At 39.6% G+C, this 72,089-nt stretch overlaps 3 protein-coding genes and 1 long non-coding RNA gene across 4 annotated transcripts in view; all 4 read right to left on the reverse strand.

The window, feature by feature from the left end:
* The window catches only part of khdrbs3 (KH RNA binding domain containing, signal transduction associated 3), a 100,248-nt gene extending 89,333 nt beyond the window's left edge, over positions 1–10,915 (reverse strand). The window contains exon 1 of the mRNA XM_022760950.1: positions 10,738–10,915. Coding sequence (XP_022616671.1) covers positions 10,738–10,828 — 91 coding nt within the window. The 5' untranslated portion in view covers positions 10,829–10,915. The remainder of the gene's footprint in view (positions 1–10,737) is intronic.
* A 16,010-nt stretch (positions 10,916–26,925) lies between these two features.
* LOC111233202 lies at positions 26,926–34,303 on the reverse strand. Its single transcript, XR_002665588.1, has 3 exons — positions 34,267–34,303; positions 33,135–33,198; positions 26,926–27,036 (listed from the first exon to the last, which is right to left on the reverse strand). It is a non-coding gene; the product is annotated as an uncharacterized LOC111233202 (long non-coding RNA).
* Positions 34,304–39,375: 5,072 nt separating this feature from the next.
* LOC111233201 (CMP-N-acetylneuraminate-beta-galactosamide-alpha-2,3-sialyltransferase 2-like) lies at positions 39,376–50,579 on the reverse strand. The gene is made up of 6 exons (XM_022760961.1): positions 50,520–50,579; positions 45,050–45,246; positions 44,627–44,794; positions 43,500–43,545; positions 43,212–43,331; positions 39,376–42,104 (listed from the first exon to the last, which is right to left on the reverse strand). The coding sequence occupies exons 2-6, from the start codon at positions 45,190–45,192 to the stop codon at positions 41,937–41,939; spliced, it is 645 nt and encodes a 214-aa protein (XP_022616682.1). The 5' UTR covers positions 45,193–45,246; positions 50,520–50,579; the 3' UTR covers positions 39,376–41,936.
* Positions 50,580–51,179: 600 nt separating this feature from the next.
* On the reverse strand, positions 51,180–57,729 carry LOC111233170 (CMP-N-acetylneuraminate-beta-galactosamide-alpha-2,3-sialyltransferase 1-like). Its single transcript, XM_022760926.1, has 7 exons — positions 57,514–57,729; positions 56,019–56,301; positions 55,684–55,877; positions 55,322–55,501; positions 53,398–53,443; positions 53,188–53,307; positions 51,180–52,182 (listed from the first exon to the last, which is right to left on the reverse strand). Exons 2-7 carry the CDS (start codon positions 56,259–56,261, stop codon positions 52,015–52,017), a joined length of 951 nt encoding a protein of 316 aa, XP_022616647.1. The 5' UTR covers positions 56,262–56,301; positions 57,514–57,729; the 3' UTR covers positions 51,180–52,014.
* Positions 57,730–72,089: the final 14,360 nt, after the last annotated feature.

The following is a 72,089-nucleotide window of genomic DNA, read 5'->3' on the forward strand; positions in this document are numbered from 1 at the left end:
GCATTCATCCGTAAGATGGTAATTCTAGTTCTTCATGCTCTCAGCGTCCTTTAAGTGGTCTGTCATGTGCCTCTTACTCAAAGTGGCTTCCGTCTTATCTCGTCTTTCTATAAAAGCCTGATTGACGGAGTGCTGCGGAGATGGTCGTCCTCCCGGCAGGTTCTCCATCTCTTCTGAAGCTCCGTTACAGCGACTGTGACCAAGGTCCTCCTTACCCGGTTACTCAGTTTGGCCACACAGCCAACTCTCCGAAGAGTCCTGATGGGTACACACTTCCTCCATTCACAATTACTGAGGCCACTGTGCTCCTGGGAACGGTCGAAGCAGTTGAAATGGTTTTATACCCCCCCTCCCTTCCCCCCGCCCTGATCTATGCCTCGTTACACAGTTTTATCACGGAGGTCTACAGAGAGTTCCCTGGACTTCATGGCTCGGTTTTTTTGTCCTGACATGCAGTGTGAAATGTGGGACCTTACATACACAGGTGAGTGCCTTTCTACACTACGTCCAATCAATTCATTTTGCCACAGGTGGACTCCAGTAAGGTTCTAGGCACATGTCATGGATAATTAAAACAAACAGGAAGCAGCTGACCACCGTCTGGAGCCACAGCAAACGGTCTGAATACTTTGGTAAATGAGAGATTCCAATTTTAGATTTTTAATAAATTTCTAAAAACATGTTTTCACTTTGTTATTACGGTTTGTTGAGTGTAGACTGATGGAATAAAATGGCAGTTTTATCAGTTTTAAATTAAAAATAAAGTGAGCGAATGGTGTAGGGGTCTGAATACTTCCTGGAGCCACTGTATGTATGGTGACAGAAAAATGTAATCTGGTCCTGTTTTTTATTTTTTCGTAATGGGATTTGCAATATGCATGTTCTACATCACATCCAGTATGTGAATTTTCTGTTCTCTTAGTTCCTGCGTGTGCTGTGCTTTAACAATGTTCCTTTGATAAAAGAGTGCAGTATATCTCAGCACAACTCCCCTATTAAAATACTGAATAAAAAATAAGAAATAACACAAAACAGTTTTTTTTTTCCTGACAACAGAACCGGTCTGAAATAACAGATTAGTCCCAGGGTATTAGACCCGAGTTTTGACTGAGGTGGTGCAGACGGTGGAGCAGCATTCAAGACAGAAAACAGAGCAGGGTCTATTCTTCCCTTTTATCCTCACGACTCTGCTGCTCGGTGTCTGAGACTGAGGCGTTTTCTCTTCCCTTATAGAAATTCTGAGATCAGTACACCCAGAAAACCATAAGAGATTTATGTATTTTAATTGCATATTATATAAGATTTCCATCCATTTCAGGCTTCTTTTTTCTTTTTTTTTTCTTTTTTTTTTTGAGTGTACCCAAATTATATAAATACATTTAACTAGTTTTGCTGCACAATTGCTACATTCAGACAAAATACAAAGTCAGGTCGGGATATCTGTGAGCCCTTGAACTGTCCCTACTGTGCTTGAAAAACTATTTTTAGGCTGTTATTGTGGGCTTTTGGTATCTAATGCCAAGGACTAGACTCACAGAAGTAATAAAGAGGACTGTATACAGAGTGGGCACATTAATTCTCCCAACATCAGAGGGGGCGAAGGATGGAGAGCCTCCTAAACTGTACAAATTCCCATAACAGCAACAACAAAAAAAAAATTGAGGTTATGATCTTCAACCTTGGATGGTTTTTTCCTATCTCACAGTGATGTTTGAGGGGAGCTCTGAAACATAATATTGTACCTAACACAGTATTTACTGAGAGTGTAGGTGACTTACACCATCTGTTTATAAAGCAACAGGCTTAGGCAGACACTCTGCCAGCAAAAAGGCACAAGGTCCCCGGGCTTATCTCGGTAGAGGTGTGCTGCTGCTCCTCGGCACCAGCGAGGTGGAACGATAAACATAATTAAATTGAGTTGGATTACACAAAATGGATCGGATCAGTTTGGAAGGCGGAGAAGCTAATCCAGTGCAATCCTCTCTATAGAGGTGCCAACCACACAAAACGACATAAATAAAGAAGAGGGAAAGGGAAGCGTTGGCTGTCACAGGGAGATCAAGGCAGGGGGCGCAGAAAGGACCCCTTCAAGTAAAAAAAAAAAAAAAACAAGCTCCAAAGTCAAATATTAACTGTAAGAGTGCAGTTTAGTGAAGGCAATAAGAAACTGAGCTGGAATTACTCCTCATTCTCCACTGAATCTCAAACAAAAATGAAAGCACTTTTCCTATAAAAAAAAAAGGGTGTTACTGTATGAGTGTGGGGATGCAGGCTGTGTTTGGAAATTCTTCCTCAGTGTCAAAACTGAATAAGCAATGAATTTACACCTCCCCGATTCCTTTGAGGGAGTGGGAAATCACACTTGTCTTTAATCGGGGCAGTAACGACAGTGATGTGCCACTCATTCTGGCTTTTAACCTGTAAACGTACAGTATACACCCACCGAGGATGTGTTTTAGTTACACAGGATGCGGTTGAGGTTTAAATATGGTACTGAGGCAGGGTTCAGCAGTAGCTGGGAGTTTCTATATTTTCTTTTAAGGCGTCTGAACTTTTGTATTTATCACTAACACATCTATGACAGCACTCCCATAACCTCTTTTGTTTTCGATTTCAGCCCCCACTCTATTCCACTGCTCCATTTTTGCCCCACCCCACCTCACCCCACCTCTCCACCCCGATTGCATTTTCCCTTTTGTAACTGACTTTGGTACAATCCCTTTACAAATAACCTTTCCCAGGGGGAAAGAGACTCTTACTTTCACTGCAGCCCTGGCAGCACCACTCCTACCCTCGCTTTCTATTCCCCATCCCCACCTCCCTTTGTCTCTCAGCCTCAGGCACAGTAAACAGATTGATAGTCTGGTGGTTTCTTCTGCTTTTCAAACTAATCCAGTGTAATCCTAGTCTGTCTGCGTCCTGTCTCGGGCAGCACATTATCATCCAATAAAATGATGTTTAATGGATCCAGAGGAGATGCAGGGAGGGATAAAGCAGAGGTTATATGGTTGAGGTGAGGGTATGGGCTCTTTTCAGTGTCTGCCCCGCAATTAAAGATCTATACTGCCTGGTCAAGGTGAACACTAAGGTTTTAGCACCAAGTAAAGAAAAATGTCAAGTACAAAAAGTCTTGTATTGTTATATTGGCAGCCGAACCAAAGACCTAGCAACACGCGCCTCTAAATGATCTCCTTACCAGAGATGTGGAATATCGGCTTTCAGCATAACTCCTGACTAACAAGTCCAGTTTGCATTATTTAAGATGCCCCGGCTGGCCGCTACAGTCTCCTCTTGGACAGCTGTCCTAGCAAAGAGCTCAAGGCAGGCCTTCAGCAATGTATGCACGTAGGTGGAGGAAGAAAGTGCACATCTTTATGGCATTTGAAATATGAATGCAGCATTTATACCACAGCAGCATGTTCCACATGGAAATTTGACAGACTCAACATTAAATCCACAAGCTGAGCCCAAAGGCAGGTTCTGCACCAGGTGGAGACTGAATGCGAGCGGTATGGTGATGGGATTGCATGGATGGAGGATGGAGACGCAAGAAAAGACCAATGGACCAACAGCTGGAGAGGAGCAAATGCAATTAATAAGTGCTGGTTCCTGGCCCAGGAAAGGACATAAAGGGAGAGAGAAATGTTACTAAATACTAACGTTCAAATGGACTATATCTGAATTATAATTATTATATATATTATTATATATTATCATTATTTAATATTCTATTCTATAATACCTTAGTCTGAAGAATATAAGCATGCTTGTTTCCACAATCTCTTTCTTTGTTAAAAAAAAATATGCTAAGCTAATAACTTCTCAGTGCATCACTGTTAATGTCTCGTTTCCTGTTGTTGTTTAATGTTGCAGTTATACACCGATTCTTTACCTAGATAATACTGTCTAAATGAATACGTTAAGTCAGGAAATATCTGATCAAAACATATATATATGGCAGACTAAAGAAGGATTGGACCTGGTTATTAATGCAAACTTTGACTACTTGGCAGTTTTCAATGCTTGATGTTATGAACATGTACAATACTGAAAAGGTTTTTGCCACTGGTCTTAAGATTGAAATACGTATCATAGTCAAACAAAGGGCCGAACAATATGCAAAAAAAATAATAATTATATTGCGATTATTTTGGCAGATGTTGCGTGTTGTGATATGAGTCACGGTGTCAGTTGGAATGGTTATGGTGATTGTTTCTCTGTCGCTGGAAAAGAGGATCATGGGAGTGTTGGGATTGTTGGGAGTGCAAGAAGTCAGTCGAGTTGTGGGCTTCAAAACCGAAACAATGAGCTGAAAGATGTTAAATCTATAAAATTCCTGATTAGTGAACCTTCAAGTATTTTCACAGAACATGTCAAGCTTTTAATTGTTCATTTCATCTCAGCCGCTTTTCTTTCCCTTTTCTGGCTGCTCTCCAGTTGTTAGACAGGGTCAATGGTGCCCATCTAAGCTGACTGTGCTGACTGTACATGGCTTTCCTCCAGCAGTGTTAGGATATATCTGATTACTTCCTATAACAATAATTACAGTGTCTGTTTGTTTACATGCAGACCAACACATATGACTCATGTTGATATTCCAGGTTTGACATTTTAACTGTACCGAAGCTCATCAAGTGGTGAATCTGGGTGAGGAAACAGCTAAATGACAACATCATCGGCTCGTTATTGCCTCCATATCGAGTGGGAACATGCAATCCTCATTAGCAGTGAAATCAATGCTGCCGTGAGACTCGTCGCGTCTGTAAGCGTGTTGCTGTTGGGTCTTACAGCCGGAGTTTGCCAGTGTTAGCTCAGGCCGACATTTCACCCGTGGATTCCGGTGGGAGCTGCAGCAAAAGCAGAGACAGAGCTCTGCAAACACCTCTTAGCCACGGCGCCGCTCGGCAGCCCTCCGCTGCCTGTCTGAATGCAAAGCGGGTTTCTGGAGCCCCCCCCCCGTCTTCCCTCTTACAGTTCACTTGCAAGTTCACTACATCTCCGGGTCAAATCACCGGTCAGCTCTCGGCCAGGTTCACCACTGTGGCTGCGCCTCCGCCTCTCTGTGTGGCTCAGTGTGTCGGCCGGCCGCAGATCCACAGATCATTATCACTATCAAACACTGTTTCCCCAACAAAACGATATCTCTGCCTTTGATCCTGTGCCAAAGCTTATTTTTGTTCACTTCTGGGCATTCCAACCCAGGAACTGCTATCACTTGGGGCAAAACTCAAGCACGGCTAAAAATACCTCCCTGTTCTGTTTATGAGATGGAAATGTATGAATTAACAATGGGGCATCACGTCTGAAATAAGGATAGTTCCCCACACCTCCTCCTCTGTACAGATAGTAGGTGCTTTTTTATTGTTTTTCTTTCTGCGGGAGAGCTGGCTGAGGCTCCTAATGTAATGCAAACATTGTGTTAGGCTCCTGCTGTGGAATGTCCAATTAAAAAGCACTAGATATGGGGCTTATGTGCAGCGCTGAGGTTTACAAAGTCCAAACTGGGCCAGAGGTCCTGCAACATTCAGAGCGCGCTGCATGCTGCTCTGCATCCACATACTCAAATAAAACAGAATGAATCTGGTGCACGGAGACACTTTACATTTTTTAATTCGGTATTGTTTACAGCAATCTGTCTCAGAGAGCCACACAATTCATTACACTTTGAAGCAATTTGAATTCTATTTAAATGATAAAAGTCTTAACAGCTATGATAATCAAATTATCATCATAATAATAATAGATATGCAATGTTTCTCACACTGCGTCTGCAGAATGAGGAAGGAGTGAAACAGAGAGATAACATTAAATACAAAATTGTAATATCAAGCAAAGAATAAACCTGAATGTAATTGATTCTCTTGCTTTTTTTTTTTTATCAAACAGCCGAACACTTCAATCTGGAGCCTAACAGGGAAAATTTAATCAGCGAGGTTACACATGTCATGTGTAGGTTGAAGACAACTGGAAATCAGCACCGATGAAAAGAGTAACACCTGCACACCGACTCCACAGACAAGAAGCATTTTATAGAAATCGTTTCTGTCAAACGACTGGCAGCGACGTTGATAGCTGCCCATAGTTTCCATTTGATGTATCATCGTCTCTGTACTCCGGCCCTGTGGGACTGTATTTTCACCGTATACAACTTCAATAGTTTTGAGATGTTTATCCTCCTGGGTGGTTCGGATGCTGAACCACATCTGTCATCACAGAGTCTATTAGCCAATTGGACGTGAGCATTTAAGTAAATAATCAGTGATGTTTTTTTCACTTTTTTTTTATCATTCTGAATTGCATTGTTCTGGCTTTAAGGCTCTTTATTGGACAAAACAAGCTTTTCTTAACCTTTGGGAAACTGATGGGTATTTTTCTTTTCTTTTCCTGAACATTTTATTGACAAAATCGATAAAATCTAAAAGTATTTAACCGAAAAACATCTTAACTCAATGTCCACTTACTTGTGATTTCAACCGGATCTCAGGAGCCTCAAAAATGTAGACTAGAAAAAGCCATTACCTAGACTAAGGCCGTCACGTAAAAAAAAAAAAACTACTTCAAATGATAATGAGCGAACACAATCAAATCAGTTCAAACACAACACATGTACCTATAAACCCACGATGGAAATACTGTTCACTTCATTCTAACATTAAGGCAATTTACAAAGTCAGCAAACAGCCTTACTTTTCTCCACCATGTTTCAGACTGGCTGAGGTCACTAGTAGGTGGACTACAGTCTGGGTCCAGACCCAGACATATAACCTATAAATTATTGCAAATTATTAAATTTTGATGCAGCGTTTCTATTTTAAACGGCGGAGCTTTTTTTTTTTTAGCCGCTACGACACTGGTCACGTGACGCTACTCAGCCAATCACTGCGACTTGTGTCAGTGATCGAGACACACACACACACACATAGACACATGCTGAGAGACAACGTCGGAGAGATAAGTAGGGAAGGTGGGATAGAGGAGGTAAAGAAAAAGGTGTTACAGCCGTTCAGTTGTTAGAGATGTGTTGAGACTGTTTGTTATAAAACTGGTTGAAACTGTTAAAGTCAAGCTACAGGTTTTATTTCATTTTGTAAAAATCAAGCACTACATTACATTTTTTTCCAAAAGCCTTGTGTCCTGTAGGTGTCACTTCTTGCAGCCCGTTTTCATTCAAGGAGAATTACATCTAACTGGACCGCTTTGAATTCTAATTGAATACTTTTGACTGAGGGCGACAGGACAGGCAATAAGTCAGATTGAATATAGGTCATTTCATTTTTTTCCCCACATTTGAACTGTAATTTCAAATTAAAATTAAAAGCGACAGTCCTAAAGTTGAGATTCAGTGTTTTCATGATCATGAACAAACTTTCAGGCTCAAAAATAAATAAATAAGATAACTGAAATATTGGAAATGTGTGTTATTGGCAGCCTCCATCTACTGTAGGGCTGCACTGATTTCATGTGAATAACATGCACTCCATGTCACCCGAGGTGTTTCCGTACCTCGAAGCCACTCATTAGTATGCTGCTGAGGATTTTTCATTCCATGTACGCTGCTGGTCCTGCTTGTCTCTTTGGCTTAAGATATTTCTCCAGCTCCAAGAGTCTGCTGCTGACTGTATGAGGCTTGTCACAGGGGCAGAGATATGGTCCTTGTGGGAGAGGAGCTCTGCGAATGGCCCAGACTTATCAAAGCAGCCCGCCCTGTCCCCAAGCTTCCAACACAATGCTCCCCTAATTTTTCCTGAATGGAAGTCTCTCCAGAGGAAGAGTAATCTCATATTTGCCGTTTGCATGCAGTAACTCTAGTTACTCTAGCTCTGTTCCCCGCATCCCCCCCTGCCAATTGCATAATCAAGTCCAGAACTCATCAGCAAGATGGCAGAAGAAGTGCTCTATTAAGCTGCATCGTGTTCCATCTGTTGTGTGAGAGAGAGATAACAGTATTTACAGTTTTGGAGTTGTGGCAGACTGTTTCGGCCAAATTTTGTGCACCGCAGAGTTCTGCTTACTTCATAAAATGTCACGGATTAATTCTGCTGCTTGCGATGGTGTCCAACTGCAATCTTTGCCCCCACCAGAAATATCACAAACTTAACTTTACTGGAACTGTTACATCAGGAACTTGTGTTAGGTGAACACTATTTGAATGTAAAACGCCGGGGGGAAACGTTTACTCTGAAATTCTTGTCCTGGCTCATTCTCTAAGTGCTCCATCACTTTTATTCCGTTTTTGGGGAATGGCCAATATTTGCCGTTGCGCTACAGAAAAGACCTGCAATGTGGACAAAGGACGTTAAGAGACTCTGTCAAGAAAGCGGCTGGTAAGTGTCTTTCAAATGGCATTAAGTATTCAGTGCTCCAGTCTTCTCTCTGTCAGTGAGGGGGGTATGTGTTCTTAGAAAGGAAAGACACTAACCCAGATTTGAATAACGAAACCAGCTGATAACAAAAAAGTGCTGAGTGAAACAGAAGCCTTATCCGCCTCACGGACCGGAGTGAATTTACCTCACTGTACATGAATCAGCTCAGCACAAAAACGCATTTAACCTCAAGTCTGTTCTTTCAAACAAGACTCCAATCTGCTACCGATATCGTCAGGTTCGTTGCAACATGCGCTGAATGAATAGACGAGAGTAGAGTTATTTCGTTCTACACATGACGGTGTCGAAAAGGTCATAAAACAATGTATGAGGGTTAAAACTGGAATCGTTGCTCCTACATATTTCATTCTCAACACGACAGAGAAGAACGTGCCTCATTTCTAAACCAGTAGATTACAGTAATTTTTTCAGAGGGCTATCTGAGGACACAGCAGGAATGCCAAACTCTTTCATGGCTGAATCTCCCAACATTTCCAATTAATATGAACACAAACGCTGGTTAAATATGATTCAATCTGATTATATCAGAGAGGAGGATTACGATATGATAATGTGATAAACTTTGAGATAAAATGATTAGTCAATTAACTGCCAACTATTTTGATAAACAATTTTTTTAAGTCATGTTTTTATAGCAAAATTGCCAAATATTTGCTGCACTGTTTTGAGGATTTGCTGCTTCTCTCTATCTCAATATCTCTGCTTTGGGCTGTTGGACAAAACAAGTCATTTAAGGACATTACCTTGGCCTCAGTTCTTAAATCAAGGCTGAGGACTTCTCTGCCTGCCTCTGCCTTTTATTAAATCAAATAAATATATATATATTTTTTATCATCTTTATGCTGCTTTTACATTTTGTCTTAAAGCATTTTATGTTAAACGTAAAGCACTTTGAATTGCCTTGTTGTTGAAATTGGCAATACAAAGAAAGTTTCCTTGCCTTAGGGAAACTGTGAGGGACCCTTTTCACTATTTTCTAGCATTTTATACACTTTATGCTTAATTGATTAACTGAGCAGATAATCAGATCAGTAATGAAATACACATTAGCTGCAGCCCTAAAGTTCAGAAGATGACGGTGCAATCAGAAAAGTAACTCCATTTGTCACTTTGGTAAACCCCAGCAAGTAAACAACACTAAAATTAAATCATGTCTCACTTTGCTAAGGGGCCCTTAGGAGCTTCCTTTCAGGATCCCTTGAGGTACCCAAGTTTGGGAAGAAGCAACTAGAAGTGACATGGCTGTCTGAATAAAAACAGCTCGTGCAGCAGCTGCATCTGGAGGTTCATCAAAATTAGTTACAGTGCAGCAGGACTGCTTACAGTGAACTAATGCTCCTTGTCTGTTACTGTTAAAGCCAACAGCAGTCTGCCTGAATCCAGACAAAGCCCATGAGTGGTGCTTGAAGGATGCACTTGGATGCTATAACAGTGCACTTCCCACATGAGGAGCTCCACGGGGCTGCGTCTGAAGAAGTGTTTGCAAAAATTCAGACAGCTTCAAAGCAGTAGGGCTGTGCAACGGATTAATTAAAGCGTCTGCGCGGCGGCGGCGGCGGAGGCTGCTGCTGCTGCCTCTGCTGCTGCTCCATCCGTTCAAAATTCCATTTCAGTCACGTCCACTTCTTCAAAGGAGGAAACACATGTACATTTGAATAAGAGTGTGATTATTCCACTACTTGCACCACAGCTTACACGTGTCTGCACGGGATAGAGATGACTGCATCCCCCTGAAAAACTGGGATGTCAAGTGCCTTCAGTGATTAGAGGTTTCGCTGCTGCTTCCATTCATAAACTGTAAGCTATAATCACATGTTATGCCATTTCAAATAGGGAGGAGGGAGGCTTCTGCACAAATATTCACCTTGCCATCAGTTTCCTTCAACATTTTTTTGTTTGTGCCAGCAACAACAAAAAAAATCCATATGTATGTGCCAGCAGAAAGGATTGTATTATTTATGCTCTTGTGTGTTTCTGTTCATGTGGCTCAAATGAAAAAGTTTGTATCCCTCCTCATGACTAATGGAGCAGGTGGAGTCTTCAGTCAAACATGCCCTGTTTTACTCAGTTTACAGGTAAATGGGAGAAAGCTGGCTGTGATATCTTTGCTGTATAACAACTTAGCAAAACTGCCACCATGCTGAGAGGACCTCGCTTTGTGTTAGTGTGACCAAACAGGAAATTGTAAGTAGACCCACAAACCTCTTATTTTTTAACTTGAAGTGGGAAGGCTGCTGGTGTGGTGTAGCCTGGAGCCCAGCACCAAGCGTTAAACCTGAGCTCTGTGTTGTAGACCCAAACAGTCTTCACACGCCTAAACTGTTTACATCAGTATTTAACCACGGACATTTACCTTGATCCAGTAGCCGCAGGGAGTGCTGAAAAGACGGATCCAGCGTGTCCTTCTCTGCCATAAGCTCCGGCAAGTACTGTTCGCTCCCCATGTCGTCCTGGACTTTGTGCTCAAAGTAAAAACGACTCAAATGTAATGCAAGTATAAAAAATAAAAAATAAAAAAAAAAACCCAAAAACAAAACAAAAACAAAACTTACTCAACGTTCAAACGGTTCCAAGTTAGAGCACCGCCAAATATTTGTGTGAAGCAAAACCGCAGGCGTTAATGTCATTCACGCTCGCGCTTACAAGAGCATTTCTCGGTCCTCGCGGAACACACACACACACTCACACACATACACGCGCGCACGCTACAAACAGACAACAATGAGCCGTTAAATGTGACCGGGAGGGTTTATCCCATCGAAGTGTTGTTCAGCCCGCAGAGCCCCGCTACGCATCACAGCCGGACCGAGGTTCCCTCTTCCTCCTCTCTGGGTGGACAGGCGCTTTGAAGCTCCCTCTGTTGTATCCAGTGCTCAACTGACGCTGCTGTAGCTATTGGTCGCCGCGCGCGACACGCAGAGGGTGGAGGGGGCGGAGCGATACACCGGAACTGTCCGCGGTGCTGAGTCCCCGCCATTACCATATTATCATAGACTCACCCATGAGCAGAGGGGCAGTGGGGGGGAGGGGGCCCATGCACAAACTCTGAGCTATGGGGCAAAAGTAGCTGCATCTGATCAAGACCAACAAAGCGTGTATGTAATGTTACTGCAATCCTCTCTCATCTCACTGTAGCTCCCTGTCCTTTTGAAGATGCACAGCAGCAGAACTAGGCTTTGTGAATTGCTTTGGATAAAAAGCTAGAACCTGTTTATATGATGTCACCACTGACATTATTCACCAGAACCTCCACGTCTGCTCGTAAGTACAAAGTGATTCAGTGACCACATGGATTTGACCCGGAAACTCACCAGTAGCTCGTATATGATAAAAGAGCGCAATAAAAACGAAACAAATAAAGCTTGTAGGACTAGGTTTTGACACAGGGCTCCTCTGAGAGACAGGGCAACAAGATCAGGTAATAACACAGTGTCCATTTTATGTTGCGCTTTGTTTTACGTGCAAAATCACAAACAGATTTACAAATAGTCAATTTGCCAAAAACCCTTGGGGGCCCTTGAGTTTTGGGACCCCAGTGCAGTTACCTGCTTTGCCAGGATGGTAATCCAGCCTAGGTGGTATAAGTTATTGTTTTTCAACTTTAAAGGTACCATCCAACCTGAAACCTCACAGATATGACATGTTAGCTTCAGCATCTAAGAAAAAAAAAGGTTGCTATGCAAAATAATAATAAAAAGCAGAAAAGCAGCATAAAGTTAAGTGACACCCTAAATAGCTGGAGTGCTTTAATGCTTTTATTTTAGAGGAGCATGTATTTTCGTGGTTGAGATAAGCCTGCTATTCAACATGTTACCTTAATTTAGAAAAACAATATAGTATAATTTGATGGCTCCTAATACATTTAGACCTTTTCAAACACGCAGAAAGGACTGGAATGGCATCACACAGATACCACTATGGCGGGGAAGTTATTTTATATGCATTACTATAGTTGATGAAATATGCTGGTAGAATATCTAGACAGACACAGTGAGTCACTAGATTGACTGTTTTAGGGCAAAACCTTCTCTACAGGTATTTTTTCCAGTGTTGTCTCCCATATAATTACATTAGATATAGAAAACACAAGGTGTCGGCATCCAAATGACCTCGGAGAACTGCTGACAGATCCAACCAGCAAATGCATATATGAAAATAGCATAATCATTCATCAGCTGAGAGAGCCTGTCTCGATTGCAGATGAGTCAGACATGCATGTTTTTGGGGTGGACTGGGTGATGGTTAGACTGACCTTAAGAGCACAGCTATGTGATGGTATTAAAAAGGCTTAGATGTTCAGATGTTGTATATTAATAGAGGTACGGCTGACCTGTTGTGTTTCAGATCGGTCAGTACAGTTACAGGAACATCTCCGGAGGCTGCATAACTGTCCTCTTTACTCTTTTAGGCAATTGATTGTGACTGCATGACTCCTTAGGTTGCGTTTACTTGTTAGGACAAGCTGTCAATAGTTCTCAGGAAATCTATTCACCTTCTCATAGGTCAAGCATGCTTTTCTCCTGGGCGTGTTTATGAATTCATTAAATAAGAAAAGCTTGTTGTTTAGGAAACACAGCCACATAAAGCCCCTGATCGCTACCAGAACCAAACTTGGCGAGTCTCCAGTTTTGTAACGGAGAAGAGACAGTGACACCAGTGTCATTAAAAGACAGATATAGAGTTTATCCAGACAGCAGTTATCTGAAGATACAGCCACAAATCCACTTGATCAGACATCCTGAGCCCTGCAGTTCCAGGAAAACATGCAGTCAATGCAAAACTGTCTATGTGAGGAATTTATGGTGTTTAAAAGCCGGGAAAAACAGTATTCGTGCACGAGCTTCGTATTTGTTAGAAAATAAGGAAAAAAAGATAAGAATTCTGTCAATATTTGTGGAGGATGCTGAGGTAGCCTCAGGTGGGCGGCTATCTGTAGGCTGATCAGCAATGGTTATATAATTGAGATTTTTTTTTTCTCCATTCTATTTCAATAACTTGGAGAAAATGTGACCCAGAGGCTAAAACCAAGATGGGTTTATATGTATTTATCAGCATTTTCACCATTTTATCCTCCATGAACTTTGGAATGTGCCATTGTTTATTTTTGCTTTAATGGCTTGACTTGTGCTCTGGAATAACCACTATACATACAGTATATAGTGTGTATGCAGTATTAAAACATATTATCATGTGCAGGCATGGAAAATAAATGGGTGGAAATATGCACGGTGCTTGGTGAGGTCTGCAGGGTTGAAAGGTCTGCAGTGATCGGCATGCAGGGGAAAAGGGAGTGTTATTGTGTGCTATTATCAAGGCCGTAAAAATGCTTTCATTAATAACTTAATGCACCTGGTAACATTGTAAGATTCTTGAAATTTCTGCCACGCAGAGAAGGCGTGCATTATGTTCCAATCTTAAGCGCGTTGAAGACGTTTTCCACCGAGTCTTTCCAGATCCTTGTTTGTGAGTGAATCACTGCAAAGAGAAACGCATTATGAATCAGCTTACTTTTTAATCTCTCCCAGAGACCATTAAAAAGCAGCTCAAATGCACTAATCTCCTATTCAGAAGAGCGACTTATTTATAGATATGCTTGCCATCTGTTGCTCCCCCTCTACATAAACAAAACCTCACATTGTCACTGATGTTTGAGTCAAAGTTGCAGGCCCCATACGTCTTCCTCAGGACCATCGCTTTCAAAGGGAATTCGCTAAGTGATTGCAATACATCAATGGCAATGAAAATAATCATGGTTTATGGGGCAACATTTTTATATAAGTCACAGCCGACCACAAGGGCAGCAGCATTGGTGTAAACAAAGCCATGAGAAATGTTCTGTCAGTTGGGTGTAAAGAATGAAGAACAGCGGGCTATTACATTGACGAAGTGTTATTTTGATCATTAGAGAATGGCTGCCCCCTCTCTTGCCCCACAGCCTGTCCCTGCCCATTAAATATGATGTTGACTACACCTAGAACTAGACAGCCTGTGCGGCACCCCAGGGTGTCATGTATGGTATATACACCCATACTATTATGTCCGCACAGTCAATGTTTCTCCCTCTCTTAACAAGAGGCAAGGATCTAATCAGCGCTGCCGTTGTCTTATTCCCAGCAATTTGATGTAAATCCTAACTGATTTAAATGGAAGCACTTGTCTTGTCAGCTTTCAATATTCATAAAATCCCATTTCAGCTAGAGGATGTCATGGGGGTCTTGTCACCTGAGGAGTAATTAGACCTTGATGTGTCCGCAAGCTGATTGCTGTGTCACTTCATGTCATGGAGAGAACAAGAGCTGCGAGTCCAGAGCGAGGACACTTTGCCATGTTTCCACTTTGTTTTTGGCCCTGTGAAATGGACAGGATTACAGTGGCAAATCAGGGGCGCTTTTAACACCTTAAATAAGTGGATTCCCTCCCATCACCACATTTAGGTGGTGGCAGGAGGATTTGTGAGGAGAGTGACAACACTGCCTCCTTGTGACCATGTCAAATTATTTAAGCAGACATGAGAAGTTCACATGAGAAAAGAAGGCGATTTCCTACCCTGTCGGAGTGAGTGGTGTGTTGGAAATAAAGCACTGTAAGTCAGGGATTCGTGTCTGTGCTCAGGGGCTAATTGTTATAAAGCTTTGCTGTAAATGGTGCAGTTTGTTTAATTTATCAGCAGCACCGGTGCCCACTGTGCACTTCTGTTCGTAAAAGCATCATTACAATGATTCAAAGGTCTTGCTTTTAAATAAAAAAAATTTGGAGGTATGTGGGGAAAACAGTTTTAATGACAGAGAGAGAGAGAGAACTATAAGAAAAGGAGAGAAGAAGAGAATTATAAGAGGCCAAAAAATACTGAGGAAATTGTTTTTGTGCCATTGTGTTGCCCCTTTTTCTTCATTTATCCTGTGTTTAGTTGTGTTTAAAAGGTTCCGTCTGCAAGAATAACGCCATAAAAAGCATTAATAATGCTAGATTGCATTCGCTCGTCTATACTATGCAAATAATTTCAATATTCTCCAATAACAGTGGAATAAAACACAATTTCTCCCTCAGTCTCTCTCATCTTCCAAAGTGATTTTAACAAAGCCCTTCTTTCACGATATTGTTTTCCTCATACAGCCCCACAATGCCGCTTCAGTCACAAAAGGCACCTTATTGTGGCTACTAAATGGAGCGCTCACATCCATTAAACAGCCATTCAACAGAATTATATTGCCAGTGTCAGTCTATCAGGTACATTGATCACGCATCGTCGGCTGTGAAGTGCAGAATCTGGTCTCCTCTCCTGGAAGTGTTGTGCAAAAGAAACCTAATGAGAAACTGTCAGGAGCACACAGGTAAACAAATCAATGGCACCCAGCAGTGCTCCCAAGGTCAAGCCATGCACACACACACACACACACACACACACACACACACACACACACACAGCATCAACATCAACCTCTCTAACAAACCTGGGGTTGCAGCAGCAGCCAAAGCTTCTACGGTAAAGGGTGCTGTCAAGATTTGACTTTCAGGATATAAACAAGGTTCAGATTGGATTTTACTTTTACTTCACTTTGGTTTGGATCATTGTTTTACCTTAAAATAACTTGTTTGACATTTTGGGAAATACAAATGCTTTCTTTTCAAGAGTTAGATTAGTGTGGTATCAATCAAGAGTTAGATTGATACCACTCTCATGCCTGTTAGAGATTAAGCTACAGCCAGAGGCCGGTTAGCTTAGCTTTGCAGAAAGACTGAAACAACAGGAACGGCTTGCCTGTGTGTGTGTGTGTGTGTGTGTGTGTGTGTGTGCACCTATAGTATGAAACTCTCTAATTAACCCAGTTATATGAAGGACTTTGTCTTGGCTTGGCGCAGTGGCTTCATTTTCCACATTGTATTTTGTACTGTAGAGATGCAGGCGGATGATGTCACCTTTGGACAGTCAGAATAGCTGTTTCCCGCTGTTTTTAGCCTTTATGCTAAGCTTGGCTAACCATTTGCTGGCTGTAGCATAACATACAAGCACGAGAGTAGTATTAATCCTCTTATCTAACACTTGTGAAGACAGGTATACGTTGATCTTTTCTGCATCTGTCGATTCTTGAATGTAACTAATATATTTTATCGATAAACACAGCTATGTTTTTTTTTTACTGGTAGGTTGATTGAAAGCCCCAGAAAAGCTAGTAAGTGGACCTTAAGTTGAGTGAAACCTTTTCTTCTGTTTTTCCTTCTAGCTATTTTCACGTGCAAGTCCCTACAGTATGAGGCGTGCAAACATAAAGGTGAACATATGTAGGCTGTATGAGTGTTCTGGATGTAAACATGTCCAGATGCTGTGCACATCTGCAGGATGGTGATTTGAAGAAAAACAAATGGAGAAGTTGAAATGAAAAACTTGTCTACACAACAATGAAAATGATGAAAAGTATTATAAAATTGCAATCGATATGTAAGTAATTGCAAGGGGATTCAGAAATATAAGGACACCAGCATGTTTCATTAGGCTTTGTGCTGTGGCAGACTATCACAATGTCAGCACAATTGTCATGTTTTTATTCCTCCTCCAACTATATGAACATGACAGAACAGATAATGATAACCAATGTAACAAACAGACAGATCCTTTCATTTCTAACAGTGGCTACAATTACAACATGAAGCCAGCGACTCGGTTTGCATCTTTGAGTTTGTCTTTAATAAGTGAGAGCTTAATAGAGCAGTCTGAAGCAGTCCATGATATGCAGCGGCTAAGTGTGTGGTGAGAGTTATCATTGTACACTTTAATACCAGAGAGAGGCACAAGGTCAACAGCAGTAATTATTCTGTGGGAAGCGTGTTGGTCTTCAGTGGGTGATTTCATTTCCTGTCATTAGCCACAGCGATTAAACACGAGAACAATGATACTCTGATAGCATCAGCAGGTACCACGCAGCCCCAAGCTGTTCTCAATATTCTCCAGTATTTCCTAAATGCTGCTTCGCATGGGTTAACTCTCCCGTGGTGTTCAGGTAGGAATCTTAAAGCTTTTCAATTCAACTGTTCGTCTTCTGCTTCTATTAGCAAATACTCATAATGGACAGCTCCTGCAGGTTATTCTTTTTAAATATAAAAAGATGTTGTTAGTGTCATTGTCATGCAGCTGTGAGAATCAAGGCTAAAACGTGTACAAGGGTGAAAAGCAAGGCTCAGTTAAGTCTGTTTGACCTTGGAATTTAAAAGAATACAAGAAACCGCTTTTATCTCCCCATCTCCGACACAAGATGTCACTCAAATCTTTTCTCAACAGAAAAAAAAAGCTGTAAACCCAACATTCACATATTATATATCATCACCTAATACATTTGAGATATGGCGAACATGTTATCCAACTGGTCATTTAATCATCGGGCAATGCATTAGCATTCATTTGGACTTTTTAGCTCTGTTTTGGTCTCCACCAACTCCTGCGGGAAATATCCGGCTCTTTAGCAGCTAAATGCTACAGCTAGTTGCTAGCTTGTCTGTCTGTTGTTTGTTGCCTAGTAGACTTTGTAGATAAAAACAGCCTCCCACTGCTGTTGGAAATTAAGGTTAACCAAACGTTAAAGCTGCAGGCTGCAAAACCAAAACAATCAGCTGAAAGATGCTAAAACACTCTGTAGACGTGAGGGGAATTACAGAGATGTGTGATGATTCTCCGGTTTGTCACTTCGAGAAACGCCTTACACGTCACACAGTCGCTTTTGGTCTTTATGAATATAAACATTTCCACTAGTGCAGCTTTAAATAGGCTATATACACTTTTTATTTCTAGGCTCTTATGAGACATTTATTAGCAGTGTTCTACATAATGCAATAAGTTGTTATTATTTTTAAAATTGTAATCTATATAAGAATTTATAAAAGAAACTATCATATTTTTAGTTGCATGCTATTTAATATGTTTTCTGCTGGTATTCAATTTATTATCCATCTATCTATCTATCTATCTATCACAAATGTGTCTAAAAGTTTTTAAAGGGTGAGTTTTTCACAGTTTGCTGCATAATAATCTTGTTGGATATTTTCCATCCACAGGTAAAGTAATCCATAACCCTTTGTAAATGATTTTATCTTTTTTCCTCTAAATTTGTCTGGCACATTCAAAGCCGAGAATAGTGGCTATCAGTGAAAGATAAAAGACAACAGCCACCACCAGCAGAAATACTGAGCTTCAAGGTTCATGGTTGACCTTAGATATAAAGTGGGTCTGACAATCTGTTCTGAGCATAAACTCTGCAACATTAGATAATTTCCTCCTGTGCTAATTTTGACACATTTTACTGGATAAACAGAGAATCTCTCTTCAAAAATCCTTGACACTTTCTTTTGGATAAAAGGTCCATAGATCTGCTGATAAGAGTGGAATCTATTGCCAGGTCTACAGACACTGTACTAACCTCTGGCACTCAGACACTGATGGTTTTACATTACCAGTATAACTGTATCAAAGACCAGTACCTGTAATGTAATGGGTGTCATAGCTGAAACAAAAAGAAAAGAGGAAAAAAAATCTCCATATGTTAACAGATTATCTTTGGATCGAGAGAAGCACAAAACATGAAGATGAAATAAAGAAAAGAGGATCTCACACGTGGACTTTAATTGATTTATCAGCATATTCCTAAATCCAAGATGTGCGCTCTCACAATCGCCCATTTTAGTCAGGTTAGCTGTTAATGTGGCTTTCCAGGTGTGTGACCTCCTAAATTAAGGCATTAGCTGTTCAAGAGCGTCAGAGATGCATATTTAAATACTGCACTCCACTTTCCCTGACACAATGGAAAGAAAATGCAAAGTCAAAGTACCATATGACCTCAGGAGAAGTTCATTTTCCACTGCTGAAGAAACGTTATCACACATGGCAGCAAGTGACAATGTGAGAAAAATTCACGTAGAATGGAAGAAAGTTTTGTCTAAAGGAACATAAGGGAAAGAAAGATGGGAAAGGAGGGAGTTGAACTTTTGTGTTCCTGGTTGTAGGAGTGTGTTTGAGCCATTAGGCTCTGTGATGGAGGATCAAAGATGGAGCTGAAAGCAGTGAGAGGAAAGGGGATGGGAAGAGGATTTACCTGGCCAGTCTAGACAACTGATCTGTGGGGATGAAGAGGACCGCTGTTAGCGTAATCCTCCATTTCCCTTCATACCGCAGCTGCACCGCCTCATCAGCCTTGGAAAAACAAGAAAACGGGGGAAAAAAAACTTTTCATTCTGGGGGCAAGATATGAAAACAAAATAAGTTTGAATACCAGGAGGGGAAATTGAAAAACTAAGACTGTTTAGCAGAACATTTGCAACACTTTCTCTCTTCTAACGTAAAACGCTCTGGAAAATGTGAGTTATGGGAAGAGACACATTGTAAAAGGCAAGAAAATACTCACAAGGGACAAGATGTGCATTGCAGTATTCACCGCTGAGGTTTCTCTTAAGTGGCAGGGCGGCCTAATGGTTCAAGAGTTCATCCTGTAACAGGGAGATGACAGGAAGGTCACAGGTTCGATCTCCATGAATGTCAATATCCATCAAACTTTAAGCTGTTCAGTCACTGTAAGTCTGTCGGGAACAAGGAGTCAGTTACTGCAAAATGTCCTTTAAAGGTAAAGATGATAACACTGAAAGAGCTTTAGCCTGTAACGCTATATATTCATTTAGGGGAAGGGAAATCAGTATTCAGCAGCAGTAAAGAAACAGGAATTAATCTGTTTAAGTGTCTAAAGTTACAATAAAGAACATCTGCTAAAAATGTATATTGTTTACATCGTTTAAATTGTTTACTGTTATTCATTTTTATCACTGGGTTTCAGTTTTCTAAGTGGAAGTTTGTCAGTTTGGAAATCCACATTTAATGAGCGAGCCAAAACAGTAAACTTGCCAAAAGTAAAACAAAACGATGAGCTGAAAAAAAGCTCCATAAAGCTGAGGGTACTGCAAAGTCAGCTGGTATTTCTCACTACAGGTACAACTCTTCACATCACAAAATAACCGTTATATTCTGCATCTGCTTGTTCCAACATATGAAGCTAAAACCGGCGTCCAAAAGGTCAGTGATAATGTATCTTACATCCCATCAACTTGTGTGTTATTTTATAGTAGTTTAGTAGTTTATCGCAATATGTCCAGCTACAATTATTTTTGATTAAGGTAAATTGTGTCACAACAAACCATAAATGAAGCATTGTGGTGCTGCAGAGATGGCCCGGCCTATAACTCATATTCTCCAGGTGTAAGGAAACAAAACATAAAAAAGACAAAGTGAAAGTGAAAATGCTAAAATGACCGTTCCCACTATAATCGAGAGTCATGTCGCAAATGAAGCTAAGCCTTCTCACACCTTGAAGGATTGAGGACCCAGATGCAGAGGGTTTTAATAACAAAAAGTCAGTTACAACCAATCCAAAGAAATACTAGGAAAACCAGAAAATCCAAACACAGGTAACAGCAGCAAGGGACACAGGGAAACTTCACCAACCCAGACTGAAGCAGAACAGACGAACTGACAAAGACAACAGGAAGTGCAGAGACTAAACACACACACACACACACACACACGAGGCAAGGGTAATCGAGTGCAGGTGAAACACATGAGGGCGGGGCACACGATCACAAAGGAGGGAAAACAACACCAAAGACAGGAAGTAAAACTAAGACATGAGACAAACAAGGAAAGTTACTACAAAATAAAACAGGAAATGACATATGTCCACCCCACAAGTAGTTTCCTATAGCCTCACCCCCTTTTCACATATGATGACATCACGATGAGCATATCCTTCAGCCCTATTTATACATTTTTCTTGAAAAACATTGTGTATAATTGTAACTAAATAAGTGAAAAATTATTATAGTAGTAGCCTATAGTATACAATATAGGTTTATTATCATTATTATTGCATTCAAGACCATCCCAGAGGTGTCATACATTTTTCATAATTGAAAGTTCATATATTTAATACTGACTTTATTCTTGCTCAAGGTTCTGGTGTAATGATCTATATTTTTGTCCAAGTTTGGAGAGAATTGACTGTAGTTAGAAGTTATGCCCTGCATAAAGGCTTAAGCTTTAAATTAATGTATATTTGGGATTTTATCTTAAATTAGCATTGCTAACACTGGTGTCTCCAAAGCTGTTGTCTTGTTTTATCCAGGAGTTATTTTCATCCACCGTGTAATTATCGACTTAACAACTGCAGTCACACAGTTATTGTCTTCCCTCTCTCCACATCCTGAATAAATGAGTTAATTGAGAAAGTGAATGTGGGGTGAACAGGCAGTAATGCTGTAAATCAACCAGTCATTACTGACTGTTAAGAGCTGGGAATGAATGACTAATCAAACTTATTTATTTGGTGTGAACAAGCGTTTGTGCATCTATAAGAATTAATGTGCATGTCGAGGTTTCTCCTTGTGGGAGGCAAACACTGAGCCAGTGCAAAGTTTCATCCATCTGGCCTCAGGAATTACAGTGTCAAACACGAGAGGGGGGGGGGTGTGTTTCTGAACACGAGATCAAACAGTTTTACAGTCCTCGACAGAGAAAAGAAAGAGGAACAATTTATAGAATCACCATTGAAAATGAAATATCCCCGAGCGCCGTTAATGGGAGGGAATATCACACTGTGCACGGAAGGTTTTTATTTTTCATAATTCCATGTCTTTTCAGAAGGAATGAACACGTTTCATGTCCAGGAGCGAGAACAGAGCTTTCATCTAGAAAAGTAAGAATACAATACATGTAAAATAAAAGACACAGGTGTTCAGAATAAGGTAAAGGTAAAATAAAAGTTAAAAAATTTTGACAGGGCATTAATTTTTTTAAATAATACATTACAACACTGCATAGATTCCATACTGAGGTGGATAGTTTGGCATTGATCATCTATAAATGACGGAAATTAATTTACCCAAACCAGGAGCAAAAAAAGCTGTGCTGTATTCAAGACAGAGGTTTCTGTTACAGCAAACCTCCATTAGCCCTTGTTAACGGCGGAAAAAGAAGAGATGGAAGCGCCGGGGGAAAGAGGGGTAATTGGCTCTCTCCCAAGCAGCGAGCAGCCAATGTGTGATTGTGCATCGGTCTGCTGGTACTGGGAAACATCCCTGTCAGCACAGGGATGAGAGCGGCTTATTACACTGGGAGCAGCGCTCAGTGGCAGGTACAAAGGTGGAGATTCTGAGGAATGATAACTACCTTTAAAGTGGGAATGCTTGAAACAAGCACAGAGGCCGCAGGGTAATGAAAGACTGCTCGACAGTTTAGACACAGCGCTCTGTCGGTGACCGGAGCAAAGAATCATTTTTTCCTTTTACACCTGCACGACGGTCCAGACCTGAAAATTACACTGGAAAAATTATACACTATTACTCCTATCACTGTTACTGTGTGTTTTCATATGTGAAGCTGCTTTTTCAGCACATCTCATGCATATTTTACATGAAAATATACATAAATACAAATTAAAACTGAAGTTAAATTGAGTTAAAACTTTTTTTGCATGCGAACTGTGAAAACAGTCCTCTGTAAGTATATACTTAATATGGAGCTGGGAAACAACACAGTGCTGTTTGCTGGCGGGAGAAGCACAGGTGTAACTAATAACATTAACGATTAAGCTGTGCCAGTCAGTCACATACACAGAGCGACTGCCTCAGCTCATCTGAGTGGACCACAGCCAATGTTAATTAGTTAGTTATTAGTTACACCTGTGTCTGGCAAGACATGAGACTGGTCCATTCCTCAGTGAAATGATCTTTCATCCCAACTGTGCAACTTATGTGTACATTACAATTCTCCACCACAAATGTGTTTTTGTGTAGATTAGGAAGCTCAACTCTTGTGATGAAAATGTTATATATTATATTATATTATATTATTTATTCTGTGTTTTTCTTGCAGGAAAAAAATGAGGCTCAACAAAAGAAAAGCCATGTCACATAGACATTAACTTTCATATGCAGTATCATTCATTAAAAGGTTTTATTTGTAAGTTTTGTTATTGTTACATAAAAAAAATGAAAAGTATCTGAGTTTACAGCAGGAAAAAAGGATTACAATTATATATACTCTTCCTTCCCACTGCCTGTTTCTGCATGAATATTTTCTTCTCATTTCTGACATGCAGCTCTTCCTGTAAGCCTCAGCACTCATTTGTTTGCTCATTTGTGGATGGGTCGGAATCTGTAATGTTTAGTCTTGAGGGAAAGTGTTGGGGGGAAATCAAGGACATGAAGCATACTGTATAAGTGTTTAAATATTAATTTAAATCCAAACTTTGTCAACTAAAGTCATGATACAAGTACCTGGGGCACCCACACAGGTGTTTTCACTTACAGTGCTGTGCTTGAGTGACACCTCCCTGACCGTCCTGAGAGCTTTGCTGCACCTGCTGGGAAAAGTAAATGGACTTTAGTAACGTCCATTTGGCTCAAGCCAACTTCTACCTGCACGAGCATGAGTCTAATTATCCAGGATGAATGCAAACACCAGTGTGGTTGTGCAGTGCACTTCATCAGCCAACTTTAACAAACAACACAAGACAAATGTGTTTCTGCACCGTTTCCTTTTTGGTGTTGTTGCAGATCATCTTGTCATTCGGTGTCAATGAAAACTGTGTGTGTCAGTGTGACACTGTCAAGTGATTGAAGGAGTGTAAAATACACAATTGGGTTCCACTTGAGCTGAGTGTGTGAGGATTAAAATACCAGTCACTGGTCTGTAGTAGGAGGGAAGGTGGAGGGAGGGTGTTCTTGAATTTAAAACTCTTAGCACGATCAATATAAGCAAAACATGATCAGCAAAAATTTAAAAACACTGTCATGGGGCCCTGGGTCAAACGTTTTCTGTTGGGCCTTTATTGACACCCACCGACCGACTTCCGTGCAATGTGTGTGTACCCTGACATTCATCTAAATTAAGTCCATTACAAATGGTATTCCATATTAGGAAAATGCACCATGTAAACACAATCTAATCTAGACTAATAAAGCTCCTAATAACAGATTTGATGCAGTAAAGAAAGAAAGGACAAAGAAAGGACCATAAAATGAGCTAATAATGCTGGACCTGCTTGGCAGGAAAATCAAGGACATGAAACAATATTGTGTGAATTCCCAATTAATCATCAAATTTCTAATTAATCCAACTACCAAAAGTTATTGGAATGCAGTAAAACCTGAGGCTTCTGGGGATCCTTTGAGGTCGGGGGTCCGCAGGCAGTTGCCAGTTTTTCTGAGTTGGTACTGATCAAGAACAGAGGACGAGAAAATAAATGAACTGAAATAAAGAACCACCAAAGAACATTTTTAGACTCAAGGGAAGAACACATTTCAAACCAAATGTGTGTGACCATCAGTTTTGTGTTGGTAGACAACCAAGATTTCTAAAGCTCATGGTGCCAAAACGCCTAAAAAGCTCTGACTTCATTGTGTATGAGCAACTGAACAAACAGCGTCTTTGTGAATAAAATCACAGAACATGCCCCTCTTGGCACTTTGTCCCACAGCAGAGTGTTTCTGAGCTCCTCCGGCGGCTGTCAGGACGCCTGTCTGGATATTAGGGCCGGACGAGTGGCTTCTGCTCTCCATTAGAGCTGTCAGCTCCACTGAATGACTCTCTTTAATCACTTCAAATATCATTTCACACAAGGAATTTCAAGCCACTTGCAGAGCGACAGAGAAGACAAAGGCACATCAAGCCAGGCCTCGCCAAAGCGTTTGCAGGCTGGCAGCTGGGAGCGTCACGTGCGGGGAATTGTGACTTTTCAGAGAAAAAGTGCGAGACAGTTTTGGTGTGAAACAGCTAAATGAGAGGAGATGAAAGAATCAGAATTTATTACTGTAAAATCGCATTGAGTTTGACTGCTCCTATCAACACAGCGCAAGTATCCCTCCTTTGATTCGTGATGCCTAACGCGTCCTCTGAGCCATGATGTTGATATGACCGAGTGATCCCTCGTGATGGAGCCGATCAAAGACTCGATTTTCTGCTTGTCTGATATTTCAATGTCAAAACTATTTGCCGGGGGGAGCTTTGTTTCACCCGCTCTTGCAAGCTGACCACCCACCAGAATAACTATCTGCCCACACCGATGTTTGCTGCAGATGAACAGTTGCTGTAAATCCCGGTGTCTTCTTCCCGGGATTTATATCAACCTCCATCCTATACTTATACACTTCCACAGAGTGAATTCCAACCAAGGCGCCACCCCAAAACCCCCGTGTTACATGTTCTGCTTGCGATTGCTCTATTATTGACCTTTAACCTTCACTGAGGGCAACAGTCATGAGGTGGAGGAACTCGCTGATGCAGTAGCTTTTCTCCAGAGGATATCATCTCCAACATACACTCTCTTATTTATACAGCAGCAGGGTGGAAAACTTGCTTTGGTCTTCTTTTGAATTGGAGAGGTCAGAGGGGAGGTTTGTATGTTGAGGAGCCAAGACGTTATCCGGGTTAACTGGGTGTTAAATTACATCACTAATCAGTTTTTTTTTTTTTTTTTTTTTACAGTAAACTTGAATATGAATTGACCACTGGTTTTGAACACAACATGAACTCTTTGACCTGTTAAGAGCCATTAATAGGCTGCTTTTATTGCATATGTTATTACTTGGTCAGTGGAAGTTTATTTTTTCCTGTTTTATATTTAAATGTGTAAGACTCTGTGAGGCTCTGAGCCTCTCTTCTGATTGGCTGCAACGTGGGCGGGGCTTGGGTCATGGCTGAGGGCAGTGACTGTTTTGTTGTGACATCACAAAGTTACAGAAGTCCCGACGGCCTGTTTGAAGGCTCAGTTTCTGAATACAGGCTGTGTGCATTTCTCTGTGACTGAGGCTTTGATACTTTCACTGTATTAATATAGAAGCCAGACCTGCTTTTTTAATCAAAGGAGACATGGAAATCTACCTTTATACGATGTGAAACCACAGCCTGTATTCAGAAACTGTGCGTTAAAACGAGCTGTCGGGACTTCTGTAACTTTGTGATGTTGATAATGAGTTTCAAAGAGAAGCCAGAGAGAGGAGATTTTAAACTACACTGAACTGGGTTTTTGTATTTTAAACCACAAACATATCTTCTTATTGATATCACAACTTCAAATAATACACTGTGAAAGTGTGAAATACGAGACCTTTAAATCTATTGAAGTGAAAAAGTGCTTTATTTTTGAATTGTTTATGAATTCAACCTTTAAAAGGAAGACTGTGTTATTTCCTATTTCAAATGTTACTTAGGTTTTCTCAATTTTAGAGCAACTGCACTTCTCCAAATGATGGATGTCATAAAGTCTGAGTGACAATTAACTGTCAGCGGCGGTCTGGGTTTTTCCTGTCATGAACCGGAGCTCGCAATATCCATTACCTCTGTCCTCTTCAACCTTTGAGGAACGATGGCCCATGTTTCTGTGTGAAAGGACATGGCTCCAGCATCAGGCGGCACATCCCTCTCTGTCTCTGCAAGGCCTGCTGGGACCTCTTAGGTGACAGCGTCACTCGAGCTGAGGTTGAGGGCTTCCTCCAGCCGGCTGCTTGGCTGCCTGCCTGCCCCTCTTCCTCCGTACTCAATGGACATTGATCCCCCAGCAGCGACACCGTGTCCCAGGGAGGGGTAAGCAGATACACCTCGTTGCCTCCAACAATCATTCTGCCCCTGTAGGGACAGGTCGTGGTAAATTAATAGTGTGCTTGCAGCGACTAGATATTGTTAATGTATTTGCTATTGATGGAGTGAGATAACATGAGTAGCTTCAGCCTTACTTAACACAAAACATAAATCCTCCAAGGCCAAAGAGGAGGAGCAGCAGGGGCAGTGAGTTATTTCAAGCTTTTAAGCAAAGTACAATACAGACAAATTCATTTGATATGATATGAATAATACCACCACACAGCATTATGAATCTCAGAATAAGTTTTCATTTTTTATCATAACACCACAGACAAGAGTTGAATAAATACTGGGCTATTTTAGAAAATGTGGTTTCGTTTAGGGAGTTTTGCTTTCTTGACAATTGAACAGTAAAGTGGCACACACCATTTAGTGAAGAGGAGTGTGTAGGGGAGAGGGCAGGTAGAGCCGAGAACAGAGAAAATAAGCCACTAGACCTTGTTATTCTCTGCTTAAAAATCGTGCCAATCAATCTCCTATTCTATTGAATGGATAAAGGTGCTTAAAAGCAAAATGAAAATATACTCATGTTTAAAAATGGAGCCTTCACCGTATGACTGAGTGCTGTTTTTTTCATTGCCCACATGATGCTTCGGCAAAGTCGTGATATTGCTCCATTGTGAGACTTTTAGGTAAAAAATCTGTTTACTACACCTGCTAAACACATTTTCATATTGCCGGTTGGAAAATATCACCCTGTCACTCAGTTCATGAAAGGTGCGCTCTACCTAAAACCTGGGGCGTAATCCACTTGATCCTTGGTACGAGCTGTCACAGCGCCGCATACGCACTGTCTAAGCCCACTTTGAACTTTCAGATTTGACAGGCTCTGGTGTGCTGTAACATGACTGATCAACTTTAAACTGACTTTCAAACGAAAGAATAAGAGACCCCCGGGTGGGTCCATCACTTACCAAATTCGCCACAGTGAAGTATATATGTACATACTGTATACTGTACCTGGTACCTGGTGGCCAGTACTGTTCTGACCTTAGACTTTTGTCACCCGCCGCTGTCTGGATGCTCTAAAAGCGTGAGTCTTTTGCACACACAGTCTGGCTCAGCATCCCAGAGGAGTTATGTCCACTTCACTTTACGATCCCCTTTTATATACAAGGGTAAAAATGAGGATGTGGAGGTCAGGGTGGCGAATGGTAAATGTATCACATCTGACTTTCATATAGTAGGCCAGAGTTCACGTCCTGCAATCAGAATTAGCTTCTTTTTTTTTTTTTAAATCAACTATAATCACATCTTTCTCAGCAATTTTTGTGTTTTGTTGTCAAGTTGAAGGGGGTGTTTTTGGCAGTAATGAATCTATTATGACTTGGCGCACCACAGTGTGGCAACGCTTACTTCCCACGCAGTGGATGAGACAGCTCTGAACTGGGCTTAATAATACTCCAACCTCAACCAAGCATGTTATTTACCTTAAAGTGACTGTAACCTATATATATACTGTATATATATATATATATATATACAGTATATATATATATAGCTTACAGTCACTTTATATATATATATATATGTATACACATATATAGAAAGGGGTCAACTTTCCCTCAGCTCCGCAGTGTTTCAGTGTCTTCCATCAAATTATTTTGGTTTATGTCCTGCAACTTTACTGTTCCAGTTCTCTCTCACTGCTCCCATCAACCTCTTTTCCAGCAGCAGGCAACACAAAGCTCTGATGCACCAAATGTGTGCTATCTGTCCGGCATCAAAAGCCACACAGACAATGTTAGCTACAAACTAGTAAATAGTTCTCAACATAGTGGAGAATTCAGCAGCTAAAGAACCAGGTATTTCCCTCAGGAGCGGGTGAAAAGCAAAAAGGAAAATATTGGTGGCCAGAAACCTAACTCCGGATGAATACTAAGTGCAAACACATTCACTGTAACAACCTAATGAGGTGATAGTATGAGGTGATAGTATGTCAGTGTTGTGTTTTTCTAAAGAAGTCAAAAACTCAACAATTCAGGTTTAAAGAAAGCCACATTTGTCAGAGCACTGTTTTCGGTTGTAATGCTTCTATCTCGGCCACTGGACTTTAGCTTGAAAGTAGTTGAGTAGGCATCAGAAGGTGAAAGTTTTGTCAGCGTCTGTGCTATTTCCTGAATGCAGTACTTACTGAACTTGAAAAAGACACAAGTAGAGAGGTTTTTTTTTTTTTTTTGCCAGCACTGCACCAAACACCTACATGAGGCCTCTGTGCACTATTACGTCTGCTGGGTAACAAGGTCTGTGAGCGGGATTCTATTGGGAGGGAATGTATACTGTAACTCCCTTTTCCCTGAATACCCCCCCCCCACCCCCACCCCCAACTAACCCACTTTCTATGAAGGAGAGCGAAAGTGACATGGAGGTAAGAGAACGAATACCATGACTGAAACACTGATCGGCCACAGTATTTAAACCGTTAACTGATGTGTGTGTGTGTGTGTGTGTGCGTGTGTGTGTGTGTGTGTGCGTGTTGAATGTTTGAAAAACTGCCCATCGTGTAAAAAGCTCAGAAAACTTTGGGTGTGATTGTAGAAGTAAAGTCTCCGAAAACATTTGTGCTCATCTGGTGTTGATGCCGCGGCTCCAAAAAACTGCAACGGCAACCGACTATTATGACATAAGACAAAATGTAAATGCAAGTGTTGTTTCCATGGTAGCTAGAATGAACACTAAGAGGTTTGCATTGTATGTATATTAAGCAGGTCGGTTCGTCACCACTGTGTGACTGCTGAGGAACGTTGTTCAGGCAGAACGGTGGCTCAGTGGTCGGCACTGCCCCCTCAGCTCCCCCCACATGTCCCATAATGTGTGCGACAGACTGGCTTGTCCATTACCTATAGCATGTTGGAATAGGCCCCGGTCCCGACACACTGAACAGGATATAGAAGGTGGATGAAGGGTTTATAAATTTTTCAGATATTATTGAATTGCACTTGCACTCTAAACACATGGAAAGCACCTGGGGGATAATTGGAGTAGCTAAACCAAAACTGGCAGAAATTCTTTTTTCAATGACAAGAAGAAGAAAAAAAACATCTCAAGCAATATTTCTTCACTTTTTTAAGAGGACGAGGAAAACGCTTAAATCCAAAGGCTGTTACCGAGATGTAAGATAGTGTCAGCAAAACAACATTATTCTATTTAATCATGTAAACCAACAGGTACTATTGACTGAATGAGCACAGCTTAAAGTCAGTCGAGAGCAAATATGCAATCTTACTGAGGAAACAATTACACTCTGTGTGTTCATAAATCTTGGGGAAAACAACCCCTGAAATTATGAGTTGTGAGTGAGCTTCAATTATTTTTAGGCTTTGTGAATTATTATAACAAATTCCTCCCAATCCTCTCAACTGTCCCTGAATACTAAGTGACCTTACTTTTGAATCATGGTCTATAAATGCTGATAAACACGAGACTATAAGACTATAAATCTCTTTGGTTTCCTCACAGAAAAGAGTTCAGCAGAAGCCCCTCTGTCTTTCCTGGAGAAAGGCATTGGTGGATTTTGTCCTGAGGTGATGACACTTACATCAAGTGCTACAACATTAATACCACTCACAACACAAGGCTACTGGGTGAACCGCTGTAGCTGGTAAGCTAACCGCTAACCCGCACTAGTCAGTCACAATCCTGCAATTTCCCTCTAATTTCTGTCCGTCTCTTTGTTTACTCCCCTGGCAGCTGAAGTGGGAAAAGGGAAAATAAAGCTCTCCATGCTAATGCGCTTGCTAATGGTAATTTGTGAATTTAGCTTGTTAGCTTATCTTGCTCTCCAATGGGATAATGCGTTCACAGTTTATTCAAAAGAAAAGAATTTGTACGATCGAAGTCTGTTTCATAAATATCTGCAAAACCATTTTTCTTTTGTAGAGTATTTTTTTTATTCTGAAAAGACATTCGATAAAAATGAATGGTGCAACACAGCAGCGGAGTTAGCTTCCTCCATTTTGGACTCTCCTCCCCGCTGTTTATTTATAACTTGAGAGGATAATTTCATGAAGATAATAAAAAAAAATATTGTTCTTACCAATGGCAAGAGTTTGTGTATTTGGATTTGTGGAGTGACTCGATGAAGAACTCAGAGGCAAAATATAAAGTGGAAATATGAATAAATATTCTTGAGAGGCACAGAGAGGAGGGGTGGGGGTGGGGGGGGCTCGTTTGCCTGAAGAATGTGATGCTCACTGAAGATAATGTTGTTGTATCAAACAATTTACTGTAAGTTTATAAATGATGGATTGACGGACCAGAGAAGTATTTACTTCCTGCTCCTTTTCATACATATAATAGTTATTGATGATGTTTAGTAAACACACTTCCAAACTTCTCCATTGTCTTTCAAGGTGAAACACACCTTGGTTTGAGGTCTGAGCAAGCAGCAACCACCACAGCTTAGTGTTCAAGCTTGAGCCCTGTCAATCAAGCAAGCAAGCCCCCCCCCCCAGTTTGCAGTTTATTAGACACATTTAACTAAACTGCTGCATTGAAGCTGTTCCGGTGGCACGTGGTGGCCCGACGCCTTACTAAGACACTCGGTGTTGGTTTTTCCTTTTTTACAACTATGTTATCTCTGATTAAACAAACATATATAATCAGAGATAACATGCTTAAATTACTCCATGGACCTTAACATGTTTAGGAATCTACCTGAAAGCACATGACAACACACCTCTTTAGAAGTGCTCTTGCTTATGAATCTGTTCACATCTCGCAAAAAGCTCTACAAGGAGAGAATGTTCCACTCCACTGCACAGAGAAAATCAGTCTCTCTCATAATAGCTCTGGGCAATTTCAGACCACACAGAATGACAAGGGAATCAATTTTCCTGGTTAGGTTATAGATGGATTTTCTTCGCCCGGTCTTCTCATAAGAAATAACTGAGATATGTTATATGAATTATTAAGAAATCTTCACCAGTGTAACATACCGAGGGCTACACCACTTTTCTGAAACCTAATGAATATTGTTAGTATTATATATTCAGAGAGAATTTTAGAAATTTGCATTTGCTGATCTTGCTTTATGTTTCTGACCAAAAAGCGGGCACTTAGAGTAATCTACAGTAGCAACACATTCATGTGTGCTGAATATTAAATAGTGAATAAATGTCCTGTAATCCATCACAAGAGTTCACAGTTAACTTGGTTCCACTGCAGAAGGAAATAATGGTGAGTAGATGGAACCAGCCTGACCTCATGTGGAGGATACTGTTCAAAGCAGTTTACAAAAACTACAACTCGGCCCACATAAAGGTTTGCTTACTGTATTTATCTGATCATATCAAAAGGTTAAATTACCCTCTTGCCCTCAGAGTATTGTGTTAGCGTGTCTTTGAGCAAGGCAGCATGCTCAGTGGTTTTTACTATTGAAAAGAAATGCCCCCTGAGATGAAGTAAACATGTTCATCAAGAGAAACAAACTGTCCAAACTGATCACCCTGATGTTTAAAACATGATCGTTTGTTGTAATGAAGTCATTAATTAGGCTAATGAATGTCTATTTATCAAATATGTCAACATACTTATCATCATCCATACCTTAAAACATCAAGGAGACAGCCATAAGCAGAGGCATATCAGCTGGTGAAAGCTCAGAGCCACAAGGTATTTGCCAAAGAACTTTTCACACAGGTGACATGTCAGACGGACGTTAACTCCTAGTGACTGTCAGCTGGCTACTGACATAACTGTGTCGGACTGGACTGAACATTCCCCTCAAGCGCTGACTGAACCAAGCCGTGGACTCGGTTTGTTAAGTACTGGAAGCTAAAGCAATCCGGGCAAATATACATCACCATGTACCCTCTGACAAAGTTTGAATGCACCTATATTTCAGGACACGCAATGGTGAGAATTGAATTAAGGCTCCAAAGAACAATATTTTTTTAAATTAATGAATAATTTATTGACTATATATTTAATTATTTGCCATATATAACATAACATAGGGCTGCACCTAACAATTGTTTTCTTTATTAATAATTCTACCAATTTATCGATGAATCTACCAACTATTGATCTTGATCAACTGATTAATAATTAGTCATAAAATGTCAGAAAAGAGTGGAAAATACCAACAATCTCCCAGGGCCCAACATGGTTTCTTCAGATTCCTTGACTTGTCCAACCTTAAAGAATCTGAAAGGAAAACAAATAATATTAAGTTTTTATTTTTATGTATATACACACACACACACATATATATATACTGTATATATACATATATAAACAAACATACACATAAATATATATATATATATATATATATATATATATATATATATGTGTGCATATATAAATATTTAATGCACTAATACAAATTACATAAAATACATAAAGTACAGTACATAAAGTAAATAAAATTAGCTCCACCTCAACTGCCATTAATCATTACATGATTATGTTAATGCTTCAATAATAGCCCTGTATCACTGACAGGAACTCTTCTACTGCATTATAAATACTTTTACTTTCGATATCGTACTTTAATTACATTTTGCTCATGATGTTTTTGACTTCTATTTAAGTATTATTTTGAATGCAGTATTTTCTCTTACTCGAAACTGATTATTTTTACACTTATTTTTCCTGCTTTTAAGTACATGATCTCGGTACTTTTTTCACCATTGCTCAAAGCCAACTGGAGTTCCTAATTTGGTAGATGCAGAAAACTTAAGCGTTTAACTCTATATATAGGAGCACTGCATCCATTCAGCTCATGAGCGTTTGTTAAAGGCTAAATGCCCGGTGTTTAATGTAAATGCAATTATTGCCCTCTGTCCAAGGCTCTGGGTAGGCGGGGCTCTGTTGCTATGACAATGACGTCAATGTTGGTGTCGAGTAACCAAAGGTCAAAATAAAGACAAGTGAATGAAAACGGAAGGAAACTTAACAGGCTGCTCAGAATAGCTCAGAACATGGCAAAATCGCCTCAAACTTCAAACAAATTCACTGCAGTAGGTGTCGACTTCACGGTGTCTGGGGATAATCGTTTTATTCGCCGGTAAGGAAACGTCAGACAGCAGAAGGTTAGGGTCACAGACAAGCTAACAGAAGCTAGCTATGTCAACGAGCTAGCTATAGCCTAGGTCGTTGGCTAACAGGAGCTAGTGCTAACAGTTACCACATTATATTGTTTGCTTTGGCCGGCTGCCTTACAAGTCAAAGTTACTTTAAGCGATTCGCTGACGATACCAATGTACTTACGGCATTTGACGCGTGTTACTAAAGGCTGTTTCGCTATTTAAGTTAGCTTTTTCAGTGTTGCAGTCTGTCAGGATAGGACACAGTAGCTGGCCTTGCAACAGAGTATGTTTCCCAGCTGTGCAACTTCACTGACATTACAGTACCGTTATATACAGCAACACGGTGTGTAATAACTGTGTGTGGCTCGCTAATATAATTGAACCTGTGCTCAAATTAATAGGACACAGCAAGCTAACGAATTAGTCTTTGTAAAGCAATTTAGTGAGTCTTGATAAAGGTATAGATTAAGGAAGTTGTATATTTCAAATTCGACTTATTATAAAAAGGAACATATAGCAGTTGTTGTTCATAAATTATTAGACTAAAGAGGTGCTTGGCAGTGAGCTTGCAGTTGGATATCTTTTATGTGTTGTCATTGAAAGGCGCCTTCAGCATCAGTATGAAAAGCCAGTCAGACTTATAGTACAATGGAAATGAGGTCAGGCTAACTTTTCTTTTTCCCCGGTGTTATTGTATTGAAATACAAGGCTGAAGACAATAATGCCTTTGATGCTGGAATCTGGATTCATCATCTACAGCAGCAGTCAGTGTGTCACGCTGGTCAGATGATCATTTCCCATACTGTTTCCTGCCCCTATGAAAGTGACACCTGCAGGTAAAAGCATGTTTGACAGTGACATCACAACTTAGAATATATGAGAGGAAGCCATCAACTTGTGAGTCCTGTTCCTGCTGTCCGGATTTTCCATGACTTGTCAACATTGTGCCTTTGTCTCTGGCTGTGCACTTTGCTGTCAGGGGCCGAGGTTACAAATGCTCTTGGTAGTTTGGGGCTGTAAACATCCCCGACTGGAAGCTGTCTATCCGAAGAGCTTTCAGTCTGATGTTTGCTGCTGCCGACTGCCTCCAGCTACACAGAAAAGGACAAATGTGCTTTGTCCATTTATCTGACCGGCTCTTTTAATGTCCAAATGTATTTGTTTGGGAACGTCGTATTAACCCATTACTTTGTATTTTGGTGGCCTGTATCTTAAATAACAGTTGTTCAGACTCAGTTCGTGTAAACATCCTACACTCAGCTGTAATCAGTTGCAGCAGAGGCTGAGAGAAGGTTGTTTACTTGAACTGGCTGGAAGTGACACTTAGACATAAAGCGAGCTGAGCACCGAGCATTCACATCAAGGTCATACATCATAGGTTTAAAATGTGGATTGACAAATCAATAATTTTGATATCTCATTAAGTAAAAACACCAAACATTTGCTTGTCATGACCTCTCAAACTTATATTTGTGTACTTCATATCATACCAGTAAAATTAGTACTTACAGGTTTTTGGACTGTGCAATTTGAAGACATCACTTTGTGATACTTTATGATATTTATGTTTGTATGCTAAATGATTAATCAAGCTTAATATCATAATTAATAATGAATACAATCATTAGCTGCAGCCCTAATACACAGTTGAATGATAATGGAAAAACGAATGTAGATGTGACAAGTATAGACTATAATCATTATCTTGTTTCCTTGGTGCAGTGCAGTGAGCCTTGCTAAAGTGAGAGGTTGCCTGTTATCAGAATCAGATTTATTACAACTATGTTAACACACACAAGGAACTTGGTTCCGGCTGCTGTGACTCTCCAGTAATAGAGACAACATACAGACAGTGTACATATTATTTATACATAATACAAAATATACAAGCAATATGCAGATGATATAAAAGACAAACAATAATGTTACGTAATGGTGTTGAATGTTTACGTTGGCATGAAAACTACGGACGTGTTTAAAGATGTGGTTGTCTGACAGATTGTGTCTTATGTAAATACAGCGTCCCTGTCAATGTGGCACAAGGTGGTTGGACATCAGGTAACATGAGGTGTGTTGCAGGTGAAAGATATGAAAACATAATTTTATGAAATGCACTCATAGATATTCAGGTCCAATGTTATCACTAGAAATAGAGAACAGCATAGGAGTAAAGGGTCAAAGATGGTAAGAGGTTGGTTTGCAGTGGATGAGCTGAGTTTCAGCTCCATCACAGTTCCTGCTTTCATTTTGACCTCTTAAACACAGTTCTATAAATAGAGATCCTGGTGTAGGGCCTAACGGAGCAGTCTAATTTCTGGATTCATCCATTAATCAGCAAGAGAAGGTAGGTTAGTGAGAAGATGAGTTTATTTTTACCACAGTTTGTATCACTGCAGTGCACCGCTTAATTGTTGACTGTGATACACAATAGATGTGGTCAGTGTTGTGTCATCACATTGCTGTGTGTCATTTTGTGCTGCCGTGGCAAGGGAACAACACTTCATTATCTTACTTATTGAGTGGAATTCATGGGTAGATACTGATTGTTTGTATAGAAGCTGCATTTTTAAAAAGCTCGAAATACATTAACTCAATATTTGATGTGTGGCACCCACTGAATTAATCTGGAAATGTTGAAATTAATAAAAACTATTAATATGGTTCATTTGTATGTCATCTTATTTCCTCAAAGAGCTTTCAGATTTTTGAACAGACAATTATCAGTGAATTCCTAAAATGTTTAAATATTTAATTATTTTCTGTAAATTTCTGCACAAACCAACACAATCAGATTTGGCTAAACGGACTTGCACATGTCAGAGTTGGCCAATAGATTTTTGTAAATGAGTACAGACCAAGAATCTGTAGGTGAAAAAATTAGTGAAACAGCTTCTTGGACTTAAATAAATCAATGTATCTTTACTTATAGATATATTTCAAGCTTTATTTACTCACCTTTTTGCAGTTTCAAATAACCAGTGAGCTTGTTTGTCAGGTAAGATGCGTGCAAAAAACTGAAGGTTAAATATTTCAACATTCACTGTGCAACTGTGGCACAGTCTAAAAGTTCACCACTAGATGTCAGACTTGTGCTTCTGATTGATCAGTAGTATACTTGATAAAACTCCCAATCACTGACAAACCAAAAACAATACAACTACAATCAAATGTCAAACATTTACATTTAAATAGTCAGTTTACCTTTTTAATTGTCATTGCGGAAGAGAGCTATTCTTGCAGCTGGTAAAACTATGTCTACTATCACAGTATCCTGTTACACAGGCTGATTAATAAGTGAGTAAGTGATTTTTTTTAGTGGCTTTCAATGACAGTAACCTTCAAACCATTACCATTATCCATTAACAAGTCTGACGAACATTTCTCCAGCTCCACCCTGCCAGGAACATTTAAAACCAAATTAAAAGAAATACCATTATACTACACAAGTCCTGGTACAGGCCTGGGGACGGTCAGTTGTTCTCTGTCTGGGGCTGATGTACTACCCAGTATAGACAACTAATACCAACAGAGGGAAAACAAACCTATTTAACAGCAGATGTCTACTTACTTCACTCTCCCCCAGTACTTCAGCTTTTTATAAAAAAAAAAAAACTTTTATTTTTCAGTTTGGAAAATTTAAAATATACTTTTATACATTAACATGAGGGTTAGTTAAATGCATTGCAATTGAACTTCATCATTATTTTGAGGGAAAATGCATTAGTGAGTATGGTGAAGTGGTAACTGTAACATACAAACCTGTCAGCAGATGTCAACGTTGAGCTGCAGCTATTATCTCTAAAAAATCACTTATTCATAAATGTGTCAAAGGTGTAATTTACTTCCATATCCAGGATCAACACAAACACTGAAAAATGGAGGGAAAATATATCGGCTTGTAATGAGATTATTTAAGCATCATTTCCATTATCTGAGGTCATTAACTTCATATGTGTGGATATAACATGCTAGTGGGAAAAAAATTGTTCAATCAGAAATAACGTTTTCAGATAGGCCTTACTTTTTAAATAACTGAGTGTGGATGTTTAAGATGATTTAAAAAAAATAAAAATAAAAAAACCTTCCTCAGAATTTACACTAAATATTTTCACATGGGAAAAAAAGACATAAATGTAGAGAAAACAATATTTACATTACGACTGACCATGTGCAGCCAGAACATATGGTCACAGTCTCTCCTGCCAGAAGTTGCAGCATTGAATAATGGCCAGAAGTGTTTTTGCAGAACATTATGCCGTCACAGTGAAGTTGACCTTTGACCATTTGGATATAAAGTGTTATCACTTCCTAACTTCCTGCTATTAGACATTTCTGTGAAACGGTGTCATATGAATTCTTGAGTTATAGCCAATGAGTTTTGACCTTTGACCACCAAAATCTAATCAGTTCATCCTTGAGTCCCAAGTTAATGTTTGTTGCAAGTTTGAAGAAATTCCCTCATGTCACTCCTACATACTGTAATGCCTTAATGCATTAAAAAATACATAAACTACACTCATTGACTAAACAAATGTCTTGGTAACTCTTAATGAAACGCCATATGAATCATGAATACAATTATGTGTGAAACTTGTGTCAGACGTAAAAGAGACATGTTCTGACGTCAGTGTCATAAAACACATTTGCAAAGTATAACTGCCACTGAGAACATCAGCACAGACTCCTGCCCTCACTGGGAAAGCCTCATTAGCGAAGCTGCTGCAAAGATGAGGTGAGGCGCTGATTTGGCAAGGGATGAATCCAGAGAGGTTAATCAAGGTAAAAGGAACATTTCATCCTGCACATAAAAAGTGTGTGACGTTCTCTCGGAGTATCGCTCTCTTGTTCCATGCATGGGTTGTGAAAATATATGCACAGCTTAATTTATGTCTTTTTTTTTTTTATATGTCCAATCTGAAACTGTTGAAGTTGTTTGCGAGGTGAAATCTCTTGACCATTCTGGCCTTAATTCATATGGAAAGGGATAAAAACTTGTTTGAGGCTCAACTCTGCAAACTCAAAAAGAAAAAGGAGAGTTTAACCTGACTGAACCAACCTGGGACAACATTAAAGGACAAGTAAACACATTTTACTTGCTGTAATCATTCTTCCTGGTCTTACAGGCCATTCTTAAAGTGATAGTTTGGGCTATTTGAGGTGGGCTTGTGTGAGTTGTCTAGAGACAGTGTTATTACCTGCAGCGGATTCAGATCAGCATGCTGCTAGTTTAGAGAAGCAGCAGGAGCATCAGCACAGAAGCTGAATGATGAGCTGCTGTGGACGGGGTCAGCAAAGACATGGTTGTCTTTCTTCATTGTGTTACGGCAGCTCAGCAAAGAAACCCCAGGTAACCAAAAAGGGAATATTGTACAAAAACACAGGCGGTCACTTTGGAAGATATCCATTTGATTTGATTATTTCAGGCTGGTGGAGTCTCATAATAGCTTCTGCTGAACTTTAGAATTCATTTCTGCATAGATAATGACAATAAAAAAATAGATAATAGCCTGCATGAAAAGGAGGAATTATTACAGCAAGAAAAACAACAATTTTAATTTAAATATGGTCACTGTGACTGTTACAGTTGATCTCTGTAAATGGAGAAATAGTTCTCCAATGTGTGCAAAACAGCAAGCACATTTTAAACTTTAAACAATGGAGTGTGCATTTTGGACACTGTGTGAAAATGAGGATGTCCTGCTGTTGCCTTTTCAAGGATGTACATCATACACTTCCCTGTTTGTAAAATACAGCGGAGAGGCACAGCAGTTCTCCCTGTAAGATCTCAAATGGTTCAGGTTATGGTAATCTGCAGGTTACAGATCATTAAATTAATATTAAAGTAGAAAAGAGTTATATGATGGTGGCTGCCCTTATCCATCTCCTGTCTTTTGTTATTGTTTAGTAGTTTGATTTGTTGTCTGTGTTATTTTTTTGCTTATTTCTATAACAGATATGTGTTGATCAAACCCTGATAACCAAGTCAACAACTAACAGCACTTTCTGTATGCACACACATTAGGAAAGATCTAATAGTTGATACCTTAATATTTGGTCATTCTTTCCTTGTGTCAGACATTATAAAGCAGGCAGCAGAATTTCCTAATAAATGATGAAATTAATGAGGTAATTCGTTTAGGGATTTATCAGAGAATCACTAGAGAAATTAAGGCTTCCAGGCCAAAATAAGTTTAAAAGCCACCAGGCACCTGATGCTAAATAGACTGCACACATGCAGCCCTTTCCATAAATGTCCTGTTGTGTCTGAATAAAGCTGTAAGGAACATTTAAATTTGTCAATATCCAAACGACAAAGCCATCACTGTTATGAATTCCCTGTTTAGCAGCTTTAGTTTCCTCCCAGGGAGCAGTTTGTATGCCTCACCCCTCTAGTGAAATCAGTCCCGTAAGTTATAGTCTGGTTGTGTGCCCATCAATGTCAAGAGTTTTATTAATTTTTTACAAAATATGGCAAAGCATCAAAAACAGTTCCTGGCACAGTACATGCTGAAGGGCATGACACACCTAAATTAAACTAATTAGCAGCCGCTAATATAATTATCTGACACATTTTGTTTGTTTAACTCACATTGGCCAGCAACAATAACCAAACAGGATGTGGCATTCAAGCCGTGATTGATTGGTATTAAAATGGCCTGAAGTGTGTCAAGAAAAATATTCCCAAGAACATTACACCACCACCACCAGCCTGGACTGTTGACACAAGGCGGGTCCATGGATTCATGCTGTTGATGCCAATTTCTGTCAGCTCCAACCAGCCTTGTAATTCTCCTTCGACCTCTCTTCTCATACCATTCTGGATGTTCTCTGTTGCCTTGACACCTCATGCATTGCACGGCTGTCACATGATTGGCTGCGTACAGGTGTCCTATTAAAGTCAAACTAGAAAAAGTAAAGTATATAGGGGAAGAGAAAAAATCCCCCAGCATATTCTACAAATACAATTCCACATTAAAGGAGAGTGTACATTATACAAAGTACTAAATGAAGCTTGTTTTGATCAAGTTCAATCAGGAAGACTAACTTTGTCATTTTCATTCACAATTCTCTTTCCCTCTCTCACCCCACTTATTGTAATCGGCTTACTTCAGGTGTTTCCAGTAACCAAATCGTATTTCGCCACAACCTAAACAAGCCAGTCGTTGCGTTGTCACTGTCAAACTTTAAAATCCATTCTGCCCTCTTCCGCTGGCAGCTGTCAGTTCATATTGCTGCGACCCTCCTCCACCCCATCCACCTCCAGTCTTTATAGCCAGTGCCAGGTCGAGCTCATCAGAGTCCTCATCACACCCAGAACTCCAGCTTCTCTTCTTCCCACCACCACCAGTGTCTAGACCCCGGGGGGTTTCCTATACTTCACACAGCCTCATCCCCTTTTCACATATCATGACATCACGATGGGGTCTAGTCGCCAAAGACTCTCACATCTCTCACTTTTCCTCTCGCAACACAAGTTTATTTGTCAATTCAGAATGAATTCTCTCCTGATTGAAATATTACTTTATAATAATATACTATAATTCAGAAACTACAAACAAAACCATGACCTTTCCCTAACCTTGACTCTTATTCCTTAATAAAATACTCTGCCTTTGAACATAATCCAGCCAGAGATTACATTTTCAACAAAACCTATTTGCCACTGCGGTCGAGGATCGCAGCGAGGAGATAAAAAAAAAAGGAGCCAACTGATACAATACTAACCAAAACTGAAGTTCACAAAATGACTCCCCTAAGCATGAACACACTCAATGAAAAATGCTTTCTAATGTTCTCTAAGCAATTGACAGAAATAGAAAGAGACACAGACAAAAAGAGAGAAGCAAAAAATCACCATCCTTTAAAAAACTGGATTTTCTGCTTCTTGTGTAGTTGCTGAATAACGTCATATTCATGCGTTCCAGCATGAGGTCCAGTTCTCAGGTGTTTGTTGTTGAGCGTTTCAAAGTAATGATCCCAGTTTCCATCTCTGTTTGCTCCAAACCCAAACACACTGACCTGCGAAAACAAATATTATACCTTGAATCTCAGCTGAATTTAAGGTATTGTTTCCACAATTTTAAAGGTTTTCTGTAGTACCAGTTTGAATACAAAAGAAAGAAAGTTTATGTTGGCTTACTCCTGTGTAGTACACACAAAAAAAATGCTCCGTAATATATATATTCTTTAAATTTCTGCAGATATGTCTTCATATATCTACTATCTTTATTATTTTAGAAAGTTAGATTAGAAGATTGACACCACTCTCACATCTGTACGGTGAATATCAGGTTGGAGGCATGAGACACTTAGCTTAGCATTCATTCTGAAAACAGGGAAAAAAACAGCTAACGTAGTGAACTGTCATTTTCACACTTTAGTTTCACACGAACCAGACAGACTGTGTTAGTACGTAAACTGTAGAGTTAATGGTGGGCCAATTTTGTTTTCTTTTGGACAGAGCCAGGTTAGCTGTTTTCCCTTCTCTAGTCTTTATGCTATGCTAAGCTAGGCTAACCGGCTGCTGGCTCCAGCTACATACTTGCCATACAGACATGAGAGTGGTATTAATCTTATCATCTAACTCTTGGCAAGGAAGTGAAGATGTGACAAGATCAGTTCAGCCACTGAGGTTATAATATGCTCTCTGAGCAGCGCTACATCTTCAGGCAGACTGGAGGTTACAGTGAGTCGCTGTCGGAAAGTGACAAAACGGGCCAGGGCTAGCTGGTGGCTAACTTCACTTTAGAACAAAAGACGTGATGGAGACAAGAGTTAATATTGGCATTGCTTTCTATTGCTGAAGACAGCTCTTGGTGAGTAAAGGAATGACGTTTGATGCTGAACTCACAATGTTTCTTCTTGACTGGTAAGTAAACAGCTGCTAATGCTAACATTAGCTATGTAGTGGTAGCAAAACGTGGCTGATAAGTAAAAGCATCTGCAGACAACTCATAAACAAAAATGCATTTCTTTTTTCATCAAACATTTGCAAGGATGAATGTTTTGACAATGTGTCGTCTATCAGTCTTCTTCTAACTTCCCTTTGCCGGTTCATGATTTCTTACTGTCAGTCAGTTAGTAAATAGCATGAAATTGTTGGCAGAATGTGTAAAGTGAACCTACCTCATCGCAAATGAACATGCTGAGAGCGAAGGTCAGAAAGCCAGTGGACGGATAACTGCCGTTCTTGCTGAGCCAAATCTCATGAACATATTTCATGAAAGCTGGACTGAGGATCATCACCTGTTATGAATCAGACTTAGCCCTCAATCTGACATTTATGAACCATTCCTTTCTGCCACAAATCCATCATAGAATACCGTTGTCTCGCTGGATTATCATATCTACAGTTTGAGACTTTTGGACCCCACTGTATGTCAGTGTCATTCAAGATCATTTAAAAATACTCACCAGATCCTTGTTAGCCATCCTCTTTGAGTTCACGGCACTATTTTTCCTGTTGAAAGTAATATTAATGGTTAAATTTAGTGGAAAATGTGCAGATTAAGTATTGTTTAGCAATAATTACATGAGACTAGTATGTCCGATTAAAATTTTGCATTGTCATGGTCAGAGTGAATTATACAATTTTCCCTCGGAAATGTAGTGGAGTGGATGTAAGTAGCATAAAATGGTACCAAGTACTACAGTACTTTGAGTAAATGTACATGTGTTTTGTATTTTAATATTGTTCAACTACACAACCAGGTAAAACTCTTAAACTCCTGAGACTAACCAAACCACCACATACACACCAAAGACTAGAGGGCTGCAGGAATGAGTCCTACCACGCGGATATTAGTTAGCATTTTAGCACTTCCGGTTCCCTCGCCCCAAAGTCTTTGGGTTTTTGGTTAGATGACACAAGCTCGAGACATTTTCATGTTGTATTCTACGATATAAATAACCCACCTATGACGTTTTACGCTTTCAACACTATCACGCCAAACACGAAAACCGAGTCTCACCAGTCTGTATTGACAGTGTTGTTGTGTTTATAATTGTGCTTTTATAAACTTTTAAAGAACAGGACATTTAGAGCCAATTACAAATGAATGTTAATGTTGCTCCATCTTTGCTAGATGTGTAAATAAGCAGCTGTATGCTAACACGTTCGCCATAACAACTCTATCAGATGATAATATACCCATGTTCTGCTCACAGATTGGCACACTGCCCCCATGTGGCCAGAAAATGAATCAATGTAGGTTTAATGTTACACACACCACCCCCTTTTTCCTCTTGGCCCTTTTACTTTTGGCCGTCTGTTGATCAGTCTGTTGAGGATAGGCGCTTTGACAGCTAATCTAAAACTGGATTGCAATAATGGCTTAATTTGATAGCATTCAGTGTTCAGTGGAGGAACTATTCATGACCTTTCACACACGTCAACAAAAGCTTCGTCAAAGATGTCTGTTAGTTGTTAAAACCAGTAATTTCATACAAACAAGTCTATGCAATGCAGTTACTTTCACCTGCCGCAGGTTTTTCATTCACATAAATGAACACAGATACAGAAAGTAGCTTTGCACTCTTACCCTTGATTGAATTTCTGGAGAAGCCAGAGTAAGTCCTTTATCTTGAATGGAACCAGCACAAGATGAGTGGTGCTGTCCAAAGGAACAGCGCTCTCTGGGTACATGACATGATGGGTTGTTCTGTTCCCAACATCTGCTTCAAAGCCTTTGGTACGGCCACGGTTTATTCTGTATAGTACAGGGGGATACATATTTTATATCATGTCATTATATGGTGACTGAAGTTAACATTAAAGGGAAATCCCAAATAAAAAAATTGCCTGCTTTATATTGGGAGAGAAATACAAAGGAACATTTTTCAGAATTGTGTCTGTGTCAACATCATCATTAAACTAGAATTGTTTTAGGAGGCACCAATGTTTGTATGATTTGATAAGAATGAGATAACACATGCAGGGATTTTAATAAAGTCTGATGATTTACCTTATTATGACATCATGGAAATCTATCAGAGGCCCATAATGTGATCCCTTCAAATTACCAGAATTCCCCACCACAGCACAAGTCCTGCAACGGTCAGAGCTGGCCTCTACAACATCAGGAACGGGTGGGAAAGTCTTGAACATGTTCACCACTGTTGCATTGTAGAAACTGAAGTTGTACCTTTCCGAATATATGCGCTGACACACAAACAGAAAAAGAATATTATTTAAGAGGCAAAACACAGGGGTGGCTTTTATCGTGAAGAACTCACATAAATAGTAATACAATTGCAATTTGTTACTAAGGTTGGCACTGACCTCAATAAAAAGACAACAGTCATTATTGGCATCAGTCTTAAATATCCAAGGGAGTAATGAAACACACAATGAGCTGTTAAATGTTCTGTAAAATGAGATTTTAAACAATAATATGGTGATGTAATTGCGTCCTGAGCAGAGAGCGAAGTCACACACCCTCTGAATGTGTGTTGTAATCTTGGCCCTATGTTTGTAACCACACTTGGACCACCAACATGCGAGGTGGCACAGTGCAGCATGCACTGTTCAGGGGAAAGTGACTTTCCTAAATTTGCTCCACTGAAGAAACCAATTTTTTGGCTAAAAAGACGACCTGAGACAAAAAAAAAAGAAAAGAAAAAAGAGATGTGACCAGAGCACAGTTGGACTGGCCATGGGGACTACTGGCTAACATCCAAAAAGTTTTTAAAGTTTTTACCGGCTCTGTTAGTTTCATTCATGTGTAGGGATGGGTACCAAGCCCCGGTATTGAACGAGCAGACAGACAGACAGAGACACACACACACACACAGTCCAGACAGCACACACACCAACTCACGCTCGTATCCTACATTTACATAGATAACAATGGCGTTGAAAACCAAATGGTCCAAAGTGTGGCTCTACTTTACTAGAGTTCATGCAAACACAGCCCATTGTTACATGTGTGATTAATGTTGTGTTTGTTCAAGTTCTTTTTTCTTCCTCAAAAAGTATCGATAAGAGTACCGTTAAAGTACCAGATTGATAAGCAGTATCAGTAAGAGTAGTAGTACCATTATACCCATCCCTATTCATGTGGCCGGTCTCAGCAGATAAATCGCAGGCTGAATTTCTTTCCCAGTCTGACCATCGAGCCACTACTGGTCTGGCTTTACCTGAGAGAGAAAACCCTACGTGCTGCTTAAGGGCTCCATTGTGCCTCAGAGCTGTTTTTTTCCTCTCCTCAATGTGTAAAAAAAACTTGATGGCAACATAATTTTACATGACTATTTTCATTAGTGGCCGGCTACAATGTTAGCTAAAATGCTGTCAGGAATTGAATTTCTTTTTTAATTAACAATGCTAATCATTTGGTCTGAAGAATAAACAGATTAAAATAAAAAAAAAATGTGTGCAGAGAACCCAAAACAGTACCTGATTTTGCCAAAGATCATTCAGTCTCCAAAATAATCAACAGTGAAACAGAAGCAGAATATTTTTGCAGCATTTTAAAGATAATCTGACATTTACCTTCCACCAATTGAAAGCATCCTCTGAGATTACAGTTTTTCTTGACAAAAAAGGCTTGGGAGATGAAGTGTTTATTTCCGTAAACCACGGATCGCCATCTGTTAAACACTTGTGACAGGAACAAAGACTTGACTTCTGAGAGCCGAGGGAAAATACAAATAAATTCCATGAATAGTTAAAAAACACAGCAATTGCAGCGATGCACAGCAGGGAAATGAGAACCGAGATTTTTCTCAATCCAGGAAGCATCTTGGCAATGTGAATGAGGAAAATATCCAATCTGTGGATACAATGAATAGTGAAATATGCAGGTGAGTTGATATATGAAAGCCGTAAAAGCTATCAAGTGCAACTAAAAACTCAGGCTGGTTGTTGAGACAGCATGACCCTGGACAACAGAAGAGGGTGAAACCAATATCCTCTGAGAACAACGGTGAAGCCACACTGAGCATTTACAGGTGTAAACCTGTTGGTACATTGTTGGCTCATGTTACACCTGTAATGCACAAGTGTATTCAGCAAGGGGCAAAATAAGAGAACAGGAAAATAACACACAGCTCAAAATATTTTTTGATTTATAGCCTGGTCTAGTTTCTTCATAGAACAATGGGTTACCATAACAAGATTTTTCAAAGCAATTACTTTGACTGTAGTGTCATTTCCCTGTTCTGCTAAACATATTCATGTCCCAGATATTATTAAAATTGTACTGTACAGTAGAACTTGAATATAGAAGACTGTGTCTACAGGGGACAATGATGTTAACAGTGATAATATAATAAACAATAAATAAAACAGAAGAAAAAGAAAATGCAATGATGTTTAACTAATTAGGATGGATAAGAATCAGCATGTGACGGAGGACGTCAGTGGAGCAGGCGGCCCTTCAGTGTGACCCAGGACCCATTTACATTCACACTGCTAAAAGAGAGCGGCCACATGTGGACCAGACCACCTCTGAATGTGGTCTGAGTGATCGGATCTCAAATGTGTCTTGGGTGCGTTCACACCTGAACTTAAAGCTGACCACTTGTGATCGGATCACCCGAGACGGATGTTAATACCAGGTCTGAACAGGGCCCTGCATGTCATCCCCTCTCTACCCCCTACTTTCCTGTAACGCTCTCACTGTCAAAATAAAAAGGTAAAAAAAACAAGAAATAAAACATTCAGAATCCAGACTGACTGATTGCGCAATAGGACTTAATTCATAATAATAATAGTCATTAAAAAATGTACAGTTTTGTACATGAGTAGATAGATGTTAATTACAAAATACCACCATCAATTGAAATGTGAAATTTATTTTATTTCTCTCTTACCTCGCAAGAGATGAAACAAAACCTGCTGTTAAAACACCTGTGAGATATCAGTGATGACACTAAGTGATGACTTTGTTTTTCAAATTTTATTTCACTTTCATTATTTAGGTTTATTATTTAAAGTCCACTCATTTAAGGCAAAATCAGTTTTAAACCTGTTGCCAAATAGACTGCACGCATGTAGCGCTTTCCATAAATGTCACTTTATGTCTGAATAAAGCCGCAGGAAACATTTAAATTCACCAATATCCAAATGACAAAAAGCCATCACTGTACTCACTTATCTTTGATGTACACTACTTTGTTTAGATAATAACTTTTGGAACCTAATTCATGAAGTTAATCTCTAAAATACATCAAGAATGCAAATCTGATATAATCGGATCTGTGATAGGTTTGTAACACATTCAAATATCCCTTCACTCAATCAAAGATGACACATGCCTGGCATGCAAACCCAGGAGATTTTCATATTTCATGCAAAAACATGAATAAATACGTGTACCCCGAAACTGTGAACAAACTGGACAAAGAAATACTTTGTGTTTGATTTACTGAAGCTTCTAAATGACATTTTTAGTTGAAATCTTTTACACAAAATCTTGGGTTTGTAAACATTTTATCGTCATTGTTCTAAAAACAATGGCTGCTCTAAATTAACTTCCATATTTTTGTACAATACATACAATATTTCATTCTACAAAATCCAATTTCAAGAACGTGAAAAATCATAATACAAAGAGTAATAATTGACCTTATTTGTAGTTGAAGGGGTCCTGTGCTACAGATTTTATAATGGTAGTCTAGGAGAGAGAGACCGTACAACACAGTGAGCTCATATGAAGATGAACATTGTATAATGTAATTTACAATGTATAAACATTAAAGCATCAGTAGTGGTAAGGAGGAATAAAGAAGAGCCATACTACCAATGACAGAAGATCAAGATAACATGAGAAATGACGGACAAATCGCTATTGAAACAACCAATTGTGCCAGTGACTTGGCACAGTTGGTAGTAGTTTCGGTTACTGCTCAGACAGTGTGAAGGACATTGCTCATACAACAGCACAAAACTGCAAGGTTAAACATTAACAAGGTTAAACATTAACAAGATTAAACAAGCCTGCTGAATGTTGGCAACACATTTTTTGGTCGGACCAAAGCAAAATAAGTTTGGATCCGACGAGATCCAGCATGTTTGGTGTGGACTTGGCAAGGATCGCTACAGTAACCGCACCTGCCAACCTTTAACCATAGGTGCGGGAGTGTGCCGATATGGGGCTGACTGAGTGTCAAAAGCAAAGTGGCAATGACATTTATGAGCGGCACTATGAATATGTTTGTTCAGACAGATACTGAATGAAAAGATGATCCAGTCTCAAGAGCCTTGGCGGAAGAGGGATTTTCCAACATGACAATGTTCCTGAACACACTGCAAAAAAAAAAATCACACAAGAGTTTTTTTCTTCAAAAGGGGAAAAAGTAAAAAATATGACCTGCCCAAGTACGTCACCTGAACTGAATCCCATAGAACACCTGGAGTATTGTAAAGTAGAAGGTAGAGCAACACAACACCTTACACTAAAAAAGGATCATCTGTGAACAATTGACTGGTATCATCCATGCCCAGGATGGATCGAATTAGTCATCACAAATAAAGATTAAATTAGAATTAGTCTTACTATTTGGTAGAAATTGAACTTTAAATCTAAACTGAAATAAGTTTCTGAAAATAGAAAAACAGCAACAGCTACAACAACAACTGCACACATCCAATGTCTTGCCTTTCAATTATCATAGTAAGAAGTAAAACAGCACCTTAATTGTGTCAACATACATAATCGTGGGTGTAGATTTGGAAATGGACAGTAGGGACATGTCCCTATACCAATGTCACCATCTTCACTCCACTCTGTGTAAACACTAATATCTATACGGCAATATGATGGATACTCGACTATGATGTGGCAGATTGTGGAAAGAGTACTGGAAAATTGTATTTAAGTACTACTTAAAACTTTACTCGAGTACAAGTAAAATTACTTGTGTAACAATGTACTCAGATACAAGTACAAAGTACGCATCTGTATCTGAGTAAACGTTACTGCGTTACATTTTTAAATCGGGGAAGAGGAGTAAAAAATATATATATATATATGGTCATCACAATAACATGATAAAACTGTTAAATCAAATAACATCTACAATGCTATACACATTAGTATTTCACTACATCGCACCAAAAGCAACCAATAAATTAAAGCCAGGCACGTGCAGCCTGTGCATACAACTAATACATATAAGCACTCAGTTGGCAGTTTATTAGGAACACCCAACTAATTTTAAGCCATTTTAATATTATGAACTGTTGTAGAGAGTTGTTGATTCAACTGTGGGATCATGTTGGAGGATGTGGTTTAGTTGAGCTGTATTACGTTATACAGACAGGTGTTTCTGTTATTTATTAACAGTAGAAACACCAGGACACAGCAGGTGTCCATAGACTTCATGTGGCAACATTAAGCTTCATAAACTAAACAGCTGCTACTTCTTGTAAAATTAACAGCGGAATAAAGCAGCGGAAAAAAGCAGAGATGTATAAATATACATACCTACGTGAACGCCACACGGGCTGCAGAACACAGACAAGACGCTGTACGTTGCTCGGCAACACAGTGGTTGTTGATGCTGCACAGTGTTGCACACACACCTGTGTGAACGTCATCCGGCTTCTTGGTTAGTCCTTATGCAAGTTATAACCAGTCCACTCGGGCTCTGTCTCACTGCGCTCCTCAGTATTTTAGCATTTAGCGTTAGCCAGACCCAGCATGCACCTGGTGACCACGTAAACACGGCAGGTGTGCTTGATTTGGGAAATTTACCGTGGTCGCTGGGCGGTGCATCCAACTAGCAGTTTCTTCTCTCTTCTTCACTCTCTTAATCGTAATTTCATCACGTGACGTTATTTTTTGTTTTGTTTTTTACTCTAACGACTTCGACATCAAATGTAGCAAAAATAAAGCACTTGAGTTAAGAAATACTTTAAAGGTTTCAAATGCCACAGAACTGAAAACGTCCTCACTAAATTAATTTACCTTTCAGACAGGTGAGCTGCAGGCTCTCAGGTGAGTTTGGATAGTGGGTTCAAACAGAGTAGCACACCACCTATTCTATTCATTTAAAAACAAAAAAAAAAAAAAAGTGTAAAACATACGTTTAAAATCCAAGAAAAAAAATCATAATAGACAATTTAATCATACTTTATTATTTGCCAGATGACAAAGAGTCATAAATTAAGAAAATAATATTACTTGTGTACAATTGTAGTTTGCTTTGTACAAAAAAAAAGAAATAAAAAAGGCAAAAACAAAAGGGGTCTGTACATTTTTTCACTTGAGGATAGAAGTATAAATAAAGCAACATTAAAAAATGTCTTGTCAGGGAGAAAATCTTCATTACATCCAACAAGGAGGTCCTCCATACTGTTTGTTTCATCAGCAGGATTACACAAAAAGTACTGACCCGATTTGCACTGAACTTGGCGGAGGGATGTGGCACAGGGAAGAATCCATTAAATTTTAGTGCTGGTGCCATTACATGGGCAGGTGCAGGAATCTACCACTTAACATTGCAGGATAGGGCATTTTTCAACTGTACAATTTGGTGTAGATCCATAAAATAATGTGGATCTCAAAGATTTGTGTTGGATACCATGACTGGTCCGCAACACATTTAAATATTCATTCTTTCAAAAGGTGACATCTGCCTGACAGGCGAGCCACAGAAATGTTCATGTATTATGCAAAAACACGAAGATAAATGTGTTTATCTATTCCCTGAAACTGTGGGCAAACAGAGGAAGTCACGGAAGAAATGTTTCCTATACTTCAATTATTTAACAGACTCAACAAACTCTTTTTTTTCGTCACAGAATGAGTCTATTCTTTTACCATGTGGTTCTGTACTTTCCTTCCACTCAGGATTAATCTACTAAAAGTTAGCATTGTTAGGGAGTAAGACAAGCAGAGCTGTCACTTTGAGTTGAAAGGTCCGTTCTCCTTTGTCTTGTTTTGCTTTCCAAAAATTTTTTGTATCAAAGCTGACAGACAGATCACCACCCTGGATAAAACATGACTGTCTCTTTCTCAGCGAGCTGCTTAATGATTTCATACTCGTGAGATCCAGGATGTAGTCCAGTTTTTAACTTTAGGTTTTTCAGTTTTTCCCAGTAATGACTCCAGTTTCCATTTCTGTCCGCTCCATAGCCGAACACACTGACCTAGGATAACAAAAAATGAATATATGATAAAACCGTCAAACTATACACAAGCAGCGGTGGCAGAGTGGGTCATCTCATTCAGACAAAACCACCTATCAAGCCAGTTGGGTCAGTCGGTCAGTGTGTGGGTTAAACTAAGCAGATACAGATATAACGCACTGACGTCCAACAACATTATTTAACATAAACAACAATGCTCACCCAACTTTTAGCACATTTCAGGATGTGCGTTACTAAAACTGAGTAAATTGCTGCCCGATGCAACAGACTGGTACCCAGTTTTGTTAATCTCCCATCTCAACATTAACTGTTTGAGAAGAAATCTCTATCAAATCGTCTGAATCTGACCTGAGCTGGTACTAAATTGGCAGGAGAAACAGAAACGTGGCCACATGTTGAAAAGCAATCAGAGGCGTCATTCAGAGGAGACTGTCCTCACCAGGACAATGACAGCACTGTTTGTTCAAGTGTCTAAAACAACCTCTCCCTGACGAGAACCTCTCGTGACTATTGTGAATTATGTCTGTTGTTTCTCAGAATCCAAGGCGGAGACATGGTAATGTTTGTTTTGTTACAGCACTGACAAAAAACCTCTTGCAGAGGAGGTCAGGGTGGATGAACTTTACATTCTTCTCTCTTTTTCTTACAGTGAAGTCGCATTAGGAAGTCATCGCTCCATGGCCAGTATGCACAGGAGGAATAATTACAATGTGCATGTGTGAATAAATATAAAGTTTTATAAAACGTTTGTGTGAAAACCTGAACTAACCTTTATCATGGAGGCGGTTTTTGTACTGGTCATTCATAAAACACTCATATGTTGTTTTGGAAGGCTACAAGCATATTTTGTCATTTAGTTTGGAGGACTGAGAAACTGAGAACGCAGGAAAAACCTTCGTAAAATGCTGCGAAATGGCACAAGGTTACTTGTTTTTTTCTATCCGTCATCAATTACTTGCAACAACTTGTCAATCATTAGTGTGTTAAATCTAAAGATGAACTTACCTCGTCACAAATGTGCAGGGCGAGAACCAAAGCCATGAAGCCAGTGGACGGATACCTGCCCTTTTTTTCCAGCCATGTGTCGTGAACATACCTCATGAAAGCTGGATTGACCACCATCACCTGTCATACATCAGAATTAGCCTTTAAACTTGTTGTTTATGAACCATCACCTTTGCAGCCAACGAAGTTGACATTCAAAACAATTCTCACCAAGTCCTTGTTGGCTTTGATGTGTGATTTTACTGGCATGTAGGACCTGGAGGAAATAACATGGAATGTCAAAATCAAACTAAAGCACAGATGCTTTTCCTCCATTATGTCTTGAACAAAGGGAAAATTCATGGTTATGGTTTAACGAAGCCGACAAGAGACAGTACAGTCTCTGGCATGACAGTCAGCTGACATGAAGACTTACTGCACTTTGCATTGAATGTTTGCATTGGATGTAAATTGTGCGCTGCAGGACGATCTAATATAAATGTTAAGCTTTAACAACAAAATGAACAATCAGTTGTCACAGGTGAGGGGGCTCTTTGGTGATACACTGAAACCCTACGGAATCCTTCAGAGCAGACATCTAGAAAGCAGATTACAGTATATGGGTAACCAGAGAATGTGTTGACATGCTCTGTAGTAACCTGGTTACTGTAAATCTGCGTATACATTGCAACAGGTCAGTAATCAGATTTCTCCCCCTGCCCCTGACCTTTCGCTGGAAGCCGTTCTTGCTTATTTTAACTGTAGTCGTGACAGAAGACGCCGACACTGTCCCAGAGTTTAACAAGTAGTCAAATGTTCTGCATGGAAACAGACTTGTTTACATATCTAGAGGCAACTTTGTGCTGGTTTCTCATTTCATCCGGCGGCTCTGCTGTTACGTTTCCTGTCTGCAGTTTTTTAACATGAACATGCATACTTGTAAAAAGCCGATTAGAAACCTGGTTATCTGCTGCAAAACAAAAATCAGTGTTCTCCTGAGGAACTCTACCGGTGTCTCGTTTACATGACATTTAAGAAATAATCGTACTGGAAAAAGCAGACTGTGAGGCATTACTTAGGTGTATGGAAATGCTCTGATGGCCTGCTCAACTAGACTAAATTTACATCTTGTTCTCTGTTCACAGGTTGAGCCCTTTAACCTGGATTCCTCGGGCACCTATCAGGCACCAATCTGTCACCCAACAGACCGTATCACATCAAACAGAAGGGAAGCATACACACCGTGGTACACACCCACTGCTGTGTGATTCTCACACACACAGACACACAAATAGCCTGCATAGATGTGTTCTGAAATATGAGCATATTACATGGCTTCTCAGTGTAAAAAAAGTGACACCTAATCCTTCAGTTCATCTGAAAAAAAATCTATATTTCCAGATATGAAAATACAGGGTTTTCACCTATGGAAGATTTATTTTTTGTAAGAATTCAGACTTTAATCTCAGAGTTCTGACTTTACTTAGGTGCATGGAAATGCTCTGATGGCCTGCTCAACTAGAATTGAAATTTTACATCTTAACACTTGTTCTCTGTTCACAGGTTGAGCACTTTAACCTGGATTCCCCGGGCACCTATGGGTTTCAAGACAATCTTGCAAAGGTTTCTTTGAATTAACAGTAATGTCCAATAAGCTTTGGGCCAGCAGTCATAGCCAAGGAAAGACACTGATTAATGCAATGGTTGTGGGCACAGAGGAAGAGGCTGAGTATATATGCGAGTAGAGAAGTTTTCCCTGAAATGACTGGGCTGCCATGTTTGGAGATTTGGAGACAGCCAGACTGACATTCTAGCAACTGTTGTGTTTGCCTTGATATGAAGATATAAAATGGTAATTTGGGAAATAAAAACTACCGGAATTGAATAATAATGGCGTACATAACATTTCATATTCTTGTTATATATTTTGTTTCATATTTACACTTTTCCTGTGTTTTATTTGAACCAAAAACCATCTCAATGTAGTTTTACATCACCCCTCTCAGGCTTCTGTCTGGAACAGGTCAGAGAGCCACAGAGAAGAGAGAATCTGAGCGTCATTATCCGATTTGTTTACTTAGTATTTAATACTTTACGTCTACATACAGATGGAAACTGCACAATCACATGTATAGTCAATAAAAATATGTCTCACGTGGCATAAAACCCTGTAGTGAAGGCTTTAATGAGCCACTCCAGGTCCTGTATCTTGAATGGAACCAACACCAGATGAGTAGTGTTGTCCAAGTCCACGGCGCTCTCTGGATACATGACATGATGAGTCGTTCTTTTCCCAACATCTGCTTCGTAGCCTTTGGTACGGCCACTGTTCATTCTAAATAGCACAGAGGAATATATATCATCACATGTTACTGTCATTGGCAGAAACAGATAAAGCGGCTGCTTGAATTTCAACTTTTAGTTTCTGACACAGAGGAGGAAATTTGCAGTGTGTGTCCAAGTGTCTCTAATAATTGCTCAAAAGATTAAAACAGCTTTCTTCAGATAAAAATGTACCTTATGATAACATCATGGAAGTCTATCAGAGGTCCATAATGTGATCCATTCAAATTACCAGAGTTCCCCACCACAGCACAAGTCCTGCAGCGGTCAGAGCTGGCCTCTACATCTGGAGTGGGTGGGAACGTCTTAAACAGGTTGTCCACTGTTGCATTGTAGGAAGTGGAGTTGCGTTTTTCAGCCTGTAAGCCCTAACACAGCAAAACATAAAGTGCTGTCAGACAAGTTGTGAATTGTATTACATAGGGGGAAAAAGTCAGTGAAGTTGTGTCGATATCTGGTTATATTTCACTTCCTGATGGGTCACTTTTTCTTACAAGTTGCCAACTTACTTTCCACCACCTGAACGCCGCCTCAGAGAGACTGTACTTTGCTGACAAAAATGGCTCAACAGATTTGTTTAAACGCTGCGTGAACCACACATCATCCTCTGATAAACATTTCCCACAGGCACAGGGGCTTGTGTCATGGAAAGGGGAGAAATTCTCCAAAGACACTTCCGCCACACGTTCCCTCAAAACCACAAAGACACCGACGCAGAGCAGCAAAATGAACACCTTCACTTTTGACACCATCTCGGCTGCTTGATGCTTGTGACTGGGAGTCTGTTTGCATCTGTAGGCAAAGTGAGCAGTGAAATACAATGTGAGTCTACATTCAGGAGCCAGGAACAAATTACCACATCATCTTTATTCAGTTACAGTAGGCAAAACAAACAAGTCAGTTTGGTACTGGAGCAGTCACTGACTAAAAATCATATGCGGGTTACATGCACGTGACGCCACACCACACCTCTCCCTCCCCCCAGTTCTGGTGACGCAATCGGCACACTTCACTATTATTCCTCCTCCCTTCACTGTTTAGGTAAAAACTTGATTGTTGTACTAATATTTACGCGTACATTCACATACACACAGATACATTTACCGATGTGTTGCTTACACTTTGTCAGGGCGCGTGGCATGGCGCGGGCCTCGCCTCGCCGGCTTTCATGTGAGGTCGGCAAAACAGGAGCGAAACATTTTCCTTTGTTAAATAGTTCGTCTTCGCGCGCTTAAGGGTCACGTGATAACACAAATTTTGTTTCCTGTTTGCAATATTAATTTAAATACATTTTTATTTTTATTATTAACTATGACAGCTTTATCTAGCCAGAGAATTTGCTTTATTGATATATCTTCTTTATTTATTTATTTATTGTTGTTGTAAATATTAAGCCTGGTGGGAGGGGCTATGGGTTTATGACGGGATGTCTGGCCTGGAGTCAGTCTGAACGCTTACATACAGAGTGCTTTACCTTTGTTAGCCTATTCAGTATTTTTATTTATTTTAATTTATTTATTGTAAATAATTGCATAATTTGCACTTTGGGAGGTCAGCAAATGAATAAGACCCACACTGTCTTTGACCTTGCCTGTATTTTTTCCCATTGAGGAGTTTGAGACGGAACTGGCCACAGCTCATAAAATCCATATAAAATAAATCTCTACATAAACTCATCTTCACATCAGCAAAATACAGCTGACAGTTAAATCACACAGTGCATTTTGTCTTTGATGAGAACTGCTTCAGACTTTTTTATTATATAACACATTATCATTATTATTGTCAACAAAGCTACTACTAATACTAATAATAATAATAATAACAATAATATGCTAATACATCGTTTCTGGTGGCAGTATTGTTACTTGATTCTTCGTCCATTACTTTATGAGTCAAAATTTACCTTAAATCTATGAAAGTTTAGTCATTGATTGTTATTCTTATTATCATTTAAAAACCATAATTTAAAATGTATTTATCATGAATTGATTTATCTCTTACCTGATGGGAGTAAATCCTCTTATAGTCCACTTATATTTGGCCTATGTTCACACTAGTGAAGGTCATGGCAGGTGACGCCAACTTTCAGTGGAGAGGACTTAAAGACAGAGAGGGTGTGGCCTCCAAGTCTTGCTCCTGCTCCACAGTTTGACAGAGACAGTTCAAACGGAGACGGGAATCCATTTACATTAATAACTCCTGCAGGTGAATCACAACCTGCAAATACAGGATCCCCAAGTTAATAAAACTCCTTCCTTCATCTTCATCCTCCTCCTCCTCATTCTTTATAAGATTAAAGCTCCAGAGGAAAGAAACAGCGGCGTAAAGTTGGTGTCCCGTGACCCGCTTCAATCCAGATTTTACGAGATTAAAAAAAACGTCATCCCCGTCATCCAACAAACTGTAGCACGTCGGACAGAAGGGAAGCGTACACACCGTGGTACACACCCACTGCTGTGTGATTCACACACACACAGACACACAAATAGCCTGCACAGATGTTTGTTCTGGCCTATATGAGGATATTAAATGGCTTCTCAGTGTACAAAAAGGAACTAATCCTTCAGTTCATCTGAAAAAATATATATATTTGCAGATATGAAAATATATATTCACCTATGTAATATTTATTTTTTGTAAGAATTCAGACTTTAATCTCAGAGTTCAGACTTTAAACTTTAAACTAATTTAAAGTCTTTCAGGTCTCAGATTTTCACTTTTGGGTCGTCATTATTACATTTCCATTATTTTTATTTCTTGTGTGCATTAGTCTGAAACTGTTTTCACTGTGTAAATGTGTATATGGTCTAATTATCAGCTTGTCAGTCATCTGTACAGCACTATGAACTGCACCTGTACAAAAGGTGCTCTACAAATCGTGTGGCGGTGTAACTATAGCCAACAAATTTAGGTTTTTAACTTCTTTCACTTTTAAGGGCAGCCAGGACGGTAACGTACAATATTTCACAGCAAAAATAAAAGTGACACGTGAAGTTTGGGACTGTCCCAGAACAAGTGTTTGGCAGTAACACAGTGCTGTGTCACATTAATGTCAATGCATATTTCAGGAATGAGTAGTGCATGGGACTTTAGTAATTTAGTAATGACATTACAGGCAGCACAGTGGAGCAGTGGTTACCGCTTTCACTTCACAGCCGGTCGGCCGGAAATTTGCATCTTCTCCTCTCTGCAGGCAGGTGAAGTTAATTGGCAACTGGTGCTCATGGTAGTTTGTCTCTATGTGGCTGTGACCAGTTGCTTGTTAAAAATTTTATTTGATTTTTCTTTCTCAGATTGTGTCATTTGACTTTTTAGAGGCATGAAAAGATCAAATCAACAAAAACTGGAGAATTTTGTTTTGTACTAGTTTCTACCACATAATGTAAATCATCTCACAATTAACCCCTTAGATTCATTTTGCAGCCCCTTTTAGGTGCCTCAACTCCCATGGTGGAAACTACAGCACTAAACCCTTTATTAGTTGGTAAATTTATATGAATTCATTACATTTACATCTATATGTTGTTAAAAAATGGGGCGCCTCTCTTAATACTCACTGCAGACGGGGTGAGATACGTCCCCACCTGTTTGGTAGAAAAAGAAAATATGAGGTTGCAAGCAATTAATATAATGAACATAATGAATTCACCTCAGTCAAGAGTGGTAACTCTTCAGCTGTTTAATGTGCAGATGGTGATATAACATGAAAAGCAATATAGAGACATTTCATAGACATTTCACCGACACTACAAGAAAACTGGATCAATATCCAGCCACATGCACCTCATGCTGAAGATAGAGGGAAAAGCTGGACAGACAGTGCTCCCTGTACTGAGAGATTTTATTATCTTTCTAATTTTGTCCTTTTTCAGTTCTGACTTCTACCTATAGGTTTCCTACACTGCAGGATATCTGTTGTTTCTGCTTCATTTTACTGTGAGTTTTTGAAGAACTGATACTCAATCAACCCTTTTCTACACCACACTTGATCTTACTGGCATTTCACAGATGCCATAGACTTCGTAGTGTGATGTGATGATGATGATGTGATATATCCTGATATGTCAGTGGCACCCTGAAGGATAGAGATCAAACTGTACTGTGTGCGTCCATTTCTGTCATTATCCTGAAACCTGCTCCTAAAACAATGCCAATGGGCCACATGTCCTTGCCGTAGGCAAAGATGCATGGATCACAAGGAAAGTGTCTCTAACCAGTTCGGCCATGTTGTGGCCACGTGATCACTTTCAAAGAAAAGTCCAGTCTGTAACAGTGTAACATGAATTAAACAGAAAGACCAGGTCAAAACCTACATGGCTGGACAGCGTATGGTCAATGTGCGAAGTTGAGGGTGTAGTTGAAAACTGTGGTGGAGCCGCTGTTAATGGAGAATCTGATGCATTTATTGTGGTTGTGTCCTGGTATTATTGCCTTGTGGGTGGAAATCAAGAGATGTCTAGCCTTGTATTAGTATGTGCCCACAAACAATAATACTTGGTGACACGGTGTTGTCTTTGCACTCTGCTTAGTGTCAGCAGGTTTCAGCCCTTTATCTGTTTCTCCTACTCTCTGTGCTCACATATAAAGTCTTTTAATACAGTGGAATTCCCAATAAAGCTGTTCTCATCTACTACATGTTCTTCTGTGTCTGTTGTCGGACAACAGAGCGAGTTTGAAATAGTGACTGATACACGGCCCATTATGACTAAATGTTAACCAGCAGTCACTTCCGAGCCATTTACGATTATGAAATCCTGATTTTACAGCCACAACATAGTCTGACAAAATACATAAATTAAAGCCAAAAACTGCTGCTCTGCCTCTCTGCCAATCACTGAGCGGAGTAGACATAAGAGCATTATTGATGGGCAGCAGAGTGAGGTGTGCTGGGTGCTGTAAGGTTGGTGTACTTGTTCCCAGACTCAGCACACTGGTAGAACTTACTCTATTCTTTACAGGCACAATGCAGGGTCTCAATTTTCACTTTTTAATAATGGTTAAAGAAAAGGCTCATCCTACTAATCTACATTACAAACAAAAACGTGTTGGCATACAACACTTTGAACTACTCAGCTTGAACACATTTAGCTCACATTACACAAACGTGACTCTTTCTCCAACACCATGACTGCAGGCTGTCATCGTCTGCCCTCTGCCTGACATATCCTAATATAACTACAAATAACAGAGCTGTGCGCAGTAACACGGGTGTCAGATTGGGACATGCCTTGGCAGCACCTGAGCTGAAGTCAGCATTTCCATTGAAAAGTGGCACCAAACGCCCACAGGAATACTATGACAAAGGGGACACGTAGACAGACATCAGGAACACAGTGTTTCAGAGGGCAGGAAATCACATCAGTTTAAAGTGAAAATTAATGTTACACAAAGTCCTTTGATCCATCGTTACCATACAAATATTGATTGATTGGTTTGACGTATTCTATTGGTAATTACACATATTGTAAGTAACATCACTGAAATGAAGGGATGGCGATGTCAATCTGTCAGCCAGCCACACTGTAAAAAAAAAAAAAAAAAAATCGTAAAAAAAACGTTAAATGATTGGCAGCAGCGGCTACCAAACAGAGACTGTAAAATTAAAGCAAAATATCCTAATTCAAATAAAGTGTAAAAATAATAAATTCACGGAAAGTTTCATTAATATTTCTACAGAGAAAAACTGTTATTTTACATATTTTTCCTAATTTATTACGATCAAACACCTTCAATAGAGTGAATCCACTCAAGTTTCAGATTTTTCCTAATTCATTATGATCAAACACGTTCAATACAGTGATGCCACTCGTAGTTCTGCAGATTATTCACAAATAGTTCTTCAGAGCTCCTGGTTGATTTGAAAAACTAAAACTGGCATTTCTCCATTGGTCTATCTTGCCTGTTAAGGTTATGTAATGAGGAGGTCATGATGTCACCTCTGAAGAAGTTGTGCTGTGGAGCTGAGGGGGTGTGGTCTGTTGTTTTTTAGCTTGTATCTTCCAATTCAGTTTTATCTCGTTTTCCACAGTATTCTCCATATAGTTCTGACAACATATGTGGACAAACATTATACTATCTTTTATGTCAGAATCCCAACTATACAGTGTATTAATAAGTAAAATCAAAACATACCACAAAGTTCAATGAATCTTTACCAAAAGTGACGGTGCAACGCAGCAGATGAAGAAAAATCCACTTTCAAATTGCCAGTAATCAGCTGGATCCTTGGTGCATCTGGGGGGGAGGGAAATAACAGGAAACACTAAGCTTACACCATTACTTTAATAAAGCTTAAACAAATGTTATTTAAATGATCTGTACTGACAAAGAATGCTCTGACCTTCTGTGGCTGTATTCTAATGTTCCAACGGACTAAACATCAAACATCTGAAGCTCATTTTCAGAACAATCTGCTTGTGCTAAACAGGCACGCTGTGCACCCACCTATGTAGGCGCATATTGACAATGTGCCCTGAAAATAATGGCAAAATATTGTGCCATTTACTTAAGAATATGTTTCTGTTGGTCAATTTAAACAACTGGCTATTTAAACAATATGTGCACTGGATGAAAAAATGACAACTGCATCAGTCCGAAACTAGCAAAGACACTTGAGTTGCGCTTTACGCCAGGTGAAAGATCTCATACACTCCCTAGTCAGCTGCTTGGAAAAAATTAACCAAAGCGCAAAGCACTTGCTGGTCTGGCTTCACAGTAGATCTCAGACATGCTGTTAGTTTACAATCCCAGCAGATCACAAGTTGGATATCTAACCTAGAGCATTTTATAAAGTGTAGTGAAATGGCTTTTAGCATCTATGCACCTAAAACAGTTTACCTGCTGATCTTAGACTTGCCCCATCAATGTGTTCTTTTAAAACCAAAGTAAAGACCTTCCATTTCTTTAATGCTGGAGGACGGTGCTTTTAAACCAGAAACACTTAATTGTATATATTGTATATACAGTATTATGTACTTTATAGAAGCACATAGAACTTAATATAAACTTGGATTCATTCATTCATGGGGTATTGCTTGGTATTAACTGAATAACTCATTAATTAATCGAGGACAGTATAAGCTTAAATTGCCTAACAGCAACAGGGATCAACCAATGTTTTTTTTCAGGGCTGATTCCGATTATTAGTAATCAAACTGAACTGATGCCAACATGAAATTACTGCTACATAAAGACACTCACCATGGCTTTCAAGTTTCTATTATTTTGTCCAACCCATTTATATCAACAAAGATAGGCTAAATAACAGAAACACCTCTGTATAAACAGTATAATCTTCATGAAGGACGATTTATTACAGGGCTGTTGTATTAGACTATATCAGTTTTAGGTAGATGTTCCTAATAAATTGTCAACTGAGTGTACATTAATAACTATCAGCTGTATGCACAGGCTGCAAAGAGCCTGACCGGAATGAATTGATTGCTTTTGGTGCTGTTTTCATGTAGGAACTGATACTGGCTCCCTGGCAGCCTAAAGATGTTGTTTAATATTTTTATCATATATTATTATTATCATCACCATATAAGACGTTTTACCCCTCCTCTTCCCCTTTTAAAAATGTAGCGCAGTAACACATTTACTCAAAGTACATTACCTTTCATTAACAGCAGTGAATGACCGTTTACATGCTGACGTCACTGTAGTGTCTCATCGCCAGTCTCTGGAGTTTCTGTTACCGGTAGAGTTTATTGCTGCTCTATCTGAACACAATTAATGTTGTTGTTTTCTTCATTACAGTGACTAACTACCTGCTCTACACGACCAGTTCTGCTCTAGCACCCACAGCTTTCTGCTGCTTATAGCGAATTTCACTGATTCAGCATTTGTTTACATGCTATTTAGAACTGATTGTTACTTTAGCTTAGCAGCTAGCTCTAGCTTCTCTCTCTCTTTCTCTCTCTCTTGCTCAGTGTGTGTGTCTGTGACCAACAAATTAACTTGTAAATAAGAGTGTTGTGTTTTCGTAGCTTCAGAATATTGCATTGTGGTGTTTATTACAACTCATGTACAATTAGCTACTTCTACATTGAAAAAAATGCTATTATGGCTAGCGCGCTAATCGCGGTTAGCTTTTCACTTTAACACACGTTAATGACGCAGTATAAACATACATACTTGTATGTGTGTTTGTTTATCCATCTATAGCATTATTTAATCCGAAATAAACGACATGAACACAAACAACGTCACAAAAATAATAGAGTAAATGTTTTCTTACCTGATATTTTTGCAGGATATTAATTCACTTAACTTCTCTTAGGTGACCGAACAGATTCCCGTCCGACCTTTCCTAATATTCCAGTTCTCCATTAACACACTAAAACTCAAATTCGCTCAAAATAAGAATATTGGCAGGTATAAAATAATCCAGGTAAAAGAAGACCTAGTAGCAGTGCTGAGTGCAGACACCCTGCAGCAGCACTCCCACTCAACACTATTTTCTAATTTGACCTAAGAGGCGCGCAGAGTTGTCATTGGCCAGTTGCCTTGATGACAGTCAGATCAGCCAATCATGTTGAAATGCTTACGATGAGACAGCCAATAGCATTTTTATTTCAGCGTGGTAACATAGCAGCAATAGGAAAACATGATTTGTTTTAAAAGAAAGAAATGTGTGTATTTAGTTTAATTTGTATTAGGTCAAATATTGTTTTTGTAGGGTATGAATAAAAATTAAATAATGTATGGTTAAGTTTTATCAATACCCATGGGTTTACACAGGCACACAGAAACAGACCATAGACTGTATATAAAAATACAACTCCGGGTCTGGAAAATTAAGCCAATGCGGAAGTGCCAGAACTTGCATTCTATCGAATGATTGTGCTTTCTTTTATTCTTGCAGCTTACATCATGTGCTGAGGTACAGGGGATGGATGGGCATCGGTTGAGAAAACTAAGGTCATCACACGACTCGCTATCACAGGGTGAGGAGCCCTGGACAGAGATCATCAGTTTCATCAGTTTGTCTTGCTGTGGTTGTGGGGACAAATTTGGGTTTGAAACTATCAGTGTGAGGTTATTTTGGCCGGTCGTGACAGCTCCAAAAGGCTTTTTTAGGGGACATCTGCAGTGACTGAGGTCAGTGTCAGGATAAGTCTATGACATGAATGAAACTGGAAGCAACGTCCTTTGTGCAGATTGAAACGTGAGGAGTGAAGTACACGCACCAAGCAGCAGGGACATTCAAAACTCTACAGCTCCACAGGCAGAAACACCTACTAAGAGTAACAGGAGGAGATAGAGAGAGAGGCACAGCCTGGACGCTCATGTGGAGTGAATAACAGAGTTACAGAGATGCAGTGGTTTTCAGAAAGTTTACCGTAACCTCGTTGGCAGGACAACATGGACTGTACTGTGTATACAGTGTTTAACTGTAGTCTGTGCCTTAATTTCTTCCTAACTGTATTATAACTACATACTGTTCCACAGATATCATGTTGTGATGTGTGATTTACTGTATTGCAAGGGCACTATGAAAAGTTTTTGCATGAAAATGTGATTTAAGTGCAACTGTAACGTAAAACACTGCGTGAATTGGTTCAGCGAGTTAAAATCACATTGGAAGAATCTTGTGAATGTTGTATGGATCAGTGTAAGGCAGTTTTCCCCTGAGCTGCAGCCAGCTCAAGCAGCTCTGTCACTCACATGTACAGACTTCTGCTGCCCTCAGGTGTAGTTACCTGCGTCTCTTCTCCTCGGAGATGATTGTGTATGGCACGACACCGCGCTGTGAAAAGATTAATCACATCCTGTTCGTCACCCAGAGCCTCCTGGCGAGGAATTTTCTGACTCTTCAAAACGCAATGCGCCGCTTATAATAAGGCAGTAATAATGCGGTCGTACTGGTGCAGTTAGGGAGGCAGGAAGAAATGACGAGGTTTTCACTGGGCTCTGTTTCTAAATGCGTCCCATAGATCAGGTAGACAGAGCTGGAGCCACGAGTAATTGAGCACGGCTGGTTCTCCTGCTGGACTTTGGGCGATTCCCCCTGCATGACTGATGGATGTGTCTCAGAGGAAGCGCCTGGCCCTTCTGCTACTATCACTCTGCCTAATTATATCTGCGGGACCGCACTCTCAACTCGAAGAAAAGTATGAATATGTAAATATTAAGAAACGAATTAATAAATAAATGCAGTTCTGCTGAGGGGGAAAACACACAATGAGGTGCTCCTCTAATCATTTCACTGAAGAAATGTTAAAATCTCTGCCTTGATTTCCTGGTATGAGTGTTTACCTGCTGAGACAGCAGCCAGGCCTTGATAACGGAGCTCTGCCGTCTAATCCACTGATTTAATATTAATTAATTCAACTGCGATCACGGGTATTTTTTCATGAGTACCCAACGATGACAAACCATATTTATCAGTTTGACAGAATCTGCTGTATAAACGCTATCCAGACAAGGTAAACATGAAAACAGGATTTAGACAAGTGGAGGCTGCAAAATTTAAGTCTGTCATTAAAAAAAAAAAAAATCAATATGGACGTAACTTCAGGAGGACTATAGAGAATCTGTAGCCGTTATGCTGACATCAGCATGGCAACATGTTCACAATCACAATAGAAAAGGTTTCCATGCATATGTAGCGCAAATTTTAACCTAATTATCTGAAAATCGGATTAATGCTAATAATTACAATTACACATTTACAATTAATCCTGGAATATTGACGTTTTGACCTGATGGTGGTGCTAGAGGATCACTGAAATGAACTGGATTCATCCTCTGGGGACCATGAATGTCTCTGCAAAACTTGCAACAAATCCATCCAGTAGGTTTTGAGATATTTTAATTTGGGGCAAAGTGGTGATTTAAAATTCAACTATGTTATAATGATATCACCAATTCATGGTAGGTGCCATTAACAAGAGTTTACCTTAAAATGAGTCAATATTATGTCAGAGATTCATCAAGGATACCATGCATTAAGTCATCAGGCTCACTAAAGACAACAGGGTAACAGTAATTAACGGTAGTCCCATGTTTTCATAACTACTCTGCAACAATAAGCCCAGCAGCTTGTAGATGTATTAAAATAATTTATTGTCAGATAAAAAATTCAACCCTGTGGCATAATCCTGAATTCCCATAACTAGGTCAAGTACATTAAAGGAACACAAGGGACTGTGTTTCATGTGGACTGAGTTACAGTAAATGGCATTTTCATTGTTACCAACCTGAGCATATAAACTGATAATAGGTTTAAAATGTGGTCATGTTGTTATTAAAAAAAAAAAACCATTGAATAGCAAACCATGCAAAACTAACTGCAGCAACAGTCCAATATCTGCTGCAAATGGGTTTGTGAGTGATTAAGATCAGATTAGCAGTACATCAAAATGCAGTTTCTAACCTCGAGAGGCAAAGAGTTGCTGAGTGGAGAAGGATTTAGTCCTACTCTGCATTTCTTTTTCAAGGTGGTTGTGGATTCTCATGCAAAGAGCTGGTAAACAACCTGGGCAACTTTCCAGTCGCAGAACTCCTCATGGAAGACAACAAGACTCCATCAACATGACTTCTGTGTGCCACATGAACACGGCGAAGACAACAAGACGCCATCAGATATCCCGGATATGCTCATAATATCAGTAAAACATCAAACAAATCATCATTCTGTTTTCTCTTGCATTCCCAAAAAGTGAATGTAAAGCCACAAAAATCTAATTTTCTTTTGTCTTCACATCAAACATGATTTTTCTTAGTCAACAGCATTAGTATTTAAAGGAACTATTTGTAAGTTTTGCTATCACTACATAGCCAACATTAGCTTTAACAGCTGCTTATTTACTGTGACAGGAAACTTTGGCCAATCACAGTACTTTTCAGAGAGAGAGAGAGAGAGAGAGAGAGAGAAAGAGAGAGAGAGAGAGATGCATTTGGCTGAATTGCTTGTGTTGCGTGCGTGCATGAAGCCCATACAAGTACCTGTGAGGGGAGAGCTGCAGGAGGGCGGCTGAATTTTCAAATTTCACAACAAATGCATCATATTCTCCATACCATAATTACAAAGACAACATTTTGCTCTACTGGTAGTACGCTACTCTACTACACTAGTTTTGCAGGTTATAATAAACCAAAAGTCCTACGGGAGCTGGGTGGAGCCACCCGCTGGAGTGATGCAAAATAACATGAGGAAGGAATATTTTTCTTTAAAAAGCCTGTCACTGATGTCGAATGTGCCCCTTACATTGCCGAAAAAAAAGTACTGTTGTCAGTTAATCCTAATAAGTGTCTGCCACAAGATATTCACACTGATACTTTCTCGATATATATTGTAGATATTATATTTCTACGAAGCTGCTGTTCAGCTCCAGAACGTATCTGAACTGCTTTACTAATCTATATAGGCTTAAGGTGCGCACTGTAAGTTGTGTGATGAAGGAAAAAGTAGAATTAAAATGAATATTGGATCATAAAACCCGGTCAGGACATTCATAAGTGAAAGCCTCATTTTCATTAGTACAGAAATGAGAGAGATTGTCTGTGATGTGGAGGCATCAAAGACACTCCTCCACAGATGAACAGTAACCTGGATAATGTTAGAATCATACGGGGATATGAATAATAAGCTTCTGTTCTATGTCATAACCTGATTTAAACCAGGATAACACAACAGGGACCTGTGTGTATACATATTAACTGAGAGATGATGTTAAATTTGAAATAAAAAAAATACATAAAAAAATAGAAGTATTATAAAATTACCATAATGGTCATAAACAAATTATTCCATTGTGAAGAAAATTTTCTGGCAATCCATTCAATAGTTGTTGAGATTGACATCGCCATCCCTTCATTTCAGTGATGTTACTTACAATATGTGTAGTTACCAATAGAATACGTCAAACCAATCAATCAATATTTGTATGGTAACGATGGATCAAAGGACTTTGTGTAACATTAATTTTCACTTTAAACTGATGTGATTTCCTGCCCTCTGAAACACTGTGTTCCTGATGTCTGTCTACGTGTCCCCTTTGTCATAGTATTCCTGTGGGCGTTTGGTGCCACTTTTCAATGGAAATGCTGACTTCAGCTCAGGTGCTGCCAAGGCATGTCCCAATCTGACACCCGTGTTACTGCGCACGGCTCTGTTATTTGTAGTTATATTAGGATATGTCAGGCAGAGGGCAGACGATGACAGCCTGCAGTCATGGTGTTGGAGAAAGAGTCCCGTTTGTGTAATGTGAGCTAAATGTGTTCAAGCTGAGTAGTTCAAAGTGTTGTATGCCAACACGTTTTTGTTTGTAATGTAGATTAGTAGGATGAGCCTTTTCTTTAACCATTATTAAAAAGTGAAAATTGAGACCCTGCATTGTGCCTGTAAAGAATAGAGTAAGTTCTACCAGTGTGCTGAGTCTGGGAACAAGTACACCAACCTTACAGCACCCAGCACACCTCACTCTGCTGCCCATCAATAATGCTCTTATGTCTACTCCGCTCAGTGATTGGCAGAGAGGCAGAGCAGCAGTTTTTGGCTTTAATTTATGTATTTTGTCAGACTATGTTGTGGCTGTAAAATCAGGATTTCATAATCGTAAATGGCTCGGAAGTGACTGCTGGTTAACATTTAGTCATAATGGGCCGTGTATCAGTCACTATTTCAAACTCGCTCTGTTGTCCGACAACAGACACAGAAGAACATGTAGTAGATGAGAACAGCTTTATTGGGAATTCCACTGTATTAAAAGACTTTATATGTGAGCACAGAGAGTAGGAGAAACAGATAAAGGGCTGAAACCTGCTGACACTAAGCAGAGTGCAAAGACAACACCGTGTCACCAAGTATTATTGTTTGTGGGCACATACTAATACAAGGCTAGACATCTCTTGATTTCCACCCACAAGGCAATAATACCAGGACACAACCACAATAAATGCATCAGATTCTCCATTAACAGCGGCTCCACCACAGTTTTCAACTACACCCTCAACTTCGCACATTGACCATACGCTGTCCAGCCATGTAGGCTGTGACCTGGTCTTGTTTACATTTAAATTACAATATTCTTTATCTTTATCTTTCTGATTTCCACTGTTACAGACTGGACTTTTCTTTAAATTTGATCACGTGGCCACAACAGCCGAACTGGTTAGAGACACTTTCCTTGTGATCCATGGATCTTTACCTACTCAGAAACTAATCTGGCCAGCATTGTGCAGCCCAAGCCTCTCTGCAGGAAGTCTCCAGTAAAACACAGTGAAAAGCTTGTTTATCACCTAATAAAAAGTTGTCATCGTATGTGTGTGAAGAATGAGCTCTGCTGCGGTGGGCTGACAGATGGCTGTGTTCACTAAACCACAGTGACAACTCCATCAGTCGTTGGCGATTGCATCACCATCCATCAGCAGAGAACAATTACCTTATCATTCATCTCACCAAAGAAATTATATTACCACTCATTCAAGTAGCAGCTTCGTTTATCATCCATGACCAGGACCTGCGTGCAGTCTCACCAGTGTGGTGATGACATGACAGCGGCGCCTGAGGAAAGTGTTTTTGTGGCAGCGTCCTGCTGTGGCTGATGAGATAAACAAATGAAGAGGATGACAGGTGGAAAATTTAGATAGCCTGTCTTAGTTTCCTTACTTACAGCTGAATGACCGGAGCCAAATCTCTCAACTTTCAATTTGTTTCTTTTATTATTGACAACAAAAAAAAACAAAAACAAAACAACATAAAATCTGAGACTCGTGTAACAGAGCAGATTAGACGGGAAATAATTCTTTAAAAGCCGTGTCTTCTCTAAGTGAATGCCTCAAAATGGTACAACTTTTTTGGATGCATTGTCACAATGTATTAACATAAAATTTGCATTTAAACGCACAGTATATAACCTCTGCCACTAGAGACCCCTACAGTAGCAAATGACAGCGTTCGATAACGTCCTGAAGTAGAATGGGATCATGGGAGGTTTTTAATGGCTGCTAAATTATCCATGGAGGTCTCCTCCTCTCCATAATCTCCCATTTTATCCAGGACATGAGTATATCTATCTTTATCTCCATATGCTGCTTTGGAAAATAAAGCAAAATGTATTTTTTTTTTTTAAATATATTTTTCCCTCAGGATAATAATATCAAACTTGTACTATGCAAAGATGTCAGCATCTGTCGCCTCCTGGAAGGGATCCAACAGCTCACACTGTTCATCCGGATCAGTCGGAGTCATTAGTCATTACTTCCATTACTTTTATAAATAAGCTGCTGTAGACGGCAGATACCACATCAATTACTGAGTCGATGCACTTTGCAAACTGCAGCAGCCCAGATGATCTACGCTCTTTTACTTTCACACATTTCTGCAGTAAGCCACGTCCTTTCACACATTTCATGTTATTATTCATGCTGATCGGATTCTCACAACACTGAAGCATCTGAGAGGCAGTAAGTGGAAGTACTTTGGGGTTCTTCACTGTAGTTGGCAAAAGTGCCAAAAGGCTGTCTGCTGACTTAGCACCTGCCTTATTTTACAATGACAATCAATGACAATGAAACCTGCCAACGGCAAATCCAAGTGAGGCAGCAGAAGCACCAGAGACAAGTACAGAAACGTCAACTGTACAACATCGTACACACTCAGCCTCAGGCTCCTCGCCAGCAGCTCATAAAAACACCATCACTGATGGGCTGGCAAGATTCATATGCAAGGACATGTGGCCCACTGGCATTGTTTTAGGAGCAGGTTTCAGGATAATGACAGAAATGGACGCACACAGTACAGTTTGATCTCTATCCTTCAGGGTGCCACTGACATATCAGGATATATAGACTTAGACTATAGCGCTTTGATACTTTCACAGTATTAATATAGAACCTAGACCTGCTTTATAATCAAAAAACACATGGACATCTACCTTTATACAATATGGGACCTTTAATACTTCACACTGTCAGAGTGTGTTGTGTAGCACAGTCATTGTTTTTTAGAACATTAACTTTTTATTCATGAACATTTTCATAGTTGTTCCCACATCACACTACGAAGTCTATGGCATCTGTGAAATGGCAGTAAGATCAAGTGTGGTGTAGAAAAGGGTTGATTGAGTATCAGTTCTTCAAAAACTCACAGTAAAATGAAGCAGAAACAACAGATATCCTGCAGTGTAGGAAACCTATAGGTAGAAGTCAGAACTGAAAAAGGAAAAATGTAATAAATTTATATAAATTTACCAACTAATAAAGGGTTTAGAGCTGTAGTTTCCACCATGGGAGTTGAGGCACCTAAAAGGGGCAGCAAAATGAATCTAAGGGGTTAATTGTGAGATGATTTACATTATGTGGTAGAAACTAGTACAAAACAAAATTCTCCGGTTTTTGTTGATTTGATCTTTTCATGCCTCTAAAAAGTCAAATGACACAATCTGAGAAAGAAAAATCAAATAAAATTTTTAACAAGCGACTTGTCACAGCCACATAGAGACAAACTACCATGAGCACCAGTTGCCAATTAACTTCACCTGCCTGCAGAGAGGAGAAGATGCAAATTTCCGGCCGACCGGCTGTGAAGTGAAAGCGGTAACCACTGCTCCACTGTGCTGCCTGTAATG

The sequence above is a fragment of the Seriola dumerili genome, unplaced genomic scaffold (genome assembly GCF_002260705.1).
Source record: "Seriola dumerili isolate Sdu_G_001 unplaced genomic scaffold, Sdu_1.0 BDQW01000378.1, whole genome shotgun sequence".
NCBI lineage: Eukaryota > Metazoa > Chordata > Actinopteri > Carangiformes > Carangidae > Seriola > Seriola dumerili.

What these genes read in the sequence shown, in the direction of transcription:
- LOC111233170 (XM_022760926.1), bottom strand. Translation starts at nt 56,261, where the DNA reads ATGGTGTCAAAAGTGAAGGTGTTCATTTTGCTGCTCTGCGTCGGTGTC. An exon ending in ACTACAGGGTTTTATGCCAC is followed by an intron (nt 53,444 to 55,321) that starts GTGAGACATATT and finishes TATTTCCTCCAG; the next exon opens with GTCCTACATGCCAGTAAAAT. An exon ending in TCAAAGCCAACAAGGACTTG is followed by an intron (nt 53,308 to 53,397) that starts GTGAGAATTGTT and finishes GATGTATGACAG; the next exon opens with GTGATGGTGGTCAATCCAGC.
- LOC111233201 (XM_022760961.1), bottom strand. Translation starts at nt 45,192, where the DNA reads ATGTTCAAGACTTTCCCACCCGTTCCTGATGTTGTAGAGGCCAGCTCT. An exon ending in TTCCATGATGTCATAATAAG is followed by an intron (nt 44,795 to 45,049) that starts GTAAATCATCAG and finishes TGTACTATACAG; the next exon opens with AATAAACCGTGGCCGTACCA. An exon ending in GCATGTTCATTTGCGATGAG is followed by an intron (nt 42,105 to 43,211) that starts GTAGGTTCACTT and finishes TTGTTTTCGCAG; the next exon opens with GTCAGTGTGTTTGGGTTTGG.